At 45.5% G+C, this 70,704-nt stretch overlaps 2 protein-coding genes across 5 annotated transcripts in view; both read left to right on the forward strand.

Moving 5' to 3' along the window:
- The first annotated feature begins 2,833 nt into the window (after positions 1-2,833).
- On the forward strand, positions 2,834-52,522 carry FOXK1 (forkhead box K1). Of its 2 annotated transcripts, none has more exons than XM_081965832.1 (9): positions 2,834-3,372; positions 26,208-26,405; positions 43,652-43,808; positions 44,458-44,604; positions 45,747-45,940; positions 46,839-46,981; positions 48,176-48,445; positions 49,367-49,591; positions 50,875-52,522. In XM_081965832.1, the coding sequence occupies exons 1-9, from the start codon at positions 2,960-2,962 to the stop codon at positions 51,090-51,092; spliced, it is 1,965 nt and encodes a 654-aa protein (XP_081821958.1). In that variant the 5' UTR covers positions 2,834-2,959; the 3' UTR covers positions 51,093-52,522. The 2 variants fall into 2 exon arrangements, with proteins under 2 accessions (XP_081821958.1, XP_081821957.1); XM_081965831.1 differs by having other exon boundaries at positions 2,836-3,372; positions 48,176-48,547.
- A 7,532-nt stretch (positions 52,523-60,054) lies between these two features.
- The window catches only part of AP5Z1 (adaptor related protein complex 5 subunit zeta 1), a 14,384-nt gene continuing 3,734 nt past the window's right edge, over positions 60,055-70,704 (forward strand). For all 3 annotated transcript variants that reach the window (XM_081965828.1, XM_081965829.1, XM_081965830.1), the window contains exons 1-12: positions 60,055-60,175; positions 61,711-61,848; positions 62,212-62,398; positions 63,300-63,444; positions 64,035-64,144; positions 64,772-64,940; positions 65,888-66,028; positions 66,508-66,545; positions 66,633-66,795; positions 68,485-68,663; positions 69,654-69,796; positions 70,658-70,704. The exon at positions 70,658-70,704 is cut by the window's right edge and continues 100 nt beyond it. In XM_081965828.1, coding sequence (XP_081821954.1) covers positions 60,135-60,175; positions 61,711-61,848; positions 62,212-62,398; positions 63,300-63,444; positions 64,035-64,144; positions 64,772-64,940; positions 65,888-66,028; positions 66,508-66,545; positions 66,633-66,795; positions 68,485-68,663; positions 69,654-69,796; positions 70,658-70,704 — 1,501 coding nt within the window. In that variant the 5' untranslated portion in view covers positions 60,055-60,134. The remainder of the gene's footprint in view (positions 60,176-61,710; positions 61,849-62,211; positions 62,399-63,299; positions 63,445-64,034; positions 64,145-64,771; positions 64,941-65,887; positions 66,029-66,507; positions 66,546-66,632; positions 66,796-68,484; positions 68,664-69,653; positions 69,797-70,657) is intronic.

Genomic DNA, 70,704 nt, shown 5'->3' on the forward strand with positions numbered 1-70,704 from the left:
GCTGGTACAGGGATGGTAATTTGTTGCCTTGTCATTATGGTGCTAATAACTATTTCACAGCTGCTGTAAAAAAAATACTTTGATTTTTTTGGGGCTAGAAGAAATCACAAGATTTGTTCATGAAAATTACCTTCCTTTTAACACATTTTCATGCAGCTTATTTCACCTAGTTAGAATGGAACAGAAGGAAAAAGCTCTTTCTTTGCCTTTTTTCCCCCCTATGTTCCTGTTTTGGCTCTTATTGTAAAAATGTTCGGCATCTTTTATAATACTCATTTATAACCATTTATAATATTGTTATAACAATATTTTATTATAACAATTTCCTAACCCAATATGTTTGTAGAAAGCAGGCCAAAAAAGAAACCGTGGAAAGAAAATTGGCACCCAGAAATAGATTACACAGCTTTCCAAATTCTAAATACGCTTTTTTTTTAAAAAAAAAAAAAGGTGCTAATACATTCTTGATGAGTGTTAAGATTACAAAACTCCAAACTGTAAAACTCAAGGAAGAGTTATTTTCAGATTCCAGATCTAGTTCATTCACCCAAACAGAAAACTGGATTTTTTTCTCCTGAGAAGTTGTTTTTCTATTTTGTTTCCATGTAAAAAATACACCCACCCTCCTCATGTGTACAATTTTACAAAAATGTAAAATTATGAAAACAAAACGCATTTAGTTTGTAAACTCCATGGGTGTTTCACTCTAGGTCAGGCCAAAATGTTTTTTTTAAGTTTATCTAATGTTTAGCAGATTAAAGAAAATTTGTATCTTTGGAATAATGTGGCTTGGGACAGAAATGATAATCACCATCATTCAAATGTCTCAATCTGGGATGAAAAAGTAGACTCACTTTGTTAATAACTTGACAGTTTGTTTGTTTGTTTTATTGGATTTATATGCCGCCCTTCTCCCAAAGGACTCAGGGCACCGTACAGCATTAAAAAAACACATATTACAAAAGTTAAAAGGAAATTAGAAACAATCCAAAAAACAAACCCAATTAATATAACACTAACATTTTAAAAATGTTCCCCCACAGACACCATCACTCTGCTACACAAATAATTCCCTCACCACTGTCAAACTATTTACTAAGTCTGCATTACTATTGATCTTCTCATCCTTCCTATCACCCATCTCCTCCCACTTACAACTGTAGGACTGAAACTTTGTTGCTTGTATCCTTACAATTTATATTTATTGTTTCCTAGTATGACTTGATTGCTTATTTGTATCTGTGACTATCATTAAGTGTGCCACCTTATGATTATTGACGAATGTACTGTATCTTGTCTTTTTATGGACATTGAGAGCATTTGCACCAAGACAAATTCTTTGTGTGTCCAAGCACACTTGGCCAATAAAAGAATTCTATCTTCTATCTTCTCTATCTAGCGATTTTCACGTGAAGACACAAAGGGGAGAGGTGTGGCACTGGGAGTGGGGAGAGCGTACCATCCCTTTTCCCCCTAAATCAGTGTTTTTTCAAAAGTTGGCCATTTTTCAGAATGTCTGGACTTCAACTCCCAGAATTCTTACAGCGGCCAAGTTGACTCCACATTAAAGGGGGCGTGTGAAAGGGGAGGGAAGCCACCGGGGCCAACCGCAAGGTCTCTCCGACGCCACGTGGCTTGCACGACTGTCTCTTTGCATGGGAGCCCCCCCCTCCCACCCCAATTGTCAAAGGCCAGCTGACACTTGCGCTCCCGTCCGCCTTGCGTACTCTTTTGCAATTGCCCGCTACCCCCGATGCCAACTCGGCCGACCCTGGTGCGCCTTGCCTGGCGGGACCAAGGACGGATGAAAAGAAAGCCGTTTGCAAGAGGAAAGTGCGGCCAACTCGGGTTAGCACGCTAAGCGGGTTGCATTCACACGATCTAAGGTGCATAGGCAGACTTTAGCAAGGCAGAAGGCGTGCATCCGAGTCAAGAGAGGCCAGGGTCGTGTGCATGCAGCCCAAGCGTGACTCCGAAAGGCAAGCTTCCCTTCTCCCTTCCCAGAAGGTTGCATAACGGCCTTTCCGCCCTCCCAAGCGGCTGGCACGACCGGGCCCTCCCCGGGCTGACGTCGGCTCGCCTCCGCCCATCGCTACATCCGTGCCAACCTCCCTTTGCGCCAGCCAATTCAGTTTCTGTTCCCTCTCTTTCCCCCTCCCCCCACGAGACCGCGGGCAGGGCACAAACCCTCGTGGGGGCCAGGATTGCCCCCTCCCCTCCAGGCCAGGCGGACCACAACCCCCATGGTCCCCAGCCCAGCAACCTCAAGCAACGCCACCCCCAACCCTTGCAGCACGTCCCGCACCCCCCGAGAAAGCCCCAGAGCAACCCCCCCCACTCGTGCCCATCGCGGAAAAGGAAAAACGCCCCTCTCGCCCCGCGGGACACGAGTGACCGCTTCCCTCCGGAGGGGCGTCGGGCGTGGGGGGGCAGCCCTGCCCAGCCCCATCGTGTTTGTTTTGCCCGGCCACGCGGTCCCCTCCCTCCCCCCCCCTATCCCATCCACCTCCACCCGCTGCACCCTCCTCCCGGGTCACACGCACACACACACACACAAGATCCGCAAACACACCCATCCACCAACCCCTCCTCCCCTCCCCGCACCCAACCGGGACCACCCCTCTCCAAGCACCACCCCTCTCCGAGCGCCAGCCCTTTCCGAGCGCCAGCCCGCTCCTCCACGCGCGGGGGAGGGGTCCGCGGAGGCGCGTGCCAGCTGGGCCGCCCCCTCCTCTAGCCGACCCCCCCATCGGCCCCCGGCCCCAAGCCGCCCCCTCCCCGCCAGCCCGTGCGCAACGCCCGCCCCCCCCCCGGCCAGCCTCTCCAAAGCAGGGCGCATCAGCAGCGGCGGCTGCAACGGCAGCGGGGCGGCTCTCCGCACGGCCGCGGCTCCGCCCCGGAGGCCGGCGGGGGAGTCGGCTGGCTGGCTCGCTCGCTCGCACGCTGGCTGGCGGGGAACATGGCTGAAGTCGGCGAGGACGGGCGCGGCGGCGGCGGCGGGGCCGGAGGAGCCTTGGTGGCGCTGCGCTCGGCGCCCTGCAGCCCCGCCGCGCCCCAGCCGCTGCCTCCGCCGCTGCTGCTGCCGCTGGTTCCCGCGGCTCCTTCCTCGTCCTCCGGCGGGGCGCCGCTGGCCCGGCTGCAGGGCCGCGACTTCGAGTTCCTGATGCGCCAGGCGGCGGTGAGCATCGGGCGCAACTCCTCGCAGGGCGCGGTGGACGTGCACATGGGCCACTCCAGCTTCATCTCCCGCCGGCACCTGGAGCTGGCCTTCCGCGCCCCGCACTTCTTCCTCCGCTGCCTCGGCAAGAACGGGGTCTTCGTCGACGGGGCCTTCCAGCGGCGGGGAGGGACGCCCCTCCAGCTGCCCCCGCAGTAAGTGCCCAAGGGCCGGGGGGGGGAGGAAGCAGGAGGACGAAGAGGAGCTGATTGGGGATGATGGTCAGGGTGGCGCCCGCCGCGGGCCGGGTTGGAGATGCAGCTGGGAGCGCAGGGTGGGGAGGGGGGACAGGAGGAGGAGGAGGAGGCGCGGGGGTGGGCGGTTCCAAGGAGAGGGAGGGGAACCCCAGCTGATGGGGGAGGGAGGGAGGGAGAGGGGCCGACACGTGTCGAGGCAGGAGCCGGAGGGTTTGTTGACAAGCGCTCTTCTGCGCGCACGGGACAGTCGTGGTCTGGGGGGGGAGAACGAGGGGAGCCCCCCCCTTCCCAAACGCGTGTCAGAGTTTGCAAAGTGGCGGATGGGCTAAGGTCGTGGGAAAGGGAGTATTTGCAAGACAAGCTGGAAAAGAGGAGAATCTGCCATCCGGGAAAAGGTCTGGGGATGGAGTTCCTTTGGGGGAGAGCCTCTGAAAAGGGGACTTGGGGCGGGGGTGGCCAGGAAAGACAGGCCTACCTTGCAGGGGGGAGGCAGGGGTGGTAGTGTTTTGAGTTGTTGTTTTTTCCTGAAAGTTATTCTTCACTGAAGAGACTTCTGTAAAATGCTGGGATTTGGAGACTACGGGTTCACACAATCTACTGCCCCCACCCACCCCCGCTTAAGGGCACAGAGGGAGCTGTGTGCCCCCCCCCCAAAAAAAATGGGGGAATGCAAAGACGTGAACCGTGGAAGGGCCTGGTAGATAGAATCAACCAACAGGCTCTATTCAGAAGGAATCTGCTCTGGCTTTTTCTGCTGGTTCAGTGGGGTGGGTGACCCCCCCCAAACAGGGGTCTTTTTTTAAAAGAGGGGGGGAGCTTTAATAGTGCCGGGTGGAGAGCAGAACCGGACATTATCTGGAAGGCATTTAAATGATAAGGTTTCCTGGCCTAGGAACCAGCTTAGAAAAAGGGGAGAAATTAGAGAGGAGGTGTTTTTGAGGAGTGGGCTTTGAAGGGCTGGAGAAACTCCCCCCCAAACTCTCCATCACCATCATGGGAACTCTTCCTTTTCTTGGGTCATTCCTCCTACCAGTCATTGCTTAATTCATTACTGGATAAATCAAAAGCTGGGAAGGCAGTCCAGCTGAGACATTTTCTTCTTCCTGCACCCCACAATCTCAGGTCCATTTAGAAAAAGAGGAGGAAGTTGGGGAGTCCAGTCAAATCAACCCCCCTCCAGGTGGAAATCCTGTTTTGGGGACTTTAGGCCAGGACACAAGTCCCTCTTGACCATCTGAAGTACCAGTGTGAAAATGGCCCAGATTGGGGGTGAAACTGGAAACTGGGCAGGGAACTAAGCAGCTTAATGAATAAACAGCCAGCCCAGCCAAAGAGCAAACAAACCCACAATCCCTCTTTTGTGAGAGGTGTGAAGGCGACCAGTGGTGTTTCCACAATGGGGGAGAGGGGCTGGGGGGGGCGGGATCCTTGATAGCTGAATGCTAACCAGGCTCTACACTGCTCCTTAGGGCCGCAAGAATGCGTGAATTGTGAGTGCTTTAAAGTCTGATTTAAACTCAGGTTATAATACAGAATGCAAGTTGTCTTGCTTCCCTTTCTCTCTTCTGTGGTTTTACCATCCCAGGCAGGCCCACCCTGGTTGTGAAAAAAAAATGCAAAAGCATGTGGAGTTTTGCTTGTTCTGTTGTTAGAGTTTTGGGGTCCCGCTCCGTATAAGTTTTCTTGGCAAAGTTGTCGGAAGTGGTTTGCCTTGGTTTTCCGGATCAGCGTTGTGTTAGGGCTGAGAGAGGGGAGGGAGGTAAGGGGGGTTTTCTGCTTTTAATCTAGTACCTTCACAACTACAGTACTCCCAGGGAGATTAGACAAAGGACAAGAAAACACAACAAAACACAACTGCACATGTCGGAAAAGAATCCTTTGTTGATATTTCGATCGTCTCGTGCAAAACTTTCCTTGTGGCGCAATCTTGGATATTTTTGCTGGTGTTCATGTTTCTAAGGTGGTTTCGAAAGTGCTTCACACTAAACCAGGTTTATTTTCTAGACAAGGAGCGTCCAACCTTGGCAACCTATAAGACTTGTGGACTTCCAAATCCCAGAATTGCTGGCTGGGGAATTCTGGGAGTTGAAGTCCACTAGTCTTAAAGTTGGCCAAGGTTGCACGTTCTTTGATTAAAGCACGTTTGAAAGCCAGAAGGATGAGACAATATTTATTTCCTAAACAAGAGGCGTGCAATCTTGGCAATGTTAAGACCTGTGGTCTTCAACTCCCAGAATTCCCCAGCCAGCCAACAATGGCTGGGCTGGAGAATTCTGGGGGTTGAAGTCCACGGGTTTTAAAGTTCCCAAGTTTGGATACTCCCTCTGTTCTTAAGCCAAAGGTAACTTGGTTTCAGGAATGAGCTGTTTTAGTCTGCTAAATCTGAATCTCAATGAAAAGCATTTGGGTATTTTGAAGCAGACCAACCGGAATTTCAAAGAGATTTGGTGTGGGTGGTCCCGAGAGCTAATTATGACCGTGTAATAGGGGAACTAATAAACGAAGGAGGGGAAGTATTTAAAGTGACGAACGAGATGCCTCAACTTTAGCGGCCCAGGAGGAATTCCAAGCAAGCGAGGGGAAAAAAATATTTTCAATTTTAAGAAGGGGGGAAAAAACGGAATGCTAATAAAGGAGGATATTTGCAACTCGGGGTTAAAATGAGAGGTCCTTGGTGCTCTCTGATCTTGCTTGTTTTCTTGTGGGCATTTCATTGCCCTAACAGAATGCTTTTAGCGTAAATGTTGATGTTCCTTCTAAAGGAAACAGAAAGCCATCAAAACAATGTGTAAAATTGGAGTTGTTATTCTGGAAAGTTTGGGCCTGGAAGTGGAATCCTTCGGATAATAAAAGAAGGGGCCCTTCGTTAGGGCAGAAAATGGATTTCAAACATTTGGCTCTGCTCTTCCGTCCTCTCGTGGGTTGGCTGGGGAATTCTGGGAGTTGAGGTTCTCCCCTCTTAAAAGCTGCCAGAGTTCAGAAAATCTGTCATAGAGATAAATGCAAACAGAGAGAGAGAGAGAGAAGAAAAGAAAAAAGAAAGAAAGAAAGAAAGAAAAAGAAAAAACAAGGAAGGAAAGAGAGACAGAGAGAGAAAGAAAGAAGGAAAGAAGGAAGGAAAGAGAGAGCGAGACAGAGAAAGAAGGAAGGAAAGAGAGAGAGAGGAAAAGAAAGAAGGAAGGAAGGAGAGAGAAAGACAGAGAAAGAAAAAGGAAGAAAGAAAACAGGAAGGAAAGAGAGAGAGAAAGAAAGAAAGAAGAAACCCAGACCTTGTCTTTAGGCTACGGAAATGAGGTAAAGAAAGGACTTTTTAAAAAGCGCAAAGAGCATTCCTGAAAAGGACAGGCAATGAGGAATGACGAAGATGAGGTGATGAAGATAAGGGGGAAATTCTCCCAATGCTTTCCTGTGGGGGGGGGGGAATATTTTTGCCTGTTGCATGAACTCAATCTAGTGCGTTTCGGGCAACAAACCAAGAGGAATGAAGCTGCCTGAATCAGAACAAGGTGTGTGAACACAACTTCTTTTGCCTGGTAAATTAAAACACCAATGGGGTGAGAAAGGGAAAGATATTTTTGTTGACAAAAGCCATCCAGGGATCTCAGGATGGGGAATAGTTGTGTAAAAAAGTGGCCCAGGTGTGTAAGAAGGCGTTTTATTTACTTTGTGTTTATTTTCTGATTGAAAGAGAGGAAAAATGGACTTGGGCAGGAGATCTTGTACAACGATGAAGACAACCGCGTGTGCCTCTGTGGTCCAAAAAGCAGCATCTTTGATGGTAATCTGTATATATAAAAGCGAAATGCCGCTCACGTATCATCACGAAATCTCCAGAACCGTAAAACCTACAAACCTGAAATTTGGCACGTATGTTCCTCTTGGCTTCTGGGTGCTTGCTGAGAAAGAATTTTTCAAAATGACCATCAGATCATTAGTATTTCTTACAGAGTAATTAACATGCTCTGATGCTAAGGAGCTCTACTTCCCCTCCCCACCTGAACAGAACTCTGTTCCAACTGCCAGTTGCCTCACATTCCGTTACCTCAGTTCAAACTGGCAGACGTTCCACTCCTTCACTCAGGAGCAATCTGGGGCTCCTAACAGTTCTAAACGTCGGTACCTCACCAAAATATGGCTGTGGAACTGCTTCCAGACTCAAGGCGGCAGGAGCGATATTCCCTCATGTGTTTCAATCATCGACCACCACTGAGCCAATGGTTTCGTCGCGAAGCACGGGTATCCAGCTAGTTAAATATATATTTTTTTTAAACAGATTGTTTTCTGCTAAAACAATCCATGTTTGGAAATTCCTTGAGGGATTTTGGTTTGTAGGAATGGGAAAAAAGAATGTCGCAGCCTGATATGGAGCAAACAGCTGGATCCCATACATGCAGATAAAAGTGACATTGGGGGGAAAAAATCTTGACCGATTCAGGGTGAATCAACTGTGTAACGGATGCAGTATTTGCTCCTTAAGGTATTAACGGAGATAAAGTGGCTGCAGAAAATTGAGCCTTGCTTGGCTTGGTCATTGGCAAACCATGGTTCATGGCTCAGCACGGATGGGTACACTATCCAGTGAGGGGTGAGTTGACGGACTAAGGCTTAAACAAACTATGGTTTGGGGAAATGTGTAAGCCCAGCCTGTTGACTTCCTTTTGGGTATCATTAAAAGTTCCTGATACCGTGTTTCCCCCGCAAATAAGACAGCGCCTAATTTTCGGGGAGGTCTTACTATTTTTGGGGTACAGGAGGCGGCGAGCGTGGTCACCTCATGGCTGCTGCTGTGTTGCGATATTTTCGGGGGAGGGCTTATTTTAACGCATGGACGCAAAAGCCCGATTGTGCTTATTATCTGGGGAGGTTTTATTTTCGAGGAAACGGGGTGGCCTCCATGTTGTGTGTCACGGTAGTTCAGAGTGGTTTCAAACTCTCGTGTCAGGGAAACCTGGACGGGGTGTGCATGTATTTACGTGTATCACAAACGTGTGCTTTGGAAACAGAGAAAGAAAGAAGTAATCCCCAAGAGTCTGCTAAACTCTCTGCCTCCTAACATAATTTTCCAAAGGATGATTGCTATTTTTGCAAAGTAGCAATGAAACAGGCGTTTGGGCCGGCTGCGCCTTCCCAATAACGGGCCCACATTTTAGCCTTACCTTGAGGTTGTTGGAGTTCTGACCAGCAGATGAGACCTTCCCCCTTGGTTGTAAGATAAATTCATTTCTCCTTGCAATTTGCATCATTTTTGCAAATCGAATTTATTGTTACATAGCCCAGACGCTATGCTCCAGTCTGATAGGCAATATAAAAACCTGCTAAATAAAATAAAAACAAACACGGAAAGAATCAGCAGAAGATTGTCCCAAACCGCAGTGTGGTGGGGCAGATGGAGAAATGGAGGAATTTGCCAAATAAATAACCAAAATAAACACGGAAAGAACAGGGAGAACGGTGGCCCAGTTACACACAAGTGTGATGAGCAGTACGAAAATTTGCTAAATGCATAAAATAAAAATAAACGTGGAGAGAATAGGCAGAAGATGGTTTCGATGCGCCCAACTGAAGTGGGCAATGTAAATAATTTGACAAATAGGTAAAAAAGAATAGAATAGAATAGAATATTCTTTATTGGCTAGCTGTGATTGGACACACAAGGAATTTGTCTCTGGTGCCCAAGGTCCCAGTGTGCCTACAAGCAGCAAAGAAATAAATAAAACAAAACACACTTGTAAAAAAATACATTTATGGTAAAAAAAAGAAAAAACCATGGAAAGAAGAAGCATTGAAGTGTGATAGGGACTATAGAAATTGGTTAAGCAGATAAAATAAAAATAAACGTGGAGAGAACAGGCAGAAGGTGGGTTTAAATGCAAGCAGCGTAGAAAATTGGCGGATAGATAAAATATAATATTTTTTATTGGCTAGGCGTGATTGGACACACAAGGAATTTGTTTCCGGTGCAGAAAGTCTCAGTGTACATACAGGCAACAAAGTAATAAAACAAAACAAAACACACTTGTAAAAAAAAAATACATTTATTGTAAAAACAAATAAACGTGGAAAAGAATAGGCAAAAAAAAAGGAACCTTTTCAGACTTGAAACCTACAATCCGGCTAGCTTTTGGCCACCAGCTTCCAAATAAATCTTTGCTCTGTTTTTATTTTATTTTTTTAAATAAAGAAAGTTATGTAACACATGCAAGATGTTTTCTTGCGTTTAGGTATTTGGTGCCCCCTCTCTGTCTCCTTGCTTCCCTCTCCCCCCGTCCCCCCGCTGCCGCAAGGCAATCTGAGCTTGAAAATATTTTTGTTCCAGCAAAAAAAAAAATAATAATAATCTGGGACTCTTATCAGGGCAATTAATTTCTCCTTGTAAAACATGGCTGACTTTTTTTCCCCTTCCTGCTTTGCAAGAAGCCCGTGGCGTCCGTGCCCTCTCAATTAACATCCCCCCCCCCTCTCTCTTTCTCTGCTAAAGTTGCAACGGGTGCCAAATTAAGAGGCTGGGAACGCCAACTTGTCTTTGCATGATTGATTGGCTTTTAAAAGTGCCCAAGCAATCACATTCCCCTTCCGAACGCTTGCAACCGTGTTTTCCACACCTGGATAAATTATGCAAGATTGGGTAAAAGTGTATTTTTTCCTCCTCTCCTCTGGGTACGGGACACACGAAACCCATCGTCCGTCCCAACAGGGACAGAAAAAGTGTAAGGGGATTTTCGATAAGTTTCCATAACGAAGGGGAAAAGTTTGGGAAGCCCTGCCTTTTATTTTATTTTAATATGCCAAGAAAAATTTAAAAACTTATCCCTTTCATTTTAATTGGCAAAGAATTTTTTTTTAAAAAAGCGGTGCCTTTTATCTTATTTTAAATTGCAAAGAAAATTTTAAAAGCTATACCTTTCATTTTAATTGGCAAAGAAATTTTTAAAAAACAGTGCCTTTTGTCTTATTTTAAGTTGCAAAGAAAATTTAAAAAGCAGTGACTTGTGTCTTATTTTAAGTTGCAAAGAAATTTTAAGAAAGCAACGCCTTTTATTTTAAGTGGCGAAGAAATTTTTAAAAAGCAGTGCTAAGCTTTTATTTGGTTTCCTGATTTGTCGGCTGCGGATAATTCTGCCGAAGGGAGGGTGGGGGAATTGGCTTTCTCGGCTGCTGTTTATGATCAGGGTAAATAAACCCCAGACTCCTCCCTTTCCAGTTTTGTAAAGCTGATGATGCAATGTTTCCTATCCCTTCTTCTTGCTTGCTTTCTTTTTTTTTTCCTTTTTTTCCCCCTCCCCTTAAATGGAATTTGCCCTGTGTTTTCTCCCAGGTAAACAGATCCGGTTTTCCTTGTGTTCGGTGCTTGCTCGCAGCCAGGCCTTCAAAAATCTGTGGCGCGTTTTCCTTTCAAGGCAAAACTTTTAAAATTGTTTAGATCTGGCCGAGCACATGGATATGATTACTTCTGGATTGTTATTTATTTATTTTGCTTGCCTTCCTACATATATATATATATATATGTTTCTCGTCACAAATTCCTGGGGAGGGGAAAACCCTGCAGGAAAGGAAATTCTGCGTGCCTATTATAGTTCCATGATATATTTTCCTGCATATGGCTGTGTTTAAAATGCCATTCCGCAGAGGTTGTACAAGGGATTTTTGGCAGAGACGAGAGAGAGAGAGAGAGAGGGAGGGAGAGAAAGAAAGAAAGAAGAAAGAAAGAAAGAAAGAAAGGAAAGCAGCTGAAATATTTGTCCGTTTTGTGTTAGTATTTCCACCGTTGGGGACCAAATATGGAGAGAAGTTTTATAAATAGATACTGCCAGCCAGGGTCAAAGAATTGAAAACAAGGTTTCCTTCTCAAGGGCAAAATACGTACTATACAGGTAGTCCTTAACTTACGGCCAACGATTGGGCCCACACTTTCTGTTGTTAAGTGAGACATTTGTTAAGGGAGAGTTTTGGCCCATTTTACGACTTTTCTAGCCACGGTTGTTAAGTGAATCCCCGCAGTTGATAAGTCAGTAACTTGGTCGTTAAGTGAATCCCGCTTCCCAATGGACTTTGCTTGTTGAAAGAGGATCACACGTGACCCCGGGATATATTGCAACCGTCCTAAGTACATGCCAGTTGCCAAGCCTCTGAATTTTGATCACAAGGTCATGGGGATGCTACAGAAGTCATAACTGTGAAAATCGGGTTGTAGGTTGCCTTTTTTCAGTGCCACTGTGACGTTGAACGGTCAGTAAATGATCTGTTGTAAGTTGAGGCATACCTGTATTTACTAGGGCCCAAATAAGCGGTGGCTCAGTGGCTAAGACGCTGAGCATGTCGATCAGAAAGGTCGGCAGTTTAGCGGTTCGAATCCCTAGCGCCGCGTAAGGGAGTGAGCTCCCGTGACTTGTCCCAGCTTCTGCCAACCTAGCAGTTCGAAAGCATGTAGGAAATGCAAGTAGAAAAATAGGAACCACCTTTGGTGGGAAGGGAACAGCGTTCCGTGCGCCTTTGGCGTTAAGTCATGCCGGCCACATGACCACGGAGACGTCTTCGGACAGCGCTGGCTCTTCGGCTTTGAAAGGGAGATGAGCACCGCCCCCTAGAGTCAGGAACGACTAGCACGCTTGTGTGAGGGGAACCTTTCCCTTTCAATTAGGGTTTGCAATAGATCTTGGCTTGTTAAAGCAACCCGCCAGCCACGAGTTCTATTGTAACTGCGGCTTAGAGAAGCTTTCAGGAAAAGAAAAATACTGTTAAGAGCAATTGTGCAGGACAAATTCATGATCAGCTTCTGATCAATAAGCCAGGTTAATTATTATGCTGTGGGACCCAGAGCAAGAAAACTCTTGACTTTTTTTTTTATTTGTGGCCAATCGCTTTGCTGTTTGCCTGGCCTACCTCACAGGGTTGTTGGTTGGGTGGGGGGAAACGAGGAGAAAATATGCTTTGTCTCTTTTAACTCCTGGAGGAACTTAGATTTAATTAAACGAACCCTCTCTTCCATTTGCGCGAGAATTTATTATTATTATTTTACAAATAAACACGTTTGGAAACATTAACGGTGGTTCTCCATGATTTGCGACCCATTCTTTTGTCTAAACTTAACAACTGCCTTGGGAAAAAAAAGGACTCACAATCAGTCCTCGCACTTACAACCATCGCAGCATTCCCCCCTACGGTCACGGGATTCAAAATCAGGCAGGGCTGGCTGAACCGAACGGCCTTGCTTAGCAAGGGGAATCCCGGTTCCAATTTTAAGTCAAGAACTACCTGTATTTGAAAATATTTAAAAGTCCCTGCTTTGTTGTTGAAGAAATCTCGCCAATTATCTCCACGCCTGCAGAGAGCAGATATCAAAGGGCAGATCAGCTCCAGAAATACGCTCTAAGGAGACATTTAATCATCCTGGTGCAAGACTTTAATTATTAGCTTGGGTTTTCCATGCTGTTGGTTGTTGTTGTTGTTGTTGTTGTTTAAAGGAAATGCACTTTAAGTCTTCTTTTTTTCTCCCTCTCTCTCTGATGGAGTTGTTATCCTTCCGCTGAGAAAAAATCTCTGGAGTGAAGGAGTTGCGGCGTTTCTATATTCTCTCCTTCTGCTGTGTGTGTGTGTGTTTCGGGAAATATATCTTAAACAGCCCTGCCGGGTTTCGATTTCACAGTGACATAAATCTCGGTGGATGGGATTCAGGTTTCACAGCTGTGTTGTCGTCTGGGTGTGTGTGTATTCTGTACGTTTTTGCAAATGTACAGAGCAAACGCACACACACACACACAAAATAACCAAATGCGAAATTGGCCCAAGCCCTGTAGCGAAAGCAACTCTTACGGCGAGTGGTTTCCTCGAGAACAGGAAGAAGAAGCAAGAGGAAAACACAGCAATTGGTGCTCGAATCTTCTTCGTGAATCTGAAATTCTCATCCTCCCACCCCCACCCACCCCCCCGAGACCGTTCAGACATGGAAACAGGCTTGTTTCCTCGGTGGAGTGTGCGAGGGCGAGATTCCTCCGCAGGTTGTTTGTTTCGCACAACGTCAAGCTGCTGTGATGGTTGACCCCGAAGTTTATATTCAGTTTGCTCGCTGCAAGATTTGACCACAGAGGTCTGAAAAGGGAATCGTCTTGAGATGGAGGCCACGGGCATTTTTTGCAGCAAATCAAGATGAAGACGGGTGATTTCTTGCTTAACAACACACACACACACACACAAATCTTAACAACGAGCTTTTGTGGGTTGGAAGCCGCAGACATTTGCAGCAGACCAAGGTCAGGTCCGAAAGGAGAGGGTACAGAGTGATGTTAGGTGTCTTGAAAAACTTGTTTTGGTTATTTATGTGGAGTATTGATAACAGCCGCCTACTCGCTCACAGCGACTCCATCGGCTTACAAACAGTAAAAAACACAACATACAGAAGGTAAAGGTTCCCCTCGCACATATGTGCTAGTCGTTCCTGACTCTAGGGGGCGGTGCTCATCTCCGTTTCAAAGCCGAAGAGCCAGTGCTGTCCGAAGACGTCTCCGTGGTCATGTGGCCGGCATGACTCAACACCGAAGGCGCACGGAACGCTGTTCCCTTCCCACCAAAGGTGGCTCCTATTTTTCTCCTTGAATTTTTTACGTGCTTTCAAACTGCTAGGTTGGCAAAAGCTGGGACAAGTCACGGGAGCTCAGTCCATTACGCAGCGCTAGGGATTCGAACCGTCAAACTGCTGACCTTTCTGATTGACAAGCTCAGTGTCTTGGCCACTGAGCCACCGCGCCCCTTTAATAAAAAATAAAAAGCGATGATAAATAATAATCCACCCAACACGGTGATAGAACACAATTAAACAAGGCATTTCTTCGCACTCTGGGTTCCCCCCAGGCCCGCTGGCCAAATCATATCTTCGGGGACTTCCGGAAGATTGTCGAAGAGGGTGGGGCAGTCTAATTTCTGAGGGATGATGTTCCAAAGGGAGGGAGCCACCACGGAGAAGGCCCTTCTTCTAGGTCCCATCCGATGTATCTCCTTAGGCAGGGCTCGGCAAACTTAAAACACTCAAAGAGCCTCCTGGATGCATTTCTAACAGAAAACACACCGGGAGTCACAAAAACCCTTCCCATTGCCTGACTATTTCCTGAGCGGCCACAGACTAGCATATGTAGTTGAATTGCACGTTCTGTTTTCACCTGAAATTTTTCTTGGATTTATCCATGGTTGGTCTACCGGGGGTCAGAAAGCTCCATAAATCGCATGCCAGAGAGGGTCTCACATTGGCGGTTGTGACGCATATTTTGAGTGACAGGGAGCCGCAGCAGAGGGATGAAGGAGCCACATGTAGCTCCAGAGACATGAGTTGCTGACCCCTGTCCTTAGGGGATGGGACCCACAACCTCCCTTGTCTCCCTGCTCTAGTGGGTCGGGTGGATGTGCCTGGCAAGCGCCGGTCCCTCAGATAACCTTGGTCCCAATTTCCATGCTCCTCTCTAATCGGTGTTATGAATTGCGGCTTGGCTCAGAGTCATACGAGCAATTTTGATGCTTGGCGAGAGGGCCGTCTCAAGGTAGAGATGCTCAGAGCAAGCAGATAAACCATCTCTATGGGGTGTTGTGGCTTTTAATTCTGCGTTGTTTCTATGCTTCATTTGAGGGGGGGAAATTGCACTCAATGGAACCGAAAGTCTTTCGCATAAAAATAGTAGGTACGAGCAAGCAGGCTCCACAATAAGTTAAGATCCAAAATCTGATAACCTTGGTGTTTTGTTTTTTTTTAACCACAGTTACTTGAATAAGAGCATGACTTCCTGATTGCACACTTCCAAAACATCATAGCTAGATTTGTCACACAGAAAGAAACCATTATTACACAATGTCTTAAACCCTCTGGCTTGATTTTTTTAAGCTTGGTATCTCACAGTTCCAACCTCATGTTGAGCAGGTCTACTCAAACGATGTGCCAAACTACAGTGGTTGGGTTTACAAATCACACTAAATAGTGATGTGGTTTGTTAGATACTTGTTCTAACTACAGTGGTTTCCACCAAGGTCCTCTCTTCCGGCGGGAACAGAGGTTTAATCCTATTGGTCGGAGGGTCTGACAGCTCCCTATAAAAGGGCTGCTGTCAGACTCAACCTTGGCTGGATTGTTCTCCCTTGTTGTAATAAAGAGCTGTTGTTACCGTTAAGCCTGTGGGTGCCTATCCATTATCCAATCTAACATGGTTTGTTTTTGATTTAGTGTGTTATGCTTTCTCCAACAAACCATAGTTAGAATAACAGAGTTGGAAGGGACCTTGGAGGTCTTCCAGTCCAACCCCCTGCTCAGGCAGGAGACCCTACACCACTTCAGACAAATGGTTATCCAACATCTTTAAAACTTCCAGTGTTGGGGTATTCACAACTTCTGGAGGCAAGTTGTTCCACTGATTCATTGTTCTGACTGTCAGGAAATTTCTCCTCCGTTCTAAGTTGCTTCTCTCCTTGATTACACACACACACACACCGGTCCTTCTTTTCATCACACTAGACATAGAAGAGAAGAGTTGGAAGGGATCTTGGAGGTCTTCAATCCAATCCCTTGCTTAGGCAGGAAACCCTACACCACTTCAGACAAATGGCTATCCAACATCTTCTTAAAAACTTCCAGTGTTGGAGCATTCACAACTTCTGAAGGCAATTTGTTCCATTGATTAATATAATAATGATACTAATAATAATATAATGAATAATATAATCATAGCATATATGTGTGTTCATATTTCTTTTTGTTCGTTCTTTGCTTTTTTGTAAATGATACACCCTGACAATACACTGTATTCACAATGTTTATGAATTTTAAAAAAAACCCACCATGGACCCATTTTCCAGACAGAAAGATCCCCCCGAGGTCAAAAGTGGTTTTGTGATTTGCAGTTTTCAAATCTCTTCCTCCCCTTTCACCGGTGAAGGGGGGGGGGACTCTGGTGTCCTGTTTTCTATAAACAGCGAGCCAGTGTACCCAGGGAAAAAAAGGGGGGGTTCACTCCATCGTTTTAAACGGAAATGTTTATTGAAGTTTGTCAAGTGTGACAAAAATAGAGAGCGGATGCAAAAAAAAAAAAAAGACCTTCGTTTGGGCATCGGCTGTGCAAATGAAAAGTTTTCTCTTTTCTTTTTTTCTGAAAAAAGATTGGGGGGGGGTTTAAGGGCTTTGTTAAGTGTGGATTCCACCATGAAGCACAGACCCTGGCAACCGAAGGAGGGGTTTTGAGCCCTGCTAACTGCCTCCTTGCTCTCCGCCAATGGGGAGGGAGTGGGATAAGTGGAAATCCTGCAGGAATTCGGACAAAGGAATATTTGCCAGGTTTTACGAAGAGACTGGACTACCCTTTAGTCTGAAATGGTATGGGGTTTCCTGCCTGAGCAGGGGGTTGAAGACCTCCAAGGTCCCTTCCGACTCTATTACTCTATTCTATTTTTTTTTCTCTTTTGCATAAAACCAAATGCCTTCCAACTTTGGGATAGAATCAAAGACCACGTGACGTGTTAATGCCACTTTATAAGGCCTTGGTAAGGCCACACTTGGAATACAGCATCCACTTTTGGTCCCCACGATGTAGAAAAGATGTGGAGACCATAGAAAGAGCGCAGAGAAGAGCAACAAAGAGGATGAGGGGACTGGAGGCTAAAACACATGAAGAAGGGTTGCAGGAACTGGGTATGTCTAGTTTAATAGAAAGAAGGACTAGGGGTGACATGATCCAGTATTTGAGGAGCTGCCCCAAAGAAGAGGGAGTCAAGCTATTCTCCAAAGCACCTGAAGGTAGGACAAGAAGCAATGGGTGGAAACTAAACAAGGAGAGAAGCAACTTAGAACTAAGGAGGAATTTCCTGGCAATTGGAACAATGAATCAGTGGAACGACTTGCCTCCAGAAGTTGTGAATGCTCCAACACTGGACATTATTAAGAAGTTATTGGACAACCATTTGTCTGAAGTGGTGTAGGGTTTCCTGTTTAGGCAGGGGGTTGGACTAGAAGACCTCCAAGGTCCCTTCCAACTCTGTTATTCTATTCTATTTTTTTCTCTCTTGCACAAAACAAAATGAGATGCCCATTGCCCCCCCCCCTTTTGAGCAGAGAGGTATAGGTAATCCTCGGCTTACGACCACCACAGAGGCCAACATTTCTGTTGCTAAGCAAGACCCTTGACCTTGGGCACATTTGGTGACTTTTCGGGCCACCATTGCTAAGTTAGTCGCACGGTCATTAAGCGAATCTGTCTTTCCCCATCAACGGTGGTTATCAGAAGGTCGCAAAAGGGGATCATGTGATTCCCCCCCCCCCGATACTGCAACCGTCATAAATGTGAGTCAGGGCCCAGGGTCTGAATTTTGATCGCCTAAGCGTGAGGATACTGCAACGGTCGTAAGTGCGAGAAAGGGTCATTGGTCGCTCATTTCAGTGCCGCTGTAACTTTGAGCAGCCACTAAGCAAATGTTGTAAAGGGAGGATTTCTGTGCAATTCAGATCTCCCTTACATTGACTGGCACAGTTCATTTTGGTGTACTGGTAGTCCTTGATTTACGACGGTTGCTTACTTAGTGACTGATTCAAAGCCACAACCTTTCCGCCCCCTTCATGTTGTCTCTTCTACTCCTGCAGGATTTAAAATAAAAATGTCTAATATTTTTGGACATAATGGTATGTCTGCGCAAAGAAGAAGAATTTCCCATGTCATTCTCTCCTCCAGTCTTCAGACCCTTTTCACACTTCAGAGGAGGAAAATGCAACTGTGTCCTCCCCCCCTGGTCCCCCCCCCCAAGAACCCAGTTCATAAAGTAGCTTAATGGCAAAATCTCCCTGGAAGAGTCATTGTGTTAGCATCTTTGCTGGATACACCAGGCTGGTTTAATTGTTATGTAAATTACACTTGCTATGCCATCAACTTTCTTCTTAATGGGCCATTCATCACTGCAAAGTTTTCTCCCAAGGAGCCAGTTGCTCTTCCTCAGGAGTCTCACACACACACCCAAAATCACATTTAAAGAATAGAGAGAGAGAAGGAGGGAGAGGGAGAGTGAGATTAGATATAGAGATGGATGGATGGATGGATGCTGTAGATTGTATGTATGTATGTATGTATGTATGTATGTATGTATGTGTGTTACAACCCCTGGTATGCCCAAATATGGGAGGGAGCTCACTACTCACCCTTTCTGTCCTTCGGCTCATTACAGAAGACCATATATATATGTTGCATTTGTGCTGATAAATAAAGGGAGACTACTATAGATCTATTTCAAGCTATTTAGCTCTCATCAGCTAGCCATACCCTTAACTGGGAATCGAACCTGGGCTTAGTGGCTAATACAACTGCCTAATATGTAATACAGCCCAGGTTCGATTCCCAGTAAGGGTATGGCTAACTGATGAGAGCTAAATAGCTTGAAATAGATCTATACTAGTCTCCCTTTCTTTATTTATCAGCACAAATGCAACACATGTAACAAAGGCAACATTTAAAAAAATGGCTTTCTGCCTGGATGGCTCCTAGGGTGAGCCAAAAGACAGAAAAAGAGAAGCAGTATGCTACCTCCCATATTTGGGCATACCAGGGGTTGTGACACTATATATATATAGAGAGAGAGAGAGAAGAGAGAGAGAGAGGATTAGATATAGATGGAGAGGCAGGCAGGCAGGCAGACAGATAGAAGAGAGAGGAAGAGAGGGGATTAGATACAGAGGATGGATGGATGCTGCAGATTTATATAGATAGATAAATAGGTAGATAAATAGATAGATGAGAGAGAGAGTGTGTTACTTGGGTGCAAATTAATGTTAGAAAAATCTCCTATTCACAAGCTCAAGTCTGCTGATCCAGGCCAAGTTGCCAGGGGAAATCACGTAACTCCGGGACGCTTCAAGCGTCATAAAGATGAGCCGGTTGCCAAGAATTTTGATCACTTGACCACGGGGATGCTACATTGGTCGTAAGTGTGGGGGGAAAAAACCTGTTCCTAAGTCAACTTTTCTCAGTGGCGCTGTAAGCTGATCAACATGACCCTGGCAACGGTCATAAATGCAAGTCAGCGGCCAAGCGGTTGAGTTTTGATCACATGACCCCAGGGATGCTGTCATAAGTGCGAAAAACCTTTTCACTGTTTTTTTTTGTTCCGGTGACATTGAAACTTTGGTCACTAAGCGAAGCTAGTGCCTGCTAGCAAAGGGGCTGAAATGTAGCTGCTGGATCACATCAGGGCAATCTTGACTCTTGATTCATCCCTTTTCTCCTCTCTGTTTAACTCTGTTTATTATTAATCATTGTTCAAACAGCCGAGTTGAGATTTATTGACGCAGGAAGGTTGAAAGGAGAGCACGGAAGGCAGCGGCCAAACTCGACACGCCGTTCCCTTCTCAGGCTTGCCAAATAGCAGGTTCAGGAAGTCCTCGACTTATGACCCACAAGGGAGCCCAACGTCTCCGTGGCTAAGCGAGGCAGTTGGTTAAGTGAGTTTTGTGAGTTTCGCCCCGTTTTACAACCTTCCTTGCGGCGGTTGAGAAGTGAATCGCCGCAGTCGTTAAATGAGCAACACGGTCATTAAGTGAATCCAGCTTCCCCATTGACTTTTGCTTGTCAGAAGGTTGCCAAAGGGGGTCGCGCAACCGCAGGACGCTTTGAACGTCATAAATATGAATCTGTTGCCAAGTAACCACGGGGATGCTACAACGGTCGTTAAGTGTGACAAAAGGTCATAAATCATTTTCTTTCAGTGTCCTTGCAGCTTTGAACTGTCACTAAGTGAATAGTTGTAGGGTGAGGACTACCTGTAGAGTCTTAGAAAAGTTTATGATGCTTCCTGAACTTAATGATTGGCTGGCCGACATTTCATTACCCAAGTAGGTTACTTCAAGGTGAGTTAGAAAACTCAGGATGAAGAGCTGGAAAACTCTGTGTGGTCACTATTAAAGGAGAATGAGGAAGGAAGGAAGGAAGGAAGGAAGGAAGGAAGGAAGGAAGGAAGGAAGGAAGGAAGGAAGGAGAAAATAGGTTGAATGGATGGGAGGGAGAGAGGGAAGGAGAAAATAGATTGAATGGGAGGGAAGGAAGGAAGGAGAAAATAGGTTGAATGGATGGGAGGGAAGGAAGGAAGAAAATATGTTGAATGGATGGGAGGGAGAGAGGGAAGGAGAAAATAGATTGAATGGATGGGAGGGAAGGAAGGAATGAGAAAATATGTTGAATGGATGGGAGGGAGGAAGGGAAGCAAGGAAGAAAAAAATAGGTTGAATGGGAGGGGGAAGGAAGGAAGGAAGGAAGATCGAAGGATCCTTGGTGATCTCTGAGCTTCATGGTTTCTTGCAGACGTTTCATCACCCCAACTAGGTAACACCATCAGTGCTAGTAAGGGATGATGCTTGCTCTCGGTTTCTATCCTGAATGAAATGTGATGCAAGCCGTATTTTGAAACCAGACACAACCTCGCAACTGTTCCCTTTTGGTTTCCTTGAGCTGCCATTGATGGAAAGGACACCCAGCTGCTGCCAGATTGCAACCGAGGGACGGCTTTGAAAAGGCTGTGATGAGCTTCATTGAATCATTCAGGTGGAATGCAAATACTCCCACCTTTAGTGTCGTCAGATTGACAGGTTCCTCGCTGTCGTTGGCTGCTGGGGAACTGTGACCGTTGAATAGGGGACAAATCTTCTCAACCACACCAAGTTCGGTCAGGAAGGTGGAGTTGAGTGCACCATCCTTGTTCCCCCTCCCCCAAAAAAAACCCTCTTCGAAATCTGGCATGGAGGTTGTCCCGACAATCTTCTCAACCGCATGAAGTTCCGTGAAGAAGGTGGAACTGAGTTGCCCCATCCTCGTTTCCCCCCCCCCTCCCAAAAAAACCACTCTTTGAAATCTGGCTTGGAGATTTTGTCCTATAACAGGATGCTGTTGAGCAAATTTGGCAAAGGTTACACCCCGAGGGCACAATCGGAGCTTAGCAAGCAGACATCAACGTTGTGTGATCTTGTAGTATGTTGCTGAGGACATCTCAGGAACCGCCCAGTCAACGGTTGGGCTGGATGGTTCGTCAGATTTATTTTGGGCATCTGGGGATGGAAACGGGTGTGTGCTGGTTATTCAAATCGATCTTGAGGGTCAATCCTTTGGGGGGATTTTGGTGTCACCAGGAAAGTTCTGAAGAAGGGGTCTTTTTCTCCCTCTTCCTATCCCTTTGTTTTATTGAGCGGGCATTAATCGTGGCAGGTTTGTGGTGTGTAAGATACAAGGTCCCAAGGGAGGAGCATGGGAGATTGATCAAAAAGTCAATTAATTGGGCAAGAAGAGATGGTGGATGGATACAGAATACCTCTTTATATGGGATTTGCCTTATTAAAGATTAGAAAACAGAGCTAGAAATTAGAAACTGGGAAAACGTTATGATGTATACTGTCACAAGGGACATGGTGGCTTAGTAGCTAAGACTAAGCTTGTTGATCAGAAAGGTCGGCAGTTCAGCCGGTTCGAATCCCTAGTATTGAATAACGGAGTGAGCTCCCATTATTTGTCTCAAAGCACGTAACTTGTAATTTGTTTGAAAGCACGTAACAATGCAAGTAGAAAAATAGGATCCACCTTTGGTGGGAAGAGAACATCGCTCCGTGCACCTTGGGCGTTGAGTCATGCCGGCCATATGACCACGGAGACGTCTTTGGGCAGCGCTGGCTCTTCGGCTTTGAAACGGAGATGAACACCGCCCCCTAGAGTTTGGAACGACTAGCACATATGTGTGAGGGGAACCTTTACCTTACCTCTAAAAGTTGAAAGACTACTCCTACGTATGCTTAAAAAGTAAAGGGTAAGAGATGATGGGTAGATACGGAATACGGCTTAATATGGGAATTCTTGTATTAGGTTTTTTTATTTAAAAAAAGAGGTAGAAAGTAGAAATTAGGGAAATGCTACCATGCACACAGCTACAAAATATAACTGCAATGTGCGTGTACGTTTTAGAAGTTGAAAAATTGCTATCATGTATACCTAAACAGTATTGTTATTATTGTTATTAGCATTCTGTATAAAGTAAATTGATCTAGACAATGTTCTGTTCACTAAGCACTCATATATGTTAAAGAAAAAAACATAAATCATAGATTTTTTTTTAAAAAACCCACTATTTCCCCAGTGGGAACAGGCACTGCACAATCTTTACATTCCTTAAGAGGACAAACAGGTTACGCACGAGTAAAGCAGTTGGGAAACTCTTGACGTTATTTGAACTTTCTCCTTGTCGTCCTCAATGTATGACTACCATTGGTCATACATTGAATTGCCGTGGTTAAACAAGAAGGTTCTTTTATGAATCGTTCACCACCACTGGTATATAGGGTCTCCTGCTGGAGCAGGGGGTTGGACTAGAAGACCTCCAAGGTCCCTTCCAACTCTGTTATTCCGTGGTTAACTTGCGAGACTCAACCATCCAGAACCACGAATCGTAGCTTATCCGTCTCGGCCTCCCCCTAAGAAGGAAGGAAGAAAGTAACGTTTTGCAGCTGAAGTTGTAGAAAAAACAAAAGGAGGTGTTTTTTTCTCCCCCTTTTTTTTTTTTTGGAAAGCACCATCTTTTTTTCTTTTTTCATTTTCCTTTTTAAAACAACGTCTTGTATTTCTTCATGCTGATGTTCACTTGGGGAGCAGCCTTGTTATGACTTGTTCGGTTAAACAATGGGGTGGAATTGGAACGGGTTGTCTGTGCAGGCTCTATTTCAGGAAAAAGGGGGAGTTATTAAATATTTTTTTCCCCCAAAGTCCAAGGCTGCTAAAAAAAAAAAAAGATTGGTGCGGTGGGGGTGGGTTGGAAATGGGGCAGTGAAGGAATATATTTCCATAGCCAAATGTGAAACTGGCAGTTTTTCCCAACCCCAGTTTTGGCCTTTTAAAGCTTCTTTTCCTCTACTTCACCATCGGAGAATGTGGCGTGTAATCAAGTACAGGTAGTCCTCGTCTTACGACGACAAGAGAGCCCAAAACCTCTGTTGCTAAGAGAGACAGGGGTGAAGTGAGTTTTGCCCCGTTTTACCACCTTCCTTGGCACAGATGTTGAGTGAATCAGTGCAGTTCTTAAGTTAGTCACAGGGTTGTTGAGGGAATCTGGGCTTGACTGTTGATGTTATCTAGTTGGGTCTTGAAACATCTGCAAGGAAGCAACCAAGGACTCCACAGTCCTCGTCCTCCTCTTCCATCCCACAAACCCCTTTCTCGTCTACCACTGATGTTGTTACCTAGTTGGGTCATGAAACGTCTGCAAGGACCCCACAGTCCTTCTTCTCTTCCCTTCCATCCTACAAACCCCTTTCTCTTCTACCACTGATGTTGTTACCTAGTTGGGTCATGAAACGTCTGCAAGGACCCCACAGTCCTTCTTCTCTTCCTTTCCCTTCCATCCCACAAACCCCTTTCTCTTCTATCACTGATGATGTTAGCTAGTTGGGTCATGAAACGTCTACAAGGCTCTGATGAGGGCTCTGTGTCGGAGGCAGAGAGGAGGCCAGAGCCGTATGCCAGTTATCAGCTGCCTTCAGAGTCTGACATCAGTGAGGCAGAGGAACAGCTGGAGCCTGTTCCCAGTGTGCGCATGCGCAGAGTTGTCAGACGAAGGGAACAGCTAAAGAACAGGGGTCGACTTGGGAGTAAGGCCACAGGTGGACAATGAATGGCCCCTCCCAGAGGAAATAAAAGAGGAGCGAAAGGGGAGTGGAGTTTGCAGGAGAACATTAGTTCGCTTCATTGGTTCGTGACTCTCCGAGGCTCCTTGCCAAGTTCTGCAGATCTCAGCCTGGCAGCTCTCCAAGCCAGATAAAGTCTGTGACTGTAAATCCTCCCTTGAAACTTTGCTGGAAGTGAAGGAGCAGAATTCACAGTCAATGAATAAAAGGGTTTTTTGTCGGGACCAGGAGTTTGCTTCAGGCTCTCGGGAAGCCTCAGTCAAAACACCAAGAAAGAGAGTGACACCACATCGTGCCTTAAGCTGTTTCAATATTTCCCATCCTGGTTGGCACCGGTCAGATCTTAAAACTGAGCGCACTCACAAACCGGCTGTTTGCTAACATGACTGTCCAGCTACAAATTGCAGTCTTTAAAGCTGGAAGGGACTTCAGCATTTTGGATCATTTCTTCCAGCTCAAAAAGCTTTTAGCGTTTTGTTTGAGGCCAGGAACAAATGTCTCTTCCCCCCCCCCCTCCCCAAATTGGCCAGAACGTTGTGACCGGAATGTGAAAAATAAACAGCGATTGCCTTTCGTTTTGTTGTTGTCCCCCCCCCCCCCCCACTTCTTCTTGTGCTTGATGAGACGTATCTTCCTCGGAGCTATTAAATGTGTCCAGATGTCCTCTGCCATGATCAAGGCTGCAAATAGTTCTCATTTATTCTAAGGGAGGTACAGTGAGATGCTATGATATTAATGCCTGGTCCGAAAGCTTCCTGCGGTTGTTTGTGGGGAAGGAAAATATCCTCCGTGTGATTCGTTTTGGTTTTCTTTAAAAATAAAATAAACTTTGAAAAAAAATTCTTTGTTTTTTAAAACGGTTGCATCATGACAACCAGGAAGGAAGGAGAAGGGAAGGAAGGAAGGAAGGAAGGAAGGAAGGAAGGAAGGAAGGAAGGAAGGAAGGAAGGAAGGAAGGAAGGAAGTTTATAGCTCAGTGTTGACATGAGAGGTCCTTGGTGCTCTCTGAGCTTCATTATTTTCTTACAGACATTTCATGACCCAACTAAGTAACATCATCAGCGGACTGTTATCCACGTTATCTAATTTGGGTCATGTAACGTCTGCAAGAAAACAACAAAGAGAGCATCAAGGACCCCTCGATTTGAATAGATGGACAAAAATGCAGGTATCTACCTACCTACCTACCTACCTGACTTTAAGGGGAGGGGAAAAATACCATTTACATTCAATAATTGAACTGTAAAACCTGCAACACTTTTATGATGGAAGGGCCAGAATCTTGGCTTGGAGTGTGTGTGTATATGTCCTTTTTCAAAGACCCCCATGCTTACTAACCAGGCTGATGGCTTAGAGGAAGAGACAACATTGCTGCAACTGCCATGGAAATCCCTACGTGTAAACAAAAGCTTGCAACCCACATATTTCCAAGCAACAGTAATGTTAAGATGTCAGGAGAATTTACAGTTTTGCTGTGATTTATGGAAGGTGTCCTCTTTACGGGGGCTTGCTTAGAGGCTCCCGAAGCCCCGTCCCCGGGAGCAATAAGTTTTTACTGAAGGGATTCCCGGAAAGAATTGCAGTACAGGTAAGTCCTCGATTTACAAGGGTCTGTTTAGTGGCCATTCAAAGATACAATAGCCCTGAAAAGAGTGAGCCGTTTTTTTAAAACACTCATGACTGTGGCATGCGATCAACATTGGAAAGCGGACTCGTATTTACGACGGTCCCGGGGTGGGGGTGGGGATTCGCGTGAGTCCCCTTTTGCAAACTTCTGACAAGCAAAGTCAGCAGGGAAGCTGGATTCACTTAAAGACCGCGTGAGCGGCTCAACAGCTGCAGGGATTCACTTAGCCACTGTGGCGAGAAAGTAAAACGGGACTCATTTAAGAACCGTATCGCTTACCAATGGAAATCGGGGCCTCCGTCATAAAACGAGGACTGCCTATAATAGTGGCTAGCAAAACTCCCATGCATGGATGTGTCAAGCTTCAGGTTACGGTTTTGGGAGCCTGGAGGGCATCTAGACCTGCATTCTTTGAAATCCGTGCCTGATGTTTAAACTCGGCTTTACATTTTCACACACTCAGTTGTGTCCGTTTTTCTTCTTCCCCCCCTCCCCCCCCCCGCACAGATGTGTTATCCGGTTTCCCAGCACGGTCATCAAAATCCAATTTACGTCCCTCTACCATCGAGAGGAGGCAAGAGAGGACGCAGCATCTCCTCCGCTACGGCCTCTCTACCCACAGATCTCGCCGCTTAAGATCCACATTCCGGAGCCGGATCTGCAGAACATGGTCAGCCCCCTGCCTTCTCCCACCGGCACCATCAGGTAACCCATCAGCCCCTGCCCGGCAAGATGTCAGCGAACACCACTTTTCCCGAAAAATCCCATTTCTGTCCTTTAGAATAGAATAGAATAGAATTCAGAAGAGAAGAGAATAACAAAATGAATAGAAAAGAGTAGAGTGGAATGGAATAGAATTCAGAATAGAATAGGATAAAATAAAATAATGAAACGAATAGAAAAGAGTAGAGTAGGATAGGGTAGGGAATGAACAGAACAGAAAGGAAAATAGAGAATGGAATAGGAATAGGAATAGGAATGGAATGGAATAGAAGAATAGAATAGAATAGAATAGAATAGGAAGGGCAGGGTAGGGTAGGGTAGGGTAGGGTAGAATAGAATAGAATAGAATAGAATAGAATAGAATTCAGGATAGGATAGGATAGGATAGAATTCTTTATTGGCCAAGTGTGATTGGACGCACAAGGAATTTGTCTTTCGTGCTGTGAAAGGAAAATTCCAACAAGAAACAAAGGCAACAGCACAAGCAAAACTTCTTTCTTTAAGGTCACAGTTAGCAACGGTTCAGCGGTATTACAAATATTTCTGAAAACTTTGACTCATATCTCTTTCTTCTGGGGTCTTCTAGCATCCCTAGGACTTATTGAACCTAATAGATCAATAGGCTACATTTCTTGATTCTCACATGCATATGCTCTCAAGGATATACGGGTAGTCATACATTACATTACATTGATTGATTGATTAGCCTTTGATTAGCCATATCGAAGTGTGGAGTTTCAGAAACATTATTATTAAAATTTGATAAAAGCAATTTAACGTGGAATTGGAATGACATACCATTTGAAATGAAATTGGAGTAAAATACAATTTAAAAGGAAATGGGAATAGCAATAGCACTTAGACTTATATACCGCTTTACAGCCCACTCTAAGCGGTTGACAAAGCCAGCCTCTTGCCCCCCAACAATTTGGGTCGTCATTTTACCCACCTCAGAAGGACAGAAGGCTGAGACAACCTTGAGCCTGGTGAGATTCGAACTGCCAAACTGCAGGCAGCCGGCAGGCAGCAGAAGTAGCCTGCAGTACCGCACCTCTAACCACTGCGCCACCAAGGCTCTTAAATAAAATACGGTTTAAAAAGAAATTGGAATAAAATAAGAGTCCAAAATGAAATTGGAATAAAATACAATCATTTACGATGTAGATAAAATATGATAAAAATTATATTTTGGTATTACCCCTACAATCTACCCCAATCAGCTCCACATATGCAGATCTCAATTGAACCATTTTGCTCAAGGACTGTGCTGTGTTCAATGTTATTTCCAGATTCTGGACGCAGATAAGGTAAGTTCTTTTGATATGGGGATCCCAATGGGTCCTTCGTTGGGAATGTAGACCAAGGTACCTGTCTCTTACCTCCTTATACAGACAACTATCAAATACACCAACTTTTAAGACTCGTGGACTTCAACTCCCAGTTCACAAGTTCTTAAAGTTCCCAACTTTGGACACCCCTGATTTAAATATTTCCAGGGAGGGCTTATTTTAGCGCTTGCCCTCAAAAGCCCGATTGGGCTTATTATACGGGTAGGTCTTATTTTGGGTGTGGGGGGGAAACAGGCAATTCATTGATTATCCTTCAACCCATATCAATACAATACAATACAATACAATAGTAGAGTTGGAAGGGACCTTGGAGGTCTTCTAGTCCAACCCCCTGCCTAGGCAGGAAACCCTATACCGTTTCAGACAAATAGCTATCCAACATCTTCTTAAAGATTTCCAGTGTTGGGGCATTCGCAACTTCTGGAGGCAAGTTGTTCCACTGATTAATTGTTCTAACTGTCAGGAAATTTCTCCTCAGTTCTAAGTTGCTTCTCTCCTTGGTTAGTTTCCACCCATTGCTTCTTGTCCTACCCTCAGGTGCCTTGGAGAATAGTTTGACTCCCTCTTCTTTGTGGCAACCCCTGAGATTTTGGAACACTGCTATCATGTCTCCCCTAGTCCTTCTTTCTCTTAAGCTAAACATCCCCAGTTCCTGCAACCGTTCTTCATATGTTTCAGCCTCCAGTCCCCTAATCCTCTTTCTTGCTCTTCTCTGCACTCTTTCTAGAGTCTCCACATCTTTTTTCATATCGAAGTGCAGAGTTCCAGAAACACATTATTACTAATAGTTGTTGTGGTGGTGGGGAAATAGGAGGAGGAAGGAGTATCAAGTATGTTGCCGCCTGGAGTGATTTATAAAAATAATAAAAGGCATGCTGTAAAACAACGACAACAATGGACAACTTGGGTCAAAGCTCACGTGAAACAGAAGTTACAAAGCCGTAAGTTCACCCTCTGCCGCGCTTTTGTTGGAAACCCTGGGTGGAACTACGGCGCTGAAGCTGGGAGAGGGGGGGAGGCAACAAGTGTCTTTTTACTTTCAGCAGTGACTTCACTTTCTTCAGGAAGCCAAGATCACGTGCCCCAAACGGTAATACCATTTGCTCGGCACACCCTAGAGCCAGTGTTGACACAGGCAAGCTTCAGCTTGCTGGTCTTGATGGGAAACAGGAGTCCTTTTCCCAAGCTGGTGGAGGGAGGGAGACCCGAGATCTCCACCGCAGAGACCCAAGGATCCTGGGAAGTATGAAGTCTCCTCTGAATTTGAGACGCTGGGGACTTGCTAGAGTGCAGGTCTCCAACGTTGGTGACTTGAAGCCTTGTGGACTTCAACTCCCAGAATTCCTCAGTCAGGATCTCCAACGTTGGTGACTTGAAGCCTGGTGGACTTCAACTCCCAGAATTCCTCAGTCAGGGCCTCCAACGTTGGTGACTTGAAGCCTGGTGGACTTCAACTCCCAGAATTCCTCAGTCAGGATCTCCAAACAATTTGAAGACTTGTGGACTCCCAGAATTCCTCAGCTAGGGCCTCCAACCTAGGCTACTTTAAAACTTGTGGACTTCAACTCCCAGAATCCCTCAGCCAGGAATTCTGGGAGTCAACAAGTCTTAAAGTTGCCAAGGATAGAGACCCCTGCTCTAGAGGCTGAGAGGGGACCACATCTGATGGCATTGGCTGTGTTCCACTTGATGCTCTGTTAGATGGGCTGGAATTAACAGTTTTGAGACTTTTCTTACCTGGGTCACCAAGCAGGTGGCCTCACCTGATCTGGTAGCATCCATCCTTCTTTTTTGGTCCAGGTGGGACACAGTAAGGAGGAAAAGGGGTGGGCAAAATAGGTCACTGCTAACCCTCTATCTTTGCTGCTGTTTTGAGTCGCGATGAAAAGGAGGGGAGAGGTCATTTGATGGTTGCCTTGAGTTGATCTCTGAGCATCCTTTTGATCAAAGGTGGAGCTGGGTCAGAGCAGCCCCCAATTCTCTTATGGTCTCATACTGAGTCTTAATACAAGATTTCACCTTCCTTCCTTCTTGACTGACTGCCCTTCCCTGCCTTTCCCCTCTTTTTTTCCTTTTCTCTCTCTCCTTCCTCCCTTCCCCTCTTTTTTCCTTTCTTCCTTCTCTCTCTCCTCCCTCCCTTCTTCCCTCTCTACCCCTCCGCCTCCTTCCTTCCTTCCTCCATTCCCTTCCTCCTTTTTTTCCTTCCTTCCTTCCCTCTCTCCTCCCTCCCTTCTTCCCTCTCTACCCCTTCGCCTCCTTCCTTCCTTCCTCCATTCCCTTCCTCCCTTTTTTCATTCCTTCCTTCCCTCTCTCCTCCCTCCCTCCCTCTCTACCCCTCTGCCTCCTTCCCTTCATTCCTTCCCCTCCACTTCCTTCCCTCTTAACCTGTCCTTCCTTCTTCTTTACCCCTCCACTTCTTTCCTTCTTAATCCTTCCTGTCATTTTTCTTTTCCTTTCCTCCTCCTCCCCCCCCCCCTGTTCTGCCCTTCCTCGCAAAGAAGGAGAAGTTTAAGTTTGGACATTGCCCTTGTTCTATAAGTCATTTAACACTTTTTCACTTCCGCTGAGCTGGTAACAAAACTGCAATCTTTCTAAACAAGGGTGCACAAGAGCCTCTCCAGTTTTTTCTCCTTCCCTGATTCCTTCGTTCCTTCTTCTTCTTCTTCTTCTTCTTCTTCTTCTTCTTCTTCTTCTTCTTCTTCTTCTTCTTCTTCTTCTTCTTCTTCTTCTTCTTCTTCTTCTTCTTCTTCTTCTTCTTCTTCTTCTTCTTCTCCTTCTTCTTCTTCTTCTTTCCTTTCCCTTTTAGTTCCTTGGCTGCCCTGAGTTGGGATTTAGCACTGAGGCCCTGCAAGGGAAAAGCGGGTGCCAAACAAAGCCTCCCTATACCAAGGCACTCTACCTTAGCACACCAGACCATTTGTTGTGTGTGTTGCAATGAATGGCTGTGAAGGTTGGACCATAAGGAAGGCTGAGCGCCAAAGAATGGAGGCCTTTGAACTCTGGTGCTGGAGAAGACTCCTGCATTGAGTCCCTTGGACTGCAAGGCCATCCAACCGGTCAGTCCTAGAGGAGATCCACCCTGGCTGCTCTTTAGAAGGCCAGATCCTGAAGAGGAAACTCAAAGACTTTGGCCACCTAATGAGAAGGAAGAAGGACTCCCTGGAGAAGAGCCTCATGCTGGGAAAGATTGGGACAAAAGAAGTGGATGACAGAGAATGAGGTGGCACAAGCGAACTGGTAGTAAAAGAAAAAATGGAAACCCACCACTGGCTCTGATGCTAAGGAGTTAGACATTCTACTCCCCCTCCCCACCTGAAAAGAACTCTGTTCCAGCTGCCACTTCAGCATGGGCATGGCCAGCGAGTGACTCATCTGGCCTGTGGGCTGGGAGTTTAGACATTCTACTCCCCCTCCCCAGCTGAAAAACGCTCTGATGCTAAGGAGTTAGACATTCTACTCCCCCTCCCCACCTGAAAGGACGCGAAGGGGAAGTGGGGCAAGCCTGAGGGAGAGAAGGGGGATAGGAGAGGAGAGGCTTCTGTGAGCTTAAATGGACTCTAGAGGATGGTTGAGGACAGGAAGGCCTGGAGGGACGTTGTCCATGGGGTCGCGATGGGTCAGATATGACTTCGTGACTAAACAACGACAACAAAACTGGGGGTGGATGGGAGACACCCACACACCCCTTGGTCCAAGAGGCTTGCTTCCCCGAGCCTGCCACGATCCCAGGCACCTCTCCAGCAAAGCTTTTGCAAGGCTTGTCTTGAGGAATGCCAACCATCCCGGCGAGAAGGCGGAAAAAGAAAAGAAATAAAGTGAAGTTTTCTCTCCGGATTCCTCCCCCTCCTGGTGGTGCTGGGAAGCCGTTCTCATGAGATCAGCTTTCCTCTCCTTCCCTGTCCTCCCCCCCCTCCCCTCCCCGTCCCATCCCACCCCTTTTGGCACCCTTTGCATACCTAATTTGGTGCGCCCTCTCCCTGCGTCTTCCTGATTGGTCCGGGGAAAGTTTTCCAGCAAAGATCCTTTCCTTTTTGGAAACTAGAGACCACGCCACCCTCTTTCCCCCTCCCCGTTGGCAGACACTTTCCAACTGTTATCATTAAGGTTGTTATTATTATTATTATTATTATTCCCGTTTGTTTGGCTTAAGCTAAGCGTCCGCATTTACCAGAATACGAAAGCAATATGGTCAAAATAAACCTAGTTAGCCCATCCCTGCTCTGCTTCTCTGTGTTTTCGTTGGGCACTTTTTCCCTTTCTTTTTTAAAATGGCTGGGAACTTTTCCTCCTCTTTGTCTTGTTTTTCCAAAGACCTTCCTCGCCATCCTTGTTTCCAAGGAAACACAGTTTAAATTAAGTTCCCTTCGATAAAGCCAAATGTGCGCCACGACGAAATGTGTACAAAAGTTTTGCAATTCTCTTTTTGAGGTTTTTTTTTTTTGTTGATGTTGTTCCAGGGAAATTTTTAAGCCAAATTGGGGTCTGGAGAACATCGATTTTATCTAATGAAGATGACGGAGGGATACATAATGTTTATTTTTTAATATGAGAATTATTAGGGGTTAGAAATAAGAGGTAGAAAGGAGAAATCGGGACAATATTACTATGTAAACTGCTACAAAATATAATACATTTACCTGACTAGGTGGCTCTGTGGCTAAGACACTGAGCTTGTCGATCAGAAAGGTCGGCAGTTCGGTGGCTCGAATCCCTAGTACAGATCTGCGTGAGCAGGGGGTTGGACTAGATGACCTGGAAAGTCTGTTTTAATAACTACAATATATCTGTAAATCTATAAGAGACGCGGTGGCTCAGTGGCTAAAGACACTGAACTTGTCCATCAGAAAGGTCGGCAGTTCAGCGGTTCGAATCCCTAGCGCCGCGTAAGGGAGTGAGCTCCCGTGACTTGTCCCAGCTTCTGCCAACCTAGCAGTTCGAAAGCACGTTTAAAAAATGCAAGTAGAAAAATAGGAACCACCTTTGGTGGGAAGGGAACAGCGTTCCGTGCGTCTTCGGTGTTGAGTCATGCCGGCCACATGACCACGGAGACGTCTTCGGACAGCGCTGGCTCTTCGGCTTTGAAACAGAGATGAGCAGCGCCCCCTAGAGTCAGGAACGTGTAGCACATATGTGCGAGGGGAACCTTTCACCTTAACTATACTCTAAATTTAGAAATAAATTTAAGTACTTAAGTCTGACATTCTACTCTTTTGAAATCGAAAGTATGGCGGTGGTGAAGTTTTTTTTAATTAGAATTATGCCCTGTTTAAAATAAACCTGCCAACTCCAGCAGTTTCAACTCTCTGACATGAAAAAAGAGGCTGTTCCTTTTCAAAGTTTTTTTTGGCCTTCCCTCCTTCCTCCATTTTCTTCCTCTTCTCCGTCCCACCCCCTGGGGTTCCCCCCCCCCTTTAAGCCCTTTGCTTAAATCTTAAATTGCTGTTTCTCTACGTTAAAGGCTAGGCAATAATAATTAGATTTTCCTCCAGTCCTTGAGCAAGTTGGCTTTGTGCAGTCTAAGCCTTTTGTTTTGAATTTGGATTTGTCAAACAACAGGAACACACACACGAACACACACACACAAACGAACACACACACGAACACACACACACACACACACACACACACACACACACACACACACACACACACACACACACACACACACACACACACATATATATATATATATATATATATATATATATATATATATATATATATATATATATATATATATATATATATTAATTATATATATATATAAAAGAAAGCAAAGTTTATGTGTAGTATTTTGTGTTTTGTTTACTTCTTTGCAGAAGACAGAGGGAAGGGAAACAGCTCTTGGCTGGGTGTAAAATGCCAGGAGAAACATCCTGCAGTGAGATCATGCTTTGTCTGCAAACTGCCAAAATAGAAAAAAAGGTTGACAAGCCAAGATTTTACAGAAAATATAAAGCAGGAATGTCGGTGTGTACAGCTTCAGAGGCAGGGTGTTAATAAAGCCTTCGAGGTTTTTAAAAAAACTTGAAATGCAAGTTGGTGGATTTTTTCCTGTTTTGTCCAGAAGCTACTTTTACCTTTGTGAGCAAACCCGAAAGGGAAGGATAGGTTTCAGATCATTTAAAGGTCTGTATGTTTTTGAATGTTTGGTGTTTTTAACCATGGTCTTGTTTTTTTAAAAAATAATAATAATAACAACAATAATAGAAGAAAAACAGTTTAGTTAGAAACAGATTGAGATAAAAGTAACTTGCAAAAAAATGGTGACAATTGCATGCTGAAAAGAAAGCTGACCAAGTTAGAAATGATAGATGATAGATAGATAGATGATAGATAGATATGGATGGAATGATGGATGGATGATAGATAGATGATAGATAGATGATAGATAGATAGATAGATAGAAAAATAGATAGATGGGTGTAGATTAGATATGATAGAGATAGAGAGATGCACACACACATACACATATATACACATACACACACACACTATATGTTTTCCTTATTTGTAAGTGAAAATGTCCCAAAAATGATGTTCCCGCTGTAGGGATAAATTCAGTTTGGATTGTAAGGCATCAAAGGACTTGTCTTCTCGTACCTAAACTTGACTGTTTTTAAAGCAATTCTTTCATGCTTCATCTTTGTGCTCTCACGATCTAATTTTCAACAGCTTAGCAACTGAGTAAGAGATTTCTTAGTGGTAGTTCCCCCCCCCAAAAAAAAATTAATAATTTCTTCTCTCTTTCAACTCCTAATAAGACTGCTGGAGTGCACAATTTTCAGTTTTGTAATCCCCCCTCCCCCCAAAGTTCTGATTCTTACTGTAAACATCAAAAATATGGGAGTTTTCTCAGGGGAGGGGAAAAATGCCCAGAAAAACTGGGAATCAGTAATAATCATGATTATTATTATTTTTTGCAGCTGTGTCGATTTTGCTCTTTGTAAAACATAAAATGCTTTATGTAAACTCCTTAGCATGCTCATAAAATTACCCCATTTGGTATATTTATTAAATGTAAACATGTAGTTTAACCAGACAAAAAAGCCAGCCATCCTTACGATCATAAAATAGAGTTATATCTTCTGGCCTTCAGCTGTTCATATTTTTAGAGAGGGGAAAACAAAAACCTGGAATAGTCAGGGGAAAAAATAAGATGAATGATATGAAGGTTTGGCTATTGGGCGTAATGCGCTCCCTCCTAATTCCTGCTTCTGAGATTTAATTCTTAGGTTTCTGAATCTGAAAAACTTTGCTTGGCTGGATGGAAATTATGGTCCTCTCCTTGCTAGAAAAACTCTTGAGCTTTCTGTTGTTGAAACTAAAGAAAACACTTTCTGAAGCATGCCTCACAAGTCCTTTTATGTGGCATGTGTCTCTAAGTAGCTGACAAGCCACAGATGACAAGTACAAAGCCATACAATTATTTTTTTCAAATAAATAGAAATGATCAATCTCTCAACGCGGTCTACCAATTTGTCAATGCAATCGACACTCATAAGTAGAATAAACTATAAAAATAAAAACATGGTAGCTCAGTCAATAAGACGCTGGGCTTGTCGATCAGAAAGGTCGGCACTTCAGCAGTTCGAATCCCTACCGCCGTGTAACGGAGTGAGCTCCTGTTACTTATCCCAGCTTCTGCCAACCTAGCAGTTTGAAAGCATCTAAAAATGCAAGTAGAAAAATAGGAACCACCTTTGGTGGGAAGGGAACAGCGTTCCGTGCGCCTTCGGCGTTGAGTCATGCCGGCCACATGACCACGGAGATGTCTTCAGACAGCGCTGGCTCTTCGGCTTTGAAACGGAGATGAACACCGCCCCCCTAGAGTCAGGAACGACTAGCGAATATGTGCGAGGGGAACCTTTACCTATAAAAACATAGCCCCGTTTCTCACCACACAAACATTCATCGTGAATATGGATATCTTATCACCCCTGCCGGCTTGCCGAGGTGTGGACCTCAACTCCCAGAGCTCCCCAGCCAGCAGGTTGCTGAGGAATTCTGGGAGTTGAAGTCCAAACATGCTGCCTGGGGAACTCTGGAGGCCTTATCTAGCTATCTTATCTATCTAGAAACCAGCCATCTCCCTCATTGGGCAAGGGTTGAAGTCCACCTGTGTTGACTGGGGAATTTTGGGGTTGAAGTCCACAAATCAAGTGGCTGAGGCTGGGAAGCCCTGATTGAAAATTCAGGACTTTTTAGTCCAATGAATAAAGGGAGCAGATGACAAGCCTAAGGCAGACTTGATCTCTGACGTGAAATGAGATCCAGTCCAGTTAATACTTGGATGGCAGGTCTTTCCAGGAATCTAAGGCTCTTGGTCAAACCAGGACATTGAGCAACTATCTCCAACCCAACATTGGTAAATCATTGCCGTAACTCCTATGAGTTATGGATGGACGCATTCATCCAGACTCCAATCCACCTTGAAGCCTACAAGGTTTCTTAAAGTTGTCACATCTTGGCTCAGGTGAGCCTGCGTTCCTCTAACTCCCACCACCTTTTGAGGATCCATTAATTCAAATCGGTAGTCCTATTGCCTCAGTTCAGCATCTCCCAAAGCTCTCTCTTTCTCTCACCCCACCTTTATCCGACCAATAAAATCAAGGTAAAATTAAAGGTTCCCTCGCACATATGTGCTAGTCGTTCCCGACTCTAGGGGGCAGTGCTCATCTCCGTTTCATAGCCGAAAGAGCCAGCGCTGTCCGAAGACGTCTCTGTGGTCATGTGGCCAGCATGACTCAACGCCGAAGGCGCACGGAACGCTGTTCCCTTCCCACCAAAGGTGGTTCCTATTTTTCTACTTGCATTTTCGAACTGCTAGGTTGGCAGAAGCTGGGACAAGTCACGGGAGCTCACTCCATTATGCAGCGCTAGGGATTCGAACCGCTGAACTGCCGAACCTTTCTGATGGACAAGTTCAGTGTCTTTAGCCACTGAGCCACTGCGTCCCTCATCAAATCAAGGTGCAAAATTGAAAATCCAGAAAAACAAAACCAGGCACTAGGAAGGATGAGAAGACGGCACCAACTGCTTTCTGCCAGCTGTAGAAATCTACCCAGACAGCTGGCAGCAGCCTTGGGTTGCACAAGTCATGTCTTGCAGGAAGAACATCTGCCAGATGGTGAGGTAACTCCTTTGGTGGAGCACCAACGACCATGTTGCTTTTCCTTCCCAGAAGGTCTCGTGATGCCATTTGAGAAATGCCTCGGGGGGGGAAAGGGGATAAATCTACTTCGTTCCTGGCCAGGTAGTAAGAGATGAGCAAGTGGCGTTTCTCACCTCTTTCCTGCCTGACTTTACGATAATTTACCTCTTCCTTAAAAGAGACCGGATATGGGTTTATGAACGTTTTTAAACCATGGTTGTTTGTGACGGATTTTATTTTTTTCCTGGGCTCCAAGATCCAAGAACTCCCACAATTCCCTACCCAGCGTGAGAGTTGACGTCAAAGTTATCTTCAAAGTGGCTAAAGCTGAAAAACACGCTTAGAGTTAGACTTGTGTTGTCACTTTGAATGTACACTAATTCGGCATACATTAAAATGAAATTTTGTCTATATACCAGCGAGGGCTAACCTTTTTGTCCTCGCATGTGAAATATTACACATTATCATGCGTAATAATGCGCAACAGTGTGTGTGCCCACACCCATAATGCAATGCACGTGCGACAATATCCCCCATGTCCCATGCATGTGGGCAACCCCCACTTCCCCCGCCTCCCCGCACATGAAGACGCAACCACCCCTAATAGGCCTCCCTGCAGCCTCCTGAAACCAAAAACGGGGCACGGGGGTGTGTGCGCCCCACCACCATCCCTGCACCCTTCCCACACGTGTGGCAGAGACCCGAAAATCAGCTGGCTGGCGGGAGGCACGCATGCAGGGTGCAGCTGAGCTGTGCCATAACTCGTGTGCGTGCAGAGAGGGTTCCGCCTGCCACCTGTGGCACATGTGCATAGGTTCGCCATCACAGTTCTATACAAAAAGCGTTGTCCGGGCATTCCCAGGAAAATTTTAACTGGCTGGGGAATCCTGGGAGTTGTAGTCCACCCGTCGTAATCGGCGACAGCCGCTACTGAGATTTTATGCAGAGCCGAGTCTTCTTCACGGGCTTAGTAACACAGTGTTTTTCAACCGTTGGGAAACAACGGTTGAAAAACACTGTGTTACTAAGCCCGTGAAGAAGACTCGGCTCTGCATAAAATCTTGGTAGCGGCTGTCGCCGATTCTGCTCTGCAAAGAGCAGGGTGGGTGTGTTGCGTCAACGGCAACGCAGCCGCAATGGGTCGTAGACGCCATCCTGAGCAGTTCATCGCTCGGCTACAGCGTGGAAGGCTTCAGACAGTCTATCCAAGGAAACTCCGCCCGGGTGTGACGGTCTGTATCTGCTCCGCGCATTTTGAGGTTCTGGGGCAACATTTTTGAAGCTCTAATGAAAGGCGGTGCAACACACTGACCAAGCCTGTTCTTTGCACAACATGTCAAAAAATAATAATACACACAGACAGATATATAGACACATAGGTGCAGCCTTCGTTCCCCTTGGCTGCATGCCTACGAAAAATTCAGGTCCTCTCTTTTTGAAGGGTGAGGGTTCACCAGCTTATTTTAGATGAAAAAGACCCACCCACACCCAGCGGTGGGTTTCACATTTTGATACCACTGGTTTGCTGGTGCACCTGCTCACTTTGTGCATGCGCCTGGCCTCAACAACGTGCCTAAATAAGATGGCATAGAGCTGGGGCAGGGTCACCCCGTGATTCCCGCTACCGATTGGGGTGAACCTCATTTTAACCCTGAGGTACAAATATGCTCCTTTATCGGTATAAACTTCAGTGGTTTCCTGAAGGGCAGTATTTTAGGATGGCTTCCTGCCCATGGGCAGCTCCTGGGGAGGATCTCAGTAGATCATGTTCACCCCCTCTCATCCATAAGCCGGCATTCTGTTCAGCACACTTTGCGCGTCGCTTCGCCAATGGCGGTTTGGGCCCATGATGGTGGAAGGCAGGTGAAAACACAGCTTGCAGGAAGGAATGTCTGCAGGAAACGGTTAAGCGAAGAAGTCAAGATGACATCCTCATCCTGACACCTTTTTGACTTTTGTTGACCCTCCCACGGAGGTGCTCCTGAAAGGGCCGCACAGTATGGGCTTTGTAATACTTGCAGTATGGTTTTTGTGTGAGCCCGCATGCAAAATAGCCTGGCTCCCTTGAAAGATAGATCTCCCTCGGATCAAACCTAACCAGGATTGTCGGCCTTGCTTGTTTTTTTGTAATCCTCCTACAACATGTTTTCCTGAAAGAGCGAGGAGCTTAAGCAGCCATTGCTTAATTCTTATTTTTTCCTATGTTGTTCTTTGGCAGTGTGTGTTTTCGTCCAGGCTTGCGGCTGTGAGTGCCCTCTTCTGGCCCTTCTCCCTGGCAATACCCTTTGGATCAGCAAGAAATTGAAATGCACAAAATGCAAAGGCTGTGACTTGACTTGTGGATTTTTCTTTTAGAATATCAGAGTTGGAGGGGACCTTGGAGGTCTTCTAGTCCAACTCCCTGCTCAGGCAGGAAACCTTCAGTCAAAGGGTTATCCAACATCTTCTTTAAAACGTCCTGTATTGGAGCATTCACAACTTCTGGGGGCAAGTCGTTCCACTGATTGATTGTTCTCACTGTCAGGAAATTCCTCCTTAGTTCTAAGAAGTTCTAAGCTTCTTTCCTTGATTAGTTTCCACTCATTGCTTCTTGTCCTGAGAATAGTTTGACTCCCTCTTCTTTGTGGCAGCCCCTGAGATATTGGAAGACTGCTATCATGTCTCCCCTAGTCCTTCTTTTCATAAAACTAGACATGCCCAGTTCCTGCAACCGTTCTTCATATGTTTTAGCCTCCAGTCCCCTAATTCTCTTTGTTGTTCTTCTCGGCACTCTTTCTAGAGTCTCCACATCTCTTTTACATCGTGGCAACCAAAGCTGGATGCCTTATTCCAAGTGTGGCCTTACCAAGGCCTTATAAAGTGGTATTTTCATCTTTCATCTTTCATCTTTGTAACTCAGTGATGTCCAACCTTGGCAACTTTAAGACTTGTGGACTTCAACTCCCAGAATCCCCCAGCATGTCCACAAGTTTTAAAAGTTGCCAAGGTTGGACACCTGCCCTTCGGTTTGCATCCAGCCTATCTTGTTGGGTTCACACAACACCCAAGGCCGCAAACAGTAGTTTGTAAAGCCAGCGTAAGCCAAAACTTAAGAAGCTATGGGATAATGTGAATAGGTGAACCCGCTCAGTTGGAGATCTGTTGTGAACCAACAGACTGTTTTTGACCTATCTGAAAAAATCTACTCAGTTGAACTGGTTAAACATTGTCCTGTTACGCCCCAGTCTTGGTTGAATCATTAACTTCTGGAGAACAATAAAGATAATTTAATCATCAACAGATCTAAACTCCGCTACAAATTTGTAAGGGTAAATTATGCAACGGTGAGAGTTGACGTTTTGAAAATCCATAGATGGCAATTTATTATGGGCCAACCATGAGGAAGAATAGCTGAGCTCTTGCACGGACCAAAAACCGTGGTGTGAAAACGTGGTCGTTTGTTCAACAAACTGGGATGAAGCAAGCCATAGTTTAGGACACAAACAAGCAAGACCATACTGAGATCATCCTAGAAACCAGTCTTGGCAGCTAATAGATATATTTGGCTTTTAATAAGTAAGCAGTTACATTTGGATCCAAAAGTCACATGAAAAATTGACGTTGTGGTATAAAGCAAGGTTGAAGAATGCAGGCAAGATAAACATGGGGAGACTTGAGTCAAACAGGGTGAATTACTTAAATCGGTTGATTTAGGACAGGGGTGTCCAAACTTGGCAACTTTAAGACTTGTGGACTTAAAATCCCAGAAATCCCCAGCCAGCTGGCTGGGGAATTCTGGGAGTTGAAGTCCACAAGTCTTAAAGTTGCCAAGTTTGGACACCCCTGATTTAGGATGATTGTTTGAATGAGAAATGGTCTTCTGAATGGGATTTAGCTTTTAACATCAGATGTATGTTTGAAACAGACCCCGACGCCTTTTATTTTAACGTTTACTTTAATCCCCAACAATATTTTTTTCTTCCTTTTTCTCACGATGGCAGTTTTTTTCCCCTCTGTGAACGTTGCTATTAAAATTATTTTTATTTTAAAAAAATTAAAAGATGTGATTCCCTCAGTGTGATCTCAGAAGGGACCATTGAGTTGTAATGTTTATTGTGAAAACACAAAATCCACCTTTGCAAGGTAGGATCGTCTGTTTACCATCGGCAATAAGTTAAACATCAACCCCAAGCGAAATCGTGTGTGGTTTCTGTTAACCTCTGCCAGCTCTTTGGAAATGAGCCTCCAGCGTATTGGTAAAAGGCAAAAGGCAGTTTTTCTGGTGCCCCCAAAACTACACAACCTTTTTTTAAAATAAAAGTAACTTTAATTTTTTTTTAGACAAACAAACACAAACAAACATAAAACCACCTTCCAGTTGCATACAGTGTGTCAGTTGGTTACAAAAACTTTTGTGCATCTTCATAGTCCTCACTTGCAATTTATATAAAATATATCAATGTGGTATGTATGTATACATTATTATCCTTGTTAATCGTTTATTTGACTATAGCTATTATTACTTCATTTTAAGCGAGATATTCTAAATTATGAATTATTTTATATTGTGATTACATCATTCTAAATCTATCCAATAGTAGTACATCTTTATATTATATTCTGTATCATTCCATTATCCTTGTATTGTAAAATTCTCCAGCATATTTCATTTCCATATTTTTTTGTCTAACCATCGATAGAATAAATCCCATATCTTATAAAATTACACTACGCAACCTTGTTGATGAACAGAGGCTGACAGATGTCAGAGATCCAAGTATCGCCCCCAACGAAAGAAGACTCCCGAGGCTCCTCAAAGTTCCATTTTATTAGAGATGTCAAATTGGCGCATCTGGGAAAACCCAAATCTGAAAACTCCCAGGTTTTCCCCATCCAAACGAAAGTCCAAGCCCTGCCCAGCACCCACATGTCCGTCATATGGCCCAATCAGGCACCCTCCCAACTAGAGATGCCTCCCTCTCATGTCCCTCCAGCTGCAGGGCAAGATGTCCTTGACTCTCTGAGAAAGGAATGTTATTTTGACTACGTATATATCTATCCCCTACTCCATGTAATCCCCCCTCCCAATTTCCCACAGCCTTAAATGTGGCAGGGGGGAAACCCCAATGCAAAAGATGGCTTCCAGGCCTGACAAGTTACTTTCATGTAACTTAGATGTAGCTTTCAGAAATGGTCAAGAAACAACCTTGTTTTTTAGAGCTGGGTCAACCAATGTTGTCCCCTGCCCCCATGTCAGACTGAAATTAGAATAGAATAGAATAACAGAGTTGGAAGGGACCTTGGAGATCTTCTAGTCCAACCTCCTGTTTAGGCAGGAAACCCTACACCACTTCAGACAAATGTTTATCCAACATCTTAAAAGCTTCCAGTGTTGGAGCATTTGTAACTTCTGGAGGCAATTTCTGTTCCACTGATTAATTGTTCTCACTGTCAGGAAATTTCTCCTTAGTTCTAAGTTGTTTCTCTCTTGATTAGTTTCCACCCATTGCTTCTTGTTCTACCCTCAAGTGCCTTGGAGAATAGCTTGACTCCCTCTTCTTTGTGGCAACCCCTGAGATATTGGAACAATGCTATCATGTCTCCCCTAGTCCTTCTTTTCATTAAACTAGACATACTCCAATTCCTGCAACCGTTCTTTATATGTTTTAGTCTCCAGTCCCCTAATCCTCTTTGTTGCTCTTCTCTGCCCTCTTTCCAGAGTCTCCACATCTATTTTACATCGTGTCGACCAAAACTGGATGCAATATTTCAAGTGTGGCCTTACCAAGGCCTTATAAAGTGGTATTAACCCTTCACTGGATCTTTCTTAGAAATTATCTCATAAAATGGGAAGGAAATCAAAGAAGGAGGCTCTTCGCAAGCTTCTTATACTAGCTTTGAAGGAAGTGGAGCTGAGGTCAAATCATTACAAAGGTCTAAGCTTTTAGCAGGTTCATCTTTAGTTTCTCTTTCATGCTGAATTTGTTGTTCAGCCTCACGAAATCATGTGACGGTAATTCAGTATAAAAGCAGAAGACCTCGCTAGAAATAATCTAGTTGTGTAAAGTTCTGGAGAACCACAAGTTCCTTATCTGCAGTTGCCAACCTACCTTGCGGTTTTAATCTTGCTTTGGACGTCTTTGCGAGCAGAAAAAGTCGGTTAACAATTTTTCGGTGAAACTCTTCAAATTTGCTCTCATCTGCTTTTTTGTGGGATCCAAAAGAAATCCTACTTCTCTCATTGGGGCTGAGGGTTGATGGGTTTGTTTTCTTTATTTTTGATTGCTTTTAGCTTCTTAAGGTTTTTTTTTTAGCTGTTGGGCTTTTCTGCCCAAAGTCACAGGTTTGCGAGATGCACGGCTACATAAATATAATAAAATAAAGGCATTGATTTTTGGATTTGATTCATTTATTTAGCTGATAGATTGCCCAAGTAATGGCTACTAGAGCAAATAAAATTATAATCACAAATCTCCTGGTTCACCAAGCTTAACAAATTTTGTAAGAAGCTGAGGCCTTCCTGTCTCTTGCGTAACAGGAGAAGGTAGAGGGAGATATTTCTCTCACTGGGCACCATGAGAATATATCTGCTGAACAAAACTCCACATTGGCGACAGGATGAGCATCCGGCCAGTAAACCCTCTGCTAGCTCCATTCAGTTGCCCAGACTCCGCGCCCCAAGGGATTATGGGATGATGATTAGCAGAGTTAACAAGCATAACAACTCTCTTTTTTCCTCCCCACAGTGTCCCTAATTCCTGCCCGGCTAGTCCTCGAGGTGCTGGTTCCTCAGGTTATCGCTTTACCCACAACGTTGCCTCTGACCTCCAACTGGCTGCCGAATATGCAGCGAAAGCTACTTTGGAGCAGCAGACGGAGGCCTCCGGCGGAGACAGCCCAAAGGTGGGAAGACCCTTTCCCCTATCAATTGTGCAAAAACTGGCTCAGTGGTCGGGAGGGTAAGGGGTATAGATGACCAAAGCAGAGAGGTGGCCATCTGGAGACCTGGAGAAAGCTTGGATAGGTGGGATCTGGCCATCTTCTTATTGTTCCCCAGTAGGATCTTAGAAAAGATGAGGGAAGGAGGGGGAGAGGACCAGCTGTCTTCTGCTATCTCAACTTGCCCTCTACTTCTATGCCCAATTTGACCAACAAGAGCAGAGTTCACATCACCCAATGCCTCCTCATCCTCCATTGAGGAAGCAATATTTTGTGGTGGGAGAAGGAAGTACCTCAAGGCAACAATTAACCAGTGGAACAACTGGCCTCCAGAAGTTGGGAATTGTCCAACACTGAATGTTTTTTTAAGAAGAGATTGGACAGTCATTTGTCTGAAGTGGTGTAGGATTTCCTGCCTGAGCAGGGGGTTAGACTAGAAGACCTCCAAGGTCCCTCCCAACTCTGTTATCCTAAATCCTAAATCCTCAGTCCTTCCTTTCCTTTGATAAGCATCTGTTTACTTGCCTCTGATCTTGTTAGACATGCTCGGGCCTAAATTATTCATGTTCTGCGAAGCTGCTAAAATCTCCCTTGGCGTCTTTCTGGTCCACAGGATGAGTCGAAGCCACCGTATTCCTACGCCCAGCTCATTGTTCAAGCTATCTCGTCAGCTCAGGACAAGCAACTAACACTAAGTGGCATCTATGCTCACATTACGAAGCATTATCCGTATTATAGGACAGCCGATAAAGGTTGGCAGGTAAGTTTTCTGGATTTTTTTTTCCTTTTGAAGACGCTTCTCATCCAAGAAGCTTCTTCAGCTCTGACTGGACAGTGGGGAATGGAAGGATTTGTATTCCTTGTAGACAGCTAGTAATCTGCATCTTTTAGAGGGTCTTTGAAGCCCTTGGAGGTTTATTTGTGTCCTCAGGGTCACCTGAGTTAGTCCTCCTGGTTCCTGTAGTCTGCCATTTTTTTCCCTCTGGAATTCCACTCCTACTCCCACCCCATTCTGAGGGTCTTCGTCCCAAATTGTGTAGCTAAGAGTCGGTCTTAGTCATCATGACTTGGATGACTCTTAAGCCAGGTAAGGCTTTAAAGAGGACACCTTAAATTGGACCTGCCAATTTTTAACCTTAAATAGCAATAGCCCTTACACTTATATACTGCTTCACGGTGCTTTTACAGCCCTCTCTAAGAGGTTTATAGAGTCAGCCTTTTGCCCCCAACAATCTTGAGTCCTCATTTTACCCACCTTGGAAGGACGGAAGGCTGAGTCAACCTGGAGCCTGGAGAGATTCAAACTGCCAAACTGCAGTCAGCTGGCACACTAACCACTGTGCTACCATGGGCCTTCCTTCCTTCCTTACTTCCCACTTAGCACTTAGACTTATATACCACTTCACAGTGCTTTACAGCCCGCTCTAAGTGGTTTCCAGACTCAGCCTCTTACCCCCAACAATCAGAGTCCTCATTTTACTCACCTTGGAAGGAGGGAAGGCTGAGTCAACCTTGAGCCAGTCAGGATCGAACCCCTGACAGTGGGCAGAGTCAACCTGCAATATTCTAATCATTGCAAGGAGGGGAGGGGAGGAAGGAAGGAAGGAGAAAAGGGCGGGAGAGAAAGAAAAGGAAGGAAAAAAGCAATAGCACTTAAACTTATTCACGGGGCTTCCCAGCCCTTTCTAAGCGGTTTATAGAGTCAGCTTATTGCCCTCAACAATCTGGGTCCTCATTTGACCCACCTGAGAAGGGCGGAAGGCTGAGTCAACCTTGAGCCTGGTGAGATTTGAACGGCTAAATTACAGGCAGCCGGCAGGCAGCAGAAGTAGCCTGCAGTACCGCACTCTAACCACTGCGCCACCACAGCTAAATCTTGGCTAACCCGTTTTCCTCCTGCAGAATTCCATTCGGCACAACCTGTCCTTGAACCGATACTTTATTAAAGTCCCCCGTTCTCAAGAGGAGCCGGGAAAGGGCTCTTTTTGGCGGATAGACCCTCCTTCGGAAGGCAAGCTAGTGGAGCAGGCGTTCCGAAAACGGAGGCAAAGGGGAGTGTCCTGCTTCCGGACACCTTTTGGACCTCTCTCTTCCCGGTAAGTTCAGCATAATGATGCTCACCACTACCTAACTATAGAAAAATTGGCTGATTTTTTTAAAAAAATTAAAAGGTAAAAAAAAGTTAAAAATAGAAACTTAGACCAAACAATAGAAGCAATCATAAGTTCCTGTTTTCGGTCCGAAGCCAAATTTGGAACAAAACTCTCCAATATTGGAGGAAAAGGGAGCTTGCTAGGTTTTGCTCAGTTGAGAAAGTGAGGTCAGTAAGTTGTAAGATGGGTTGTTAAGGACTAGCTACCCAGTTTAGTTTTCCCAGTTGCAACGGACAGCTGTGAAAGTTGGACCATAAGGAAGGCTGAGCGCCAAAGAATGGAGGCCTTTGAACTCTGGTGCTGGAGAAGACTCCTGCATTGAGTCCCTTGGACTGCAAGGCCATCCAACCGGTCAGTCCTAGAGGAGATCCACCCTGGCTGCTCTTTAGAAGGCCAGATCCTGAAGAGGAAACTCAAAGACTTTGGCCACCTGATGAGAAGGAAGGACTCCCTGGAGAAGAGCCTCATGATGGGAAAGATGGAGGGCAAAAGAAGAAGAAGAAGGGGACGGCAGAGAAGGAGGTGGCTGGATGGAGTCCTCAAAGCAGTCAGCGTGAGCTTGAATGGACTCCAGAGGATGGGAGAGGACAGGAAGGCCTGGAGAAATGTTGTCCATGGGGTCACGATGGGTCAAAGACAACTTTGCAACTAACAACAACAACAACCCAATTTAGTAAAATAAAAGATGAGGATGAATATAGGCAATGCTCGACTTACGACCACAATTGAGCCGAGAATCACTAAATGAACTGTTGTGAGTCGAGGACTCTCTGTACAATAAGTACACTGAATTTGTAAAGAGCGTCAGCTTCGATTTCTACTCTTCTCTGTTTTCTTCCAGGAGTGCCCCTGCTTCCCCTACTCACCCTGGCCTGCAGACTCCCGAGTGTCTGTCGAGAGAAGGCTCCCCGATTCCTCATGACCACGACTTTGGTTCTAAGCTTGCTTCTGTCCCCGAGTATCGATATTCACAAAGTGCTCCTGGTAAGGAAGGTGGCTCTCTCGGACCTGCCAGCACTTAAACCTCTTAAGTAGAAAAGGTCCTTGGCTGCCTTTGTTGAGAAAAAGCATAGTTTTATTCAAAGTCAAGTGTGTTGCGACAATGCGTAGCCGGAACTGAGAATCACACGCCGAAAGTTATTCAATTTTTTCCTCTCTTAACGGCTTTACATCATAGAACACACACACACACACACACACACACACACACACACACACATCATTGACCAATGACCAAGCGAGATATTTTCAGAACCGTAGGTTGGTATGCAGCTGCCTTCTTCTCGCAGCTGGATGACCTTGAAGCAGCACCTCGGGAAGATGCAGTAGTTACTTTTGCTTTCCCCCAAGCATTCTTCTCCCATCCACTTACCTCAGATTGCCACCGCAGGGTAGTGAAGCGCACATGCAAGTGTAAAGTGGCAACTGTGACAGCCTCTGATGGAGCGGTAGGCTCTATCCAGAGTTTCTGCCACCTTGTCAGACTCCTGGATGTGGGCTCAAGGTATTAAATGAACGTTAGGGATGTCTCATGAAGAGTATCATGAGCAAGGGAGGGGCCCAGCTTTTGTACATGGACAAGGTTGAGAATTGCCAAGTTTGGAGAAACCGGTCCTTGGTTTTTAGTGGAGTGTTGTTCTTGAAATGTGTTTAACTTTATTCAGGAATGCTGGATTTGAATCTAGCCAGTGCTAAGTCTTTTCTTCCCTCCCTCCCTCTTCCTCTTCTCCTTCCTTGTTCCATCCCTTTGATCCTTCCTCCTCCCCTTCCTTCCTTTTCCCTCTTCCTCTCCCTTTCCTCCTCTCTCCCTCCCTTTCTTCCTCCCTCCTTCCCTTCCTTTCTCCCTCCTTCCCTTCCTTTCTTCCTCCCTCCTTCCCTTTCTTCCTCCCTCCTTCCCTTCTTTTCTCCCTCCCTCCTTTCCTTCCTTCCTTTTCCCTCTTCCTCTCCCTTTCTTCCTCCCTCCTTCCCTTTCTTCCTCCGTCCTTCCCTTTCTTACTCCCTCCTTCCTTTCTTTTCTCCGTCCTTCCCTTCCTTTCTCCCTCCTTTCCTTCCTTCCTTTTCCTTCCTCTCCCTTTCTTCCTCCCTCCTTCCCTTTCTCCCTCCCTCCTTTCCCCCTCCCTCCCTCCTTTCCTTCCTTCCATTTCCCCCTCCCTTCCTCCCCCTCTGTCTCTTTTTCAGGATCCCCCGTAAGTGCCCAGCCGGTGATCATGGCCGTCCCTCCCAGGCCTTCTGCGCTGGTGGCCAAACCAGTCGCTTACCTGCCCGCCTCCATCATGACCTCTCAGCAGCCTTCAGGTCATGCAGTCCATGTGGTTCAGCAAGCCCCCACTGTTACAATGGTCCGAGTTGTGACGACTTCGGCAAGCTCAGCAAATGGCTACATCTTGACCAACCAGGGGCCGGCTGGGAGCACCCATGACGCAACAGGGACTGTCCTGGACTTGGCTGGTGAGCCTCGGGGTAGTATCATGTCCCCAGAATGGCAAAGATCTAGTCTCGCCTTAGCCACGAAAGCCAACTGGGTGGCCTTGGGCCAATCACCAGGCGACGGTGAGTTCTAATCCCACCTTAGTCATGAAAGCCAGCTGGGTGACTTTGGGCCAATCACCAGGCGAGAGTGAGTTCTAGTCTCGCCTTAGCCATGAAAGCCAACTGGGTGACTTTGGGCCAATCACCAGGCGACGGTGAGTTCCAGTCTCGCCTTAGCCACGAAAGCCAACTGGGTGGCCTTGGGCCAGTCACCAGGTGACGGTGAGTTCTAGTCTCACCTTAGCCACGAAAGCCAACTGGGTGGCCTTGGGCCCATCACCAGGAGATGGTGAGTTCTAGTCCCACCTTAGTCATGAAAGCCAGCTGGGTGGCCTTGGGCCAATCACCAGGTGACAGTGAGTTCCAGTCCCGCCTTAGTAATGAAAGCCAGCTGGCTGACTTTGGGCCAATCACCAGGCGACAGTGAGTTCTAGTCTCGCCTTAGCCACGAAAGCCAACTGGGTGGCCTTGGGCCAATCACCAGGTGAGGGTGAGTTCCAGTCCCACCTTAGTCATGAAAGCCAATTGGATGACTTTAGGCCAATCACCAGGCGACGCTGAGTTCTAGTCCCACCTTAGTCATGAAAGCCAATTGGATGACTTTCGGCCAATCACCAGATGAGGGTGAGTTCCAGTCCCGCCTTAGCCATGAAAGCCAGCTCGATGACTTTGGGCCAGTCCCTCCCTCTCAACGCAACCTACTTCACAGGGTGGTGGTTGTGGGGAAAATGGGAGAAGAAAAGTGTGTTGGATATGTTTGCTGCCTTGCGTTATTTGTCAAAATAATAAAGGCGGGATACAAATGAATAAATAAATAAAATCTCTCTCCTCTCGCTGCAGGGTTGGACGAGAAGCCCACCATCGCCTTCGCTGCCATACCGACTGCCAGTCGTGTCATCCAGACAGTGGCCAGTCAAATGGGCCAGGGCATCCCCGGACAGACGGTCACCATCCTGCAGCCGGCCACCCCCATGGCCCTCGGACAGCACCAGTTACCTGTCCGCACGGTGACCCAAAATGGAAAGCATGCCATTCCCACGAACAGCCTAAGCAGTGGGACTTACGGTATAAACATGCATACATACGTACATACATACATACATACATATATGTACATATGTATCTATGTATGTGCCATATATATATGGCATATAATTATTCCATAATTATTCTCTTGTTGAGGTGTTCTGTTTTGGAGATTAACCTGGCTCCTTCGACTTTGAAGGAGCCAGGTTAATCTCCAAAACAGAACACCTCAACACCCCCACAACATGAATAAACGTGACGATACCTCCCGCCTACCAAACATCTGGGAACCAGCCCTAGTCAACAAACGAACACCACCCACCACCCAGGCCGTTACAGTACAAAACAACAATACAAAACAACAATGCACACACAGCCAGCACCAATCTACCAATCCTGATACAACCACACAACCAATCATTCCACTTACTGAAACAAATATATATAGTGTATCTCTCCCCCGTTCTCCCAGGGTTTGCGTGACTTTAGAATCTTCCTCCAAAGCCAGCTTGCTCTGCCTCGTAAAATAAAATAAAATAAATTTGGGGGGGGGCAGGGGTCACAGCAGTCACATGACACCACACACAGGCAAGGAGTGGGTTGCTGCCGGCATAACTGCCATTCGCTGCCCAAAAAATGTTTCACTCTTCTTTTATGTCCTCTGGGAGGGGCCATTCATGGTCCACCTGTGGCCTTACTCCCAAGTCGACCCCTGTTCTTTAGCTGTTCCCTTCGTCTGGCAACTCTGTGCATGCGCACACTGGGAACAGGCTCCAGCTGTTCTTCTGCCTCACTGATGTCTGACTCTGAAGGCAGCTGATGACTGGCATACGGCCCTGGCCCCCTCTCTGCTTCCGACACAGAGCCCTCATCAGAGCCTTCCCCAGACTCCAGGACTGGCCCAGGTTCCTCCCCAACCTCCTCACTGTCCGAGTCTGCTGGCCACTGGCGGGCCACAACACAGGATCGAACTCCTGGCAGTGGGCAGAGTCAGCCTACAATATTGTAAACATTGTGCCATTGGTTGCAGTATTCCAGGGCTGGTATGCAAATGCAAGTAGATTAATAGGTACCACTTCAACGAGAAAGTAGCAGTGTTTCATGTGCCTCAATGTACAATCATCCTGGCCACATGGCCACAGAAATGTTTTCGGACAGGAAATGGAGATTAGCACACACACACACACATACACACACACATACACACACGAGTTGAACATGACTGGACAGGGGAAATCTTTACGTTTCATCAAAATAGACACTGTGAGCTTTTTCTAAAATCCTTTCTCTCTCTCTCTCTCGTTTTTTCCCCCCGACTCCAGCTCTCTCCAACCCCTTGCAGGTACTTGCAGCTCAAGCTAGTTCCTCCACCCCCGTGGTCATCAGCCAGACGAGAGAAGGCGGGGTGAAAGATCCCGAAGAGCTTTTGAGAGAACCCGATATCAAACGGCCCCGAATCGAAGAACCGAGAGTGGCGGCGGCCTTGCAAACTGGCGTCATCACCTCCACAGCCCCCTCGGGACAATCCGCGGGAGAATGAGGCCGCGGGAAAATCAGAAAAGCACCCGACGTGCCGTGGGGGAAAAAAATCTCTTTTTTATTTTTTATTTTTTTCCACCTGGATCATTTCACTGGGGGTGGGGTTTTTTTTGTTGTTCTTTTTTTTTTTTTTAATCTCGTTTTGAACATTTGGAAGGACGGGCCAGCGTTTGTCAAGATTGCCGAGGTGCCAAATGAATTGGGCAAAAACAAAAACAAAATTATTTTTTCCATCTTTCTGGACCCAAAGGAATGAATTCCCTCCTGTTTTTCACTTCGGAGATGTCCTTTTTTTCTTTCTTTCTTTTTGAGATTTTAAAAAAACAAAAAGAGACGGAGACCATTTTGATTGTTTGGGATATTTCTCTATCCCCTCCTCGCCTGCCTTCATTTTCATCCCTTCCTTGTTTTTTTTTTTTCTTTTTTCCTTTTACGCATGGTAGTTTATGTGCGAGCGTACTAAAAATAAAACGCAGGAGAGAGGGGCACAAACTTCAGGTGGGAACGTCTGACCTCAAAAACAGGTTTATTACTATTATTATTTTTCCACTCTCCGAGGAAGAGAAGTGCATCAATTTTGTATCTCGGAACTCCAGCTTATAAAAAATGATTTGCAAAAAAGAAAGAAAGAAAAATTACTCGCAAAGCAATATCACACTTCGGTAACTGCCACCTAAAACGTCAGATACGTGTTTATATTTCCTTTGTATGGCCTACATGCAGTCCGATTTACCTTCTGACAATGGGGAATCACACCCCTATCCAAAACCACGATTCCAGAGCACAGTAAAATTAGCTTATCCCAGTTAGATGGCTTCGAAATGCATCCGAAGCCTCTGCTTCCCAGGATTCTTAGCCTACTGGACAGATGGGGGGGAGGGGGGGATTCTGGGAAATCACAGTCACAGCCTACCTCATTGGGATGGCTGACCTACACAGCACTTGGCCCCCTATAGGTGCCTTTTTGGAGAAAGAGAGAAGTTTATTTCAATCCTTGCCTGTTGAATGAAAACAGCCAATTGTGGTAAGAAGGTCCGAAATTTGTGGATCTTTTTAAGAACAGTCACACCTGCAGGCTTCTCAAGCAACCAAATGGGTTCCTTGATTTCATTCCTGTTGAATTTTTGACAGAGAAGGAATGGAATTTTTAAAACATTTTTAACCTTTAAAGACACTTCCCCGGAGCGCTCCTGCTGTGTTACAGTCCGAGCGTTGGACTTTCGTCTACCGAGGCCAGGTTGAAAAGCATGAAATTCCCCTGGATAAACCTTGGACCAGCCGTTGTTTTGTTTCAGCCTAACCTACCTCACAGGGTTGTTGTGAGGACAAAGGGGAAGGGGTGAGGAGAGTTATGTATGCCACCTTGAGCTTGGAGGAAAGGCAGAATAAAAAAAAAATACCCGTAATAAATCAATAACCATCAACGCGTCAGGTCCCACAATCCCTCGTCTCACTTCAAAGCGTAGGATTTTGTGTGTGTGAGATGAACGAGATTGAAAAATTCATTCTCCTCCTGGTAAGTTTTGCAAGCTGGTAATCCTAGCAGAGATCTCTGTTATGGCAGGTTTGGGAACCATCCCCAGGTAAGGACAGATGCAAAATGGACAGTGAAATGGAACGGAATCCACTTCACAGGTGAAACGGAACACAAGTTCAGAGGGCTCCAGTGAGAGAGAATTAAATCAAAAGAATTGCTAATATTTAAAGAATGCAGGCTTCCTTCTTTCTTCTGACTTCAGCAGCCCTTTGAGAGTAAAAAAACCTCACCCCTGATGAACGTGGGAAAAGTTTTAATTGCCATGGGTTGCTCCGAATGCTTTCTCTGCAATTTTCTTTAAGCACTTAAACTCTCCCGTAAGTTGGTTTGCGTTTTCCCTTTGCAAATCGTCATAACCCTGAAGCGGTTTGCCCCCAAAATTCCTTTTCTCCAGAAGATTGACTGCTTCTGCGCCTCCTGTGATTCCCCCCCCCCAAAAAAGGTTAGCATTAACAGATTAACAGAGTTGGAAGGGACCTTGTAGGTCATCTAGTCCAACCCCCAGCCCAAGTAGGAGACCTTACACCAGTGATGGCGAAGCTTTTCGGCACCAAGGGGTCAAGTTTTGCTGGATTATATTTGTTTTCAAAAGCCCTCGTGAACTGATTTCATGTCACTACAAGATTTTATTTCGATAATATCTGTTTAGTTACTTTGGCTTTTGAAGCCGGGCAAGAAGTGTGTATGTGTGTGTGTGTATGCCATTTTGGCTTTCTTCAAACAGTCAAATCTTTGGGATCAACTTCAGGCTCGAGAACATTTGAAAATAGCAATAGCATTTAGACTTATATGTCACTTCATAGTGCTTTTACAGCCCTCTCTAAGCGGTTTACAGAGTCAGCCTCTTGCCCCCAACAATCTGGGTCCTCATTTGACCCACCTTGAAAGGACGAAAGGCTGAATCAACCTTGAGCCGGTGAGATTTGAACTGCCAAACTGCAGCTAGCAGTCAGCTGAAGTAGCCTGCAGTACTGCACTCTAACCACTACGCCACCTCTGCTCTTCTTTTATCCATTTTAAAACAGATATTTGGAAATGAGTCTCTGCATACAAGGGAGCTATTTTCAGAGAGTAAATATTTTTTCCCTCCAAATGTCGAAAGTCCTTTTGTACCTTAGTATATATTGTGTTCGTTGTTCCACCTGCCCATCAATCAAAGAAAAGGGTAAACTTTCTGGCTTCTTTTTTCCCCTCCATGCTTGCATTTTTAACATTTTAATTTACAGGTCGTTTATCACTGCTTAATATGTTTGCGGACTCCTGCCGTGCAGGTGATAACCCAGTTTTCATTTTTAATTGCCAAATGCCCCAGGTCGGAGTTCTTGAATTAATGACACAGTCAATTTCAACCAAAATGTAAATGTCGATGCTCAAAAGAATAATGTGTTTGTGTAACGGAGCATTTACCCAGGCTGGATTTCTGTCGTTTTAAAAAGTGTAGCAAAAGGATTGACCCAGAAACCAAAAGACGCTTGTACAAGCATTTTCCCCCCTTCTTGATTTCCATATCAAAAACACAATATTTTATTAGCGTCAGGGCAGAAAACTGACAGGTGACAACTTGCTGACCTGAATCTGCATCGAGTTGGCAAAACAAACTTTTCAGTTTTATCGCAAGCGAGAGCCAAGTTGGGTTGAATTTAATTTGCCCTTCTGAGCTGAAAACTAAGCATTGTGATCTCTACGATAGAAGTTTTAGACGAGTAACACACAGCCCTCCTTACGACCGCAATGGAGCACCAAATTCCTTGTTAAGTGAGACCGTTGTTCAAGTGAGCTGCTTTGCCCGATTTTACGATTGGCCTTGCCACCGTTGTTAAGTGAACCAATGCAGTTGTTTAGTAATGCAGTTGTTTTAAGTGAATCTGGCTTTTTCGAAAGGGAGTCACATGACCCCAGGACACTGCAACCGTCGTAAATGTGAGTCACTTGCCCAGCATCTGAATTTTGATCATCCGTGCACTTACGCAACTGTCATAAGTGTGAAAAACGGTCAAAAGTCATGTTTTTTCAGTGCGGTTGTAAATTTGAACAGTCACTAAATGAACTGTTGCAAGCCGAGGACTACCTATATCGTTAATTACAAAAGATTTTCACGCAGGTAAAAATGAAGCAGTGGGCATGGGAAAATGGGCAGGATTTGATGGGTGGTAGCTAGTTTCATTATGAGAGTTTTTATTGTCCCACTGGCTGGGTGGTTAAATTATTGACTGAATTGGGATATTGCACAAAGTGTTTGGATACATTTTTTACAATAGTAGAGTTGGAAGGGACCTTGGAGGTCTTCTAGTCCAACCCCCTGCCTAGGCAGGAAACCCTATACTGTTCCAGACAAATGGCTATCCAACATCTTCTTAAAGACTTCCAGTGTTGGGGCATTCACAACTTCTGGAGGCAACTTCTGTTCCACTGATTCATTGTTCTCACTGTCAGGAAGTTTTTCCTCAGTTCTAAGTTGCTTCTCTCCTTGATTAGTTTCCACCCATTACTTCTTGTTCTGTCCTCAGGTGCCTTGGAGAATAGCTTGACTCCCTCTTCTTTGTGGCAACCCCTGAGATATTGGAACACTGCTATCATGTCTCCCCTAGTCCTTCTTTCTCTTAAGCTAGACATACCTAGTTCCTGCAACTGTTCTTCATATGTTTTAGTCTCCAGTCCCCTAATCATCTTTGTTGCTCTTCTCTGCACTCTTTCTAGAGTCTCCACATCTTTTTTACATCGTGGTGACCAGAACTGAATGCAGTATTCCAAGTGTGGCCTTACCAAGGCATCATAAAGTGGTCTTAACCCTTCACGTGATCTTGACTCTGTTCCTCTGTTGATGCAGCCTAGAACTGTGTTGGCTTTTTTGGCAGCTGCTGCACACGGCTGGCTCCTATTTAAATGGTTGTCCACTAGGACTCCAAGATCCCTCTCACAGTTACTACTATTGAGGATAATTTGCTTGACTTTAACTGAGCACGTGAATGTCAACGTAGTTTACAAAACCAAGGTGCTCTTATTTTTATACGGCACATCATATTTGTCCTTTTTTTAAATGTCCTGCTGGGGTATCTGTGTTCCAAGATGCAGGTGGGCATCCAAAGCCAAATTTGATTTTATTGACCTTGAAATGTAACTAAATTAACTTCAATTAAAGTTAGTGTAATTGCTGTTAACAATTTCCTTTAGGATTTAGAATAACAGAACTGGAAGGGACCTTGAAGGTCTTCTAGTCCAACCCCCTGCTCAGGCAGGAAACCCTATACATTTTCAGACAAATGGTGGTCCAATCTCTTCTTAACTGGGAATAAGCAGTGATGTCCCCAAGACATGGGAGGCAGAGGCAGTTTTAGGAAGCCAATTTCTGCATTCCTGATGTGTGCCAACTATGTTGTGTGAATCCCATACTTTACCATTTGTTTGGCTAACCATGGCTGGAACTAATTACAGGAGGATGTATAAAGCCAATCCTGATCTCAACGTCACAGTGGTTGTGATAAAATTCAAGGAAGAGAGCTATCATCTTGATAGGGAAAAAGCAATTTAAAAACATAATAAGAACAGAATTGCCAACTTGGGAAACGAATAAGAAATAATTATTTAAAGGTGGATGCTGTTAGTGGAAAGGTGAGCTCTTTAGGGTAGTCAGATCCTTCAACCTGCTCATTTTCAGCAAAATCGGTGAATAATAATTAAATTTAGATGCCAGCCGTCTTTGACTAACAGTTAAGCTGATCTTCGCTGAGTCAATTTGCAGCAGCTATCTCAGAGAGAGACAATATTTATGCAATCCCATTTACTACGTTGTCGGAATTCTTTTGAATAAATAGAAAAGTCTCAAATCATTTTGAAATAGGTTTTTAAAAGAAAAAAAGGAGACTAGGATTTTAGACAACCCTCTTCCTGCACTCTTGATATACTGTACTGGGAGGAATTTCTGCGTGGTGAGGAGAAAAACCCAGGAATAAATTGTACACCATGTCAAGTCACTTCCAAAGCAGCCCAATCTCCAGAAAGCATGCTTTGCATTTATACTGCCATATAAATTCCTGGAAGAAGGGTTGGAAAGAGACACGAGCAAAATATTCATTGAGGGGCGGGGGAATAGCCCAATATATCTCTTGGTAAGAAGTATTAGAATTTTTTTTTAAGGATCCATTTTTCCAGCATTTTTTTTTTAAATCCCAGATGTACAATGCAAAAAGACTTCCGGTGATTTTTCATCCTTGGTCATTCACCAAGGTTGAGCCAATGTCAAGGTCCCCATGATTTCAACATCCAGGAAGAGAAAGGAGAGGCAGAGCTGATAGAATCCATCTGGCTTGGAGAGAGCCTCTCCTTGAACTGAATTCAGCAGTTCATTCACAGTTCGTCCTTGACCTACGGCCACCGTTGAGCCCAAAATTTCTGTTGCTAAGTGACTTTGGCCCTATTTTCCATCCTTTCTTGCCTACCGTTGTTCGGTGAATCTCTTCAGGAGTTAAGTTAGCAACACGGTTATTCAGGGAATCTAGTTCCCTGTTGACTTTGCTTGTTAGAAGGTTACAAAAGATGGTCACTCTGGGACATGCAACAGAGGTGGTATTCAGCCACTTCTGACAGGTTCTGGAGAACCGGTAGCGGAAATTTTGAGTAGTTTGGACAATTGGCAAATAGGCTGGCTCTGCCCCTGCTGCCTCCCAGCTGATCATCTTTTATTGCCCTGATGGAGCTGGAAAGCAGGTTAATGGAGTGGGAAGGGAATGGGGATTCCCCATCCTTCCCCTGCCATGCCCACAATGCCAAGCCATGCCCAAGAAATTAAAATAAACTCCTGGGAAGGAAGGCTATGGCAAATCTAGACAGCATATTAAAAAGCAGAGACATCACCCTGCCAACAAAAGTGTGTCTAGTCAAAGCTATGGTTTTCCTACTTGCAATGGATGGCTGTGGAAGTTGGACCATAAGGAAGGCTGAGCGCCAAAGAATGGAGGCTTTTGAATTCTGGTGCTGGAGAAATCTCCTGCATTGAGTCCCTTGGACTGCAAGGCGATCCAACCGGTCAGTCCTAGAGGAGATCCACCCTGGCTGCTCTTTAGAAGGCCAGATCCTGAAGAGGAAACTCAAAGACTTTGGCCACCTAAGGAGAAGGAAGGGCTCCCTGGAGAAGAGCCTCAAGCTGGGAACGATGGAGGGCAAAAGAAGAAGGGAACGGCAGAGAAGGAGGTGGCTGGATGGAGTCACCCAAGCAGTCGGCGTGAGCTTCAATGGACTCCAGAGGATGGCAGAGGACAGGAAGGCCTGGAGGGACGTTGTCCATGGGGGTCGCGATGGGTCGGACACGACTTCGCAACTAACAACAAAGCATTATTTATATCTAAGGTTAGATGTTAGATGTAATATGACTGCAGTAACACTAACCCCACCTCAAGATAGCTCAGGAACTAAGGTTGTGACTTGGTTGACTTTTCTACTTGAAGTTCAAATTGAGAGCAGAATTGTTTAAAAATAATAATAAAAGGAAGAAATACAAAAGATTAAAACCAAATTGGTGAAAAACTAAAGAGACAGTTTGTGTCCAAAAGCAATGAGCTTTTCTATTGTTTTCAGGAACACGGGTTACACTAATTTTAAATGTAGCGTAGAGAGGCAATAAAATGTTTTTGAGCTGGGATGTCATTTGGATTACGAGCCACCCATCAGCCGAATGAACTGTGCGTCGCCCCAGAAGAAGCGGTCCTGTTTGAGGCTTGCTGCATTCAGAAGGTTAATTAAAACGACTGGCTGTATGAGAAAGAAAAATCACATTATCTGAACAAGGCTAGGCTAAAGCCATTGACAAGCTTTTAAAAAGCAATTTACTGTAAACAGCACCTACAGAAGAGGCAACAAGCATCACCTACAGAGAGCAAAATAGTTGGAAGTTAAATTTTAATACTCATTATTTAGCTAGGTGCAGAGTAGAATAACAGAATAACACACTTGGAAGGGAGCTCGGAGGTCTTCTAGTCTCAAGCAGGAAATCCTATACCAGTTAATGATTGTACGTTATTGTTAAAACTTTAGATTTCAAACATGTAGCTGGGCTCATTCAGATGGATAAAATAGCATAAAATAATGGGAGGTCATGTAGCAGTGAGTGAATCCTGTAAATATAGTATGTTCTCCTTTATACGGTGATTAATTTTGATCTGAAAATTGCAAGGAACTATTTATCCATTCAGTGGAGGAAAGCTTTGTCCTTTCCCATTTGATCCTCATCCAGCAACGAAAATTGAGATGGGCAAGTTGGTCTTTAAGTGAAACTGCCACTAGGTGAAACCACAATGGTGTTTATAATCGCAAGGTGTTTTTATTTAGATTTTCTATGGTTTTTTTTAAAAAATGAACTATCCCTTCTCCTCCTGGTGGCCTGACTGTATTAGAAATGTGACTGATCGAGTTGAATCCACCCATCTTAAAACGGCTGAGGCTGAGGAACCCTGGTATAGACAAAGGATGTCTCAGCCTCTCTCTCCATCTGGTGGTCCTTAAATGGATCAGGACTAGAATTCCCAAAACACCCACCCGACTGGTCCACTTCTCAAAGCTGCCAGGATGGGAAGCATTCATAGAATGGAATGGAATAGAATAGAACAGAATAGAATAGAACAGAGGAATGGGAATAGAATAGGAGGAATAGGAATGGAATAGAACAGAGGAATAGGGATGGGATGGGATAGGATAGGAATGGAATGGAATATAGAATAGAGGAAGAGGAATGGAATGGAATAAACAGAGGAATAGGAATGTGATAGGTTAGGAAAGGAATGGAACATAGAATAGAATAGAATAGAATAGAATAGAATAAAATAGAGGAATAGGAATGGAACGGAACAGAACAGAGGAATAGGAATGGAATGGAATATAGAATATAATGGAATAGAATAGAATAAAATAGAGGAATAGGAATGGAATGGAACGGAACAGAACAGAGGAATAGGAAAGGAATGGAATGGAATATAGAATATAATGGAATAGAATAGAATAAAATAGAGGAATAGGAATGGAATGGGATAGGATGGGATGGAATAGAATATAGAATGTAATATAGAGTAGAATAGAATAGAATTCTTTATTAGCCAAGTGTGATTGGACACACAAGGAATTTGTGAACCCTTCATTTAGCTCTGCCTCTTCTTGTTTCTTGCCTGCTCCATCCACTTTTCTCTTAAGATGCATTTAGATCAGCTTCTCCCAGGCCCTTATACACTCTCCCCCCCTCCCCGCCGCCGCCTTCCCCCCCCCCCCTTTCTCTCTCCTCCCATTTCTCCTTTTTTTCCTTTGGCAAAAGCAGCGCCCAAAACTTCACCCGGAACGTCGCGAGCGGTAACCGCGCGCTCAACACGGGCGGGTTTTAGGGCAGGACCCGCGCGCATGCGCAGAGCTGCCCTTGTCCGGGCTTGAAACAATTGGGTGTTTTTTTGGGGGGGGGGGAGTGTTTGGCCGGGTCTTTCTTCCTCCTCCCGAGTAAACCCGGCTCCGGGGGCGGGAGAGAAGGGCGGGATGTCCTCGGCGGGCACGGAAAGCTTGCTGCGGCAGGCCAGGTAGAAGGAGGAAGGGAGGGAGGAGGGAGGTTTGCCTAAAGCAGCTTCGCCGTCTTGCTTGCTGGCACCTGGCCAATCCTAGGTTCATCCTGGCTTGTGCAGGTCGCCCTGGCTGGCTGAGCATTGATTCTCCTGGAGCACAGGGGGTCCCCATCAGCTTCTGCCCAACACTTCTGCCCCAAAGGCTCAGCCTCTTTGCTCAGCCTTTCCCCCCTGAGCTGGGTGGTTTTCTTGCAGACGTTTCATGACCCAGCTATGTAACATCATCAGTTCTAGAAGGGTCTTTGGAGAGGAGGAGGAGGACTGTGGGCTCCTTGGTGTCTCTCTGAGCTTTGTGGTTTTCTTGCAGACGTTTCATGACCCAGCTATGTAACATCATCAGTTCTAGAAGGGTCTTTGGAGAGGAGGAGGAGGAGGAGGACTGTGGGCTCCTTGGTGCTCTCTGAGCTGGGTGGTTTTCCTGCAGACGTTTCATGACCCAGCTATGTAACATCATCAGTTCTAGAAGGGTCTTTGGAGAGGAGGAGGAGAGAAGGAGGAGGACTGTGGGCTCCTTGGTGTCTCTCTGAGCTTTGTGGTTTTCTTGCAGACGTTTCATGACCCAGCTAGGGGACATCATTAGTGCTAGAAGGGAGTAGAGGGAGAGTTAGGAGGATTATGGGATCCTTGGTGCTCTCTGAGTTTGCCTATTTTCTTGCAACTACGTAACATCAATGTTAGAAGGGAGAGAGAGAGTTTGCCCAGGTAACTAAGCCAGGCAACAGCCAGCCATGGTCAGCCTCTAAGTTAGGACAGGGGTGGCTGCCTTCCCAGCACAGTCAGTGGGGACGCAGCCCTCACATGGCCAGCCAGCTTCTGCCAGCAGGAAAATGCCTATTTTGTGGGGCAAATGGGGTGGTTTAATATGAAAAAAAGTGCTGTGCAAACCCAGAATTTCAAGCTGGGGAAACGTCCCTGTGGAGACCACTATTCTGGAGGGAGATGGGCCTTAGCCTCATTGCAACAAGATGGGCAGAAAACAAATCTCATAAATAAAGAAACTGATTAAAACTAAAAAAAATTATAAGCAAATTATTTATTAATAAAGTAACTAAAAGGTTGCAGGATGGCCTTTCAATGCTGGCAGTCATTGGGGGCATCCATGGAAGTTATCCATTGCATCCTCCAATGAGGGAGAGCAGCCCTTTTGAAATAATTCCCTTTATAGTGTCCATCTCTCATTGTGTTTGTCTGTTCGGCTTCCTGTGCTGGTGCCCGGTTGCTGGGATCACTTCCTGGTTTCTATAGTTATAATATTTGTGCCAGGCCAGGGGAATGTGTGCACACGGACACTTTTGAGTCAGCATTGATTGCCTGGACAAGTCCCTGCAGTTTTCTTGGCAAGATTTTCAGAAATAATTAGGCTTTCCCCTTCCTAGGAGAAAGGTACATCATCATGCTTGCAAGCTGAGGACTACCAATAATTGCTTGGTTGAACAACATTGACTTCATCAATTACGGCATTTCTTAACTTGTCAATTCCTCTTTCCTGTCAGAGAGATCCAGGAGGATGAATTTAAAAAATTCGCTTCTCGGCTCTCAGGCTTCCTTCAAAATCAAGACTTTGGACATGAAACGGTGGATTGCTTGCGAAGACTCTTTCTTATTGTCTCAAACACCAAATACAGTCAGAAGTGAGTGAGAAGCAGCACTGCATGTAACATGTACTGGACTTGGTGGGATTTATTTTCCTGTTCAGATTTGCTGATTGAGTCTTTTTTTTTTCTTTTTTGGGTGGGGTGGGGGAAGAAAGTAGCCTTTTTCCCCCAATATCTATCCAACATTTTTTTTAATGAATTAAGGCAGGAATCTGAAATCAGGAATTTGTGGCTGAAAACAAAGGGGGGGATGGGGGGAAATCCAGAAAATACAAAGAAAGGACTGCCATTGTAGTTACATTCAGATATGCCTTTTATTCTGGAAGGTGGCACATTGTTCAGGCATTTCTCTTATTTTAAACTACTACTTTTTGTTCCATTCCATGACTTTTCTTGTAGATTGGAGGACAAACTTGTTCAGCTTCTGCAAACCACCCCATACCTCCCGAAATCTCCTAAGCAAATCCAGATACTTTGCTGTGCCATATTGAGAGAAGTGTCATTTTGCAATCATTTATCTCTGCCTTGGGATAAGTTCCGGGACACCAGGCTATTGAGTTTAGCTTTCTCCATCGTACAATCCCAAGTAAGCAAGGTGTATTATTATTAATATATACTTTATTCATTAAACATGGAACTCAGCCAACTGAACATTCAAAAATGCATCACAAATACCACTGACTGGTGCTAATGGTTGATACAGGTTGCTGCCAGCATCCTAGGTATCAACCAAGGACCTTTTTCAAATGTTCCAAGTAGCGCAGTTTTTTGCAGTTTTGCTGGTGTTATTGCTGCAAAGCTGGGATCGCCAGGTCGCGATATTTCATTATTTTTTTCCAGTTCTTTTTCTTCGACTCTGGCATCTCCTGGTACCGCAGTATCATTAAATTTGTACGTTTCAGTTTTCAACAACTGTGATACCTGGCATGCTGTGTTCCAAAGGATGATCTGTCTGTTGTTGTTGTTATTATTTTCTAATTTACTTTGTTTTTCAATTGATTCTATCTGAGTGGTCGCTAGGATTCAAAAAAACAACTTGATCGTACATAATCAATCAACTACTCCAGTTGTCCACTAACTCTTCATAGCTTTCGCTCCTATCATATGTAATAGAGCAATAGCTAACAATAATATTGCATAGTAAAATGGCTGTGTCCTTTTTTTTTTTTTTTTTTAAAAAGCTGTTTTGGCAATTGTTTTGCATTTGACCTCTGCCCCCCCAATGTTAGACAGGATAAACGCAGATGCAGAATGAATGTTTTTAATGCTTTCTTTAAGCTCCCCCGTGTGGTGAAAATGGATATTTTTCAAATTCTTAGAAATCCACACACACACAAAAAAAGCAACCTAAAAGAGTCTCTTTTTCTGCATTGGGGTTCGTCATTGGCACGCAAACCCCTAAGATACCTCTCCAGAATTCAGGTAGCTTTCTGGATTGACCCCATTCAATTCTTCTATCGAATCTCGCATCGTTGCTTTATCCGAAGGGCGATCAAAGGACAACAGTTGAAGAAATGGGGCAGCTCGTGGTGAAAATTCTGGAAGGCAGACTGCCGGAAGATCAGAGCGCACGTCCTCTCCTCCCCATCCTGTCGAACGTCATCGGTTCTGCACCGCTAAGCCTGAACGAAGGTAAATATTTGAATTCTGCAATTGTCAGGCAACTTCTCAATCCCCTTCAGTCAGTTTTTTGTTGAATGGCTGCTTGGCTGGGATGCTTGGACTAAGAATTACTGTATTTTTCGGAGTATAAGACGCACATCCCCCCCCAAAAAAGAGCGTTGAAATGGTGCATCTTATACACCGAATGCAGCCATTTTTGGCCTCCCAAAGCTCCACCCCTGCTTCTCATTTTTGCGGAAAACAGGCTGTTTTTTGCAAAAATGAAGACGTTATTTCCTTCCCCCAGCCCCCCAGGAGCACTCTGCAGGCTTCAGCAGGGCTGGGGGAAGGCAAAAACGCCTCCGTTTTTGCAAAAAACGGGCCATTTCCTGCAAAAACGGGGGCATTTTTGCCTTCCCCCAGCCCTGCTGAAGCCTGCAGAGTGCTCCTGGGGGCCGGAGAGGACAAAAACTTTTTTTACTTACCTCTTCGAAATCTTGGTGCGTCTTATACACCGGTTCCGAAAAATACGGTATCTGATTCAAAAAACAACCCATTAGTGTTGCAAATACACTAATGCCTGCAGTCTTTTTACTTGAGTCTTTCTTTTGGATCTCTAGACCAGATCAACCTGATCAGCAAAAGGATGGTGGATTGGCTGAGGTACGCCAGCCTTCAGCAAGGAGCCAGCCCGGCAACAGGTGGCTTTTTCAATCCAAGAGGCAAACAGGTATTCAGCTCTACGCTTTATGGCCTGTGGACTTCAACTCCCAGGATTCCAGGATCCAGCGTGGCTGCCTTAGGAATGTTGGAAGTTAAAGTTGCCAAGTTAGGGTGGACGAGTGCCTTTGCTACCATTCAGGTTACGAGACCCCTGCTATAATCTGACCCGTGCAGCCATTTTTCCATGACTTAGAGCAGGGGTTTGCAAGTATCACAAGTTTTAAGACCTGTGGACTTCAACTCCCAGAATTCCTCCTCCAGTCATGTTGGCTCAGGAACTCTGGCATTGAAGTGTGCAAGTCTTAAAGCTGTCAAGTTACAAGACCCTTGCACCCCTAAGCCTTTAAAAAAAGAAAACCCCAGGGGTGTTCAAACTTGACAGCTTTAAGACTTGTGGACTTCAACTCCCAGAATTCCTCCTCTCGCTCTTCATCTTGATGATGTGCGGACGGGTGGGGGGAGGGAGCTGGAACCGGTTCTAAACGGCACTATAGATTTGTGGAACCTCTTCTATAGAAGAGGTTAGAACTGGCAGGAACCCACCCCTGGAGTTACTGTCCCTGCCTTTTCTGTTGCTCCCCCCCACCCCCGGCAAATTCTTACCACTTATTCTGCCTTTTGTTTTTTCTCCCAGCCTGGCCCCATCACCGAGGTGGATGGCACGGTGGCCACTGACTTTTTCACCGTGCTGTCGGTGGGCCAAAATTACACGGAGGACCAATGGCTCAACATGCAGGCTTTTTCCATGCTGAGGAAGTGGCTCTTGTGTTACAGGAGTGACACCGCAAGCAATCCAAATTCAGGTGAGGGTTTTTGTCTTTATGTGGAAGAGAAATTGGAATTTTCAAATCCATGGAAGCATTTTGGGGCTCTTGGGTTCCAGGAAGTGATGGGCCTTCCTATTGAAAGGCTGGCTGGCAAAATTTCTGGGAATTGAAAGACAAAATCCCTCCTGCTTATCTTAAAAACGCTGGAGGTTTTAAAGAAGAGACTGGACATGAAACAAACAAAATGTTAAAAACTGATGATATTTGCGTAGTTACTTACCAAACACAGCTAAATGATATTAAAGTAACCAAAATGTATTTACAATTCCCAAGGCATGTCACAACTTTCATAGTGCTTTCACAGCCCTCTCTAAGCGGTTTACAGAGTCAGCCTTTTGCCCCCAACAATCTGGCTCCTCATTTTACCCACCTCGGAAGGATGGGAGGCTGAGTCAACCTTGAGATGGTCAGGATCGAACTGTTGGCAGGCAGCAGAATTAGCCTGCAATATTGCATTCTAATCACTGTGCACCATGGATGGATGGATGGGAAAGGAAAGGAAAAGAAGAGCAATAACAATAGCACTTAGACTTATATACCACTTCACGGTGCTTTTGCAGCCCTCTCTGAGTGGTTTACAGAGTCAGCCTCTTGCCCCCAGCAATCTGGGTCCTCATTTTACCCACCTTGGAAGGAAGGAAGGCTGAGTTGACCTTGAGCTGGTGAGATTCGAACTGCCAAACTGCAGCTAGCAGTCAGCTGAAGTAGCCTGCAGTACTGCACTCTAACCACTGCGCCACCTCGCCTCTTATGTCCTTGGTTCCCAAGAGAAAGTATTTTGTTTTGGCTACAAAGTCCCAACTATCACAAATCCTCCCCCTCCCCTCTCCATATCCCTCATCTCCAGTGTAGCAACACTGAAGCTCCCAAGATGGCTTCGGTCAGGTCAGCTTCAGGGTTGACACTTGTCTCTTTCCTTACAGACGACAAGTCGGAGGTGGATGGCTCTCTCGTGTCGATGGTCTCCGTCACATCCACCTCAAGTCGCCTCCTTTCTCCAAGGGAACGCTTGAGAGAAAAGGCCTTTGAGTACTGCCAGCGGCTTCTGGAGCAGAGCAATCGCCGTGAGTGTAGCCCTCCACCTTGCATGCGTGTGTACCTCCCACCAGCCAGCTGATTTTCTGCCACATCTACTCCTCTCCGCCCCCTGCCTTTTATCGCCAGAGCTAGGGAGGGGCTTTGCTAGCAGCAGTGGCTCTTCCGTCCCAAGGACCGGCCCATAGATTTCCACTACTCTCCTCTCCTCTGCCTTCTGTGCATCTGCACATCAGGCACTGGACCCAGCTGTTCCTCCTCTTCCTCATCAGCCACCCCAGACCTGGGGGCTGTTGACTCTCCATCTGAGGGCTGACAGACAGCCCAGGCTCCACCTCTCTCCCTTCCAGCTCCATTCCTCCTTCCCCCTAGGAGCTCTCAGGTTGCCTTGATGCTGACCCTAACTCCCACACCTCCTCCCCACATGGAGGGCCTAGCGGCCAACAGGCCACAATCCCCCACCCCTTCCAGCCAGGAGTCTGAACACAGTTCACTTTTTGTCCCCCAGGGGCTCTGAAGAAAACAGATGGGGAGCTACAGAAAGCCGTAAGTATCGCAAAGGAACGGAACTCTGGTTTAGCAGAAACCAAGAACTGGACAAGACAGGGACTTTCGTTCTCTTTTCCCCTCCAGTGTCTCATCGAAGCGGTCACCATTATGGACATCATCTGCAGGTACGACTCTTCTTACGTTTACCGCTCCCTCTCCTGCCTGAAAAACCTCCACGGACGCATTAGCGGGGATCCTTCTGGCGCCCGGGTGCTGATTCCCATCGCCCAGTTTTTCCTAAATCACAGTGAGTCAGGAAGGTGGGATGTTTGCGGTTAGGGAAACTTCTTCTTAAAATATTTTCTTGCAAAAATATTTGACCTCTTTTTTTTTTTTTGGTAATGGTTCAGTTCTTGGAACGGGGGGTTTAAAAATTCCACTTGCGATGTAACACTTTGCCAGGGGAGGGGCGGAGCGTGTGCTGCGAAGAAGGAGGGGGTGACTTTCAGGTCTCCCACGCCTGGCGGTCAGCTTTGGCAGGTGCCTGTGGGTTCAATTTCAATCAGGACCGAGTTGGGAGGGGCCTTGGAGGTCTTCTAGTCCAACCCCCTGCTCAAAACAAGAAGCCCCTATAATATTTCAGACAAATGGCTGTCAGCTTCTTCTTAAAGAGCCTTGTTCGCGCAGTGGTGAGAGTGCAGTACTGCAGGCTTTTTCTGCTGCCTACCGGCTGCCTGCAATTTGGCAGTTGAAATGGCACGGGACCTAGTTACTTGCGGGATCGCATCCTCCCACATACATCCCTGCGGCCAATTCGCTCACACAGGGAGGGACTTCTCCTGGTGCCGTCCACTAGGCAATGCCAACGGGCGACACCAAGGAGTAGGGCCTTCTCTGTGATGGGCCCAACCCTCTGGAATGACCTCCCCCCCGACATCAGAACCACCTCTGACCTCCGCTCCTTCCGGCAAAAATTGAAGACTCACCTGTTCCGACTAGCAGGCCTGGCATAATTACAACTGTCCCTCCTGGCAAATGTATTATTATCTGGTTATTTTAGGGTTTTTTAATCTGTTGTGTCTGTTTTAGGGATTTTAAAAAATTATATTTATTCAGCTTTGTACAGTTCTTTTAATTGCATTTTAACCTCCTCCAAACTGTACATATTTAATTTTTTTTTTGTATTTTTGTGATATTCTCTATGGACTGTACACCGCCCCGAGTCCCTTCTGGGAGAGGGGGCGGTCTAGAAGCACAAATAAATTGAAATTGAATTGAAATTGAATTGAAATCCCACCAGGCTCCAGGTGGACTCAGCCTTCTGTCCTTCCGAGGTGGGTCAAATGAGGACCCAGATTGTTGAGGGCAATAAGCTGACTCTATAAACCGCTTAGAAAGGGCTGGGAAGCACCGTGAAGCAGTATATAAGTTTGTGCTATTGCTATTGCTAAAAGCCTCCAGTGTTGAAGCCCCCACAACTTCTGGAGGCAAGTTGTTCCACTGATTAGTTGATTTGGGATTACAGAATGGCAGACTTGGAAGGGACCTTGGAAGTCTTCTAGTCCAACCCCTGGCCAAGCAGGGCACCCTATGCTTCTTGAGGACTTGGAGCCCCCACAACTTCTGAAGGCAAATCATTCCACTGATTAATTGTCCTCAATGTCAGGAAATTTCTCCTTAATTCTAGGTTGCTTCTCTCCTTGATTCATTTCCATCCTTTGCTTTTTTTCCTGCCTTCTGGTGCTTTGGAGAACCGGTTGACCTCCTTCTTCTTCGGGGCAGCCCCTGAAATATTGTAGCACTGCTATCATGTCTCCCCTGGTCCTTCTTTTCATTATACAGGGCATAATCAAATCCCTGCAACTGTTCTTCATATGTGTGGTTTTTTTTTTTTTTTGCCTCCAGGCCTTTAATCGTCTTAGCTGCTCTTCTTTGCAGTTCTTTGCAATTCGGCCTCGAAGTGCGTAGGTGTTTAAACCATTTCTCCTTCAACCAGGTGAGACGGCGGCTGTGGACTCCGAAGCCGTTTACCGCCATCTCTTCACCAAAGTTCCCGCCCAGCTTTTCCACAACCTCATGCTGGCTTACGAATTTCTCCAGTTCTGCCGGCAGAATGTTGGATTTTTTACCGAGAACCTTGGCATCTTCCGACAGAGCACCCCAAATCTCTTCAAGGTAGCAGACCCCGGGCTCTTTCGTCCTTCTGAACTTTTCACTTCCCTATAGGACAGCGGTGGGATTCAAATTTTTTTCACTAACCGGTTCTGTGGGCGTGGCTTGGTGGGCGTGGCAGGGGAAGGATACTGCAAAATCCCCACTTCCTCCTGATCAGCTGGGACTCGGGAGGCAGAGAATAGATGGGGGCAGGGCCAGCCAGAGGTGGTATTTGCTGGTTCTCCGAACTACTCAAAATTTCCGCTACCAGTTCTCCAGAACTGGTCAGAACCTGCTGAATACCACCTCCTGATATAGGAATAGCTGCAGGAGGCATTTGCCAATTTTCACACACACACACACACACACACACAAACACACACACACACTTCCTGGGGATGCCTTTGCCACCATCTAAGGTCCCATAACTTCCACATTTCTGCAAGAACCTGGCAGCATGGCTTACTGTGATTTTGGCCTGGAAAACGCACTCAAACATTACCTGAGCTTTTAAATATAAGTATAATCTTTATTGTCATTTTACTTAAATACAACGAAATTAAGAGTTTAAAACCCTTACAAACTCAAGAAGCAGAAGCTGGAATAGAATCACAGAGTTGGAAGGGACCTTGGAGGTCTTCTAGTCCAACTCCCTGCTTAGGCAGGAAACCCTACACCACTTCAGACAAATGGTTATCCAACATCTTCTTTAAAACCTGGAGCATTCATAACTTCTGGAGGCAAGTAGTTCCACCGATTCATTGTTCCAACTGTCAGGAAATTTCTCCTCAGTTCCAGGTTGATTCTCTCCTTGATTAGTTTCCATCTGTTGCTTCTTGTCGTGCCCTCGGGAAGCAATCCAGCTATAAACAACGTGGGGGGCAGAGAATGTCCTTTTGGGAATTTCTTTCTCTGGATCCACTCTGCTTTTTTTCTCAGAACCTAGATCTCTTGGGATCTTGCAAGAAATGGATCCCACTCACGGCTCTCCATTTTGCCTTCCCTTTGCAGTTCCTAGCTTGGAATAGCCCAGCCCTGACCATTGACTACACAGATCTTTTACCAGCCCTGCTCAGTCCAGAGAATGCCTTGGAGATGTTCCACTTGCTGCTTGACCTTCCCTGTTTGACCGCTGCCCTGGACACCCAGCTCAGGTACTTTGAATGTTGCCCATCAACTTGTAAAAAGAGAAGTTCCAGTTCTGGTGATGGAAGAGTCCAAAGAGGTTTCTCATCATTTAGGTCTAGGTCCTGATGTATTGGGTGGGGGGCAAAGCTTTTTAGGAGAAGGGGCAAACCAAGATGCCCAGAAAGGATGAAGGAAGCGTGTCAAGAGTTTGTGGCATACATTCAAATCCAGAAAGCACACACAGATAACTGATGCAGCTGGATTCATTCACTTATTTAATATACATAAGAATAGAGGAATAAATGTACAACACCAACAGCTGTTTCTTCCAAGTGAACCCAAGGCAGGAGAGTTACAGGCAAACACAAGCAGCTAGTTTCATTTCAGCAGACGATAGAATAAGAGTTTAGAGTAGAATAGGAGTTTAGAATAGAATAGAATGGAATAGAATAAGAGTTTAGAGTAGAATAGGAGTTTAGGATAGGATAGAATAGGATAGGATAGAATAGAATAACAGAGTTGGAAGGGACCTTGGAGGTCTTCTAGTCCAACCCCCTGCTTAGGCAGGAAACCCTACACCACTTCAGACAAAGGATTATCCAACATCTTCTTAAAAACTTCCAGGATGGAGCATTCACAACTTCTGGAGGCAAGCTGTTCCACTGATCAATTTCTCCTCAGTTCTAAGTTGCTTCTCTCCTTGCTTAGTTTCCACCCACTGCTTCTTGTTCTACTTTCAGGTGCTTTGGGGAATAGTTTGACTCCCTCTTCTTTGGGGCATCCCCTGAGATATTGGAAGACTGCTATCATGTCTCCCCTAGTCCTTCTTCTCATTAAACTACACATACCCAGTTCCTGCAACCATTCTTCCTATGACTTCTCCCTAGGTCTGTCTTGACCCCCCTGTCCGAGAGGTCCACCCTAGATCCAGCTT

This window comes from Natrix helvetica (assembly GCF_964273705.1).
Source record: "Natrix helvetica genome assembly, chromosome: 13".
NCBI classification, from domain to species: Eukaryota; Metazoa; Chordata; class Lepidosauria; order Squamata; family Natricidae; genus Natrix; species Natrix helvetica.

What these genes read in the sequence shown, in the direction of transcription:
- FOXK1 (XM_081965831.1), top strand. Translation starts at nt 2,960, where the DNA reads ATGGCTGAAGTCGGCGAGGACGGGCGCGGCGGCGGCGGCGGGGCCGGA. An exon ending in TTTGGACCTCTCTCTTCCCG is followed by an intron (nt 45,941 to 46,838) that starts GTAAGTTCAGCA and finishes GTTTTCTTCCAG; the next exon opens with GAGTGCCCCTGCTTCCCCTA. An exon ending in GGGCCAATCACCAGGCGACG is followed by an intron (nt 48,548 to 49,366) that starts GTGAGTTCTAAT and finishes CTCTCGCTGCAG; the next exon opens with GGTTGGACGAGAAGCCCACC.